At 40.4% G+C, this 72089-nt stretch overlaps 1 long non-coding RNA gene across 1 annotated transcript; it reads left to right on the top strand.

Annotated features, from left to right (window-relative positions):
• The first annotated feature begins 14075 nt into the window (after window positions 1–14075).
• Window positions 14076–68317, top strand: LOC121363550. The gene is made up of 6 exons (XR_005956723.1): window positions 14076–14232; window positions 28946–29118; window positions 33919–34098; window positions 53095–53200; window positions 67732–67842; window positions 67997–68317. It is a non-coding gene; the product is annotated as an uncharacterized LOC121363550 (long non-coding RNA).
• The last annotated feature ends 3772 nt before the right edge of the window (window positions 68318–72089 follow it).

The following is a 72089-nucleotide window of genomic DNA, read 5'->3' as shown; positions in this document are numbered from 1 at the left end:
GTGTTTCCCTTGAAATGGATAGGAAGATCTGATGAACATACAACATTATTTAAATACCTGCTGTACATTTTTGCTTTGTCCTGGACACAGCCTTTTCTGAACCTGTTGTCTAGGCTTTCTGAATCCACTTTCTCTCCTTGACTCCTGGTGTATAATAAAAAGCCCAATACTATCATATCAGATTTCAGGGAACAGCAGTCACAGGAAAGTGTGTTACTAGATTTGGTTGTTTCAGGCACAGAGCTGGGCAGGTGAGAGTTACTCTGAGTGCAAGTCATTCACCCCCCTGCAGTGGGAATCATGCCCATCATGGTGCAGACACATGGTTCGCAAGTTTCTTCTTTACTCTTGGCTGTGTTGGAATCTGCAGTAAGTTTCTGACTCCTACTACTAGGATGAGAAAAGATGAGAAACCACAGGCGCAGGAACTGTAGTGGTGTGTGAAGAAGGGCCAGTGCAGGCTGGGTGTAGAGATCCCAGCTTGCCACACCTCTTGCATTAATTCATGCTGCTAGGAACTAAAAAGGTGAACATATTGTTATGGATCCAAAAATAGCTATTTGGAACAAAATGTCTGAGAATGGGAGAACACCATCTCAGCCCTCTCCCTGTATGGTTCATGCTGTTTTGTGGGACTCTAGGACCTTGATTTTTGGAGTTTTGGCCACTCTTGGTCCTCTTCTCAAAGTTGCTGGTGTTGGGTGATCTCATGCTGATTCCAAATCCTTTACCCTGTGTGGGGTTTGTCTGTGGTGCTGAGCTCCCTGCAGCAAAGACTTTGATCTAAAGCTTGTCCCCCTTGCCTGGACTAATTCCTATTATTTTCTTCTGGAAGCTCTAACATAATGTTCAGCTTAATCAGAGGTGCCTCTGACTAAGGATAAAGAAGGGAAAATGTCTTAGTCTGGACCACTCACTTCTGTGTGCTCTTTTCCTCCTATCGTGGCCGTCTAACTGATGGTAACATCTGCATCCCAGTGAGCCATATCATCACAGATGAGAAAACCAAGGTACAAGCAAACTTGGGATCATTCAGCAGGCCAGTGGATTAGAGGTGAGAATGGAAAGGAGACACTCCAGCATGCTATCTAGCTGTATGTTACCAATGCAGCATTAATTTAGCTGTTTCAGGAGATGTTTGTCTTAATACCCATATTAATAATGGTGTTCTGAGATAGTAGGAGAAGTTGGTAAGAGAAATCCTAACAGCCAAAAGAAGTGCTTATTTAGCCTAATCAAGTTTAGCAATCAGCATACGTGAAATTCTATAGGCAGCATATTTTCAATTTATTTACCTTGTTCTCCTTCTTTCAAGTAAGCCATCATAGAGCTAGCAATTGTCTACAGCAACAGGCAACTTCTCTGCCCATCCACAGACTATAGGATATTTTAAGAATTTCATTTATAATAGTTACTTGCACTTTTTAATAACCACTTTAAGACCCAATCGATTTTATAAATCAACTCAGAATTTTTCAAAAGGCAATACAAAATTAAAAAATTGTAATGCGATAAGTTTTCACTTATCATATTTTGATAACTTTAAAAATAACTTTCAAGCAGCTGGCTAGCTCTACAGAAATTAACCTGGTTCTGAAACATGAATTTGTACAGGCTTTTGTTCGGAAAATAATGTGGTATTGAGCCATGAGAGCTTAAGGTGTCTCTTTTTTGAAGGGGGGGTAAATGGGGAAGTCCAGTGATTTAGTGACTGAAGAGAGTTGCCACTTGCGTGAGCTCCATCCCTAGGGATATGACCTTTTTAATCCTCTTTAGTTAATGTATTGGTGATCTTTACTTAGGCAGAGTAAACAGTGCTGTTCTGAACAAAGGGGAGGTCATGCTTCCTGCATTACACTCTGACCCCGGGGTCACGGCCTTTGTTCACTTCTCAATGGGAATTGCTCTCCGAGGGCCACCACAAAACGGAGAACTAATTTCGGCACGTGCTGCCGGAGAATGGCAGAGTATCAGGTTTGCCTCAACCCAACCTCCGAGGGCGCCTCGCCTCCAGAGGAAAAGTCAAACTATTTCAAAGAGGACCTATTAGCTCTTTAATTACCAGTGGCCGTGGCACTTAATCCCTCGTTGAACTAAATATATTGCTTGGGTCTTCCCCCTGTAATTCAATTGCTCACTTTTCAGCCTTTATTTTTTTTTTACCCCTGACTGGATTCTTCCAAAGGAGGAAGCACGGACTAGTGAAAAATAGCGATTTCTTCCCTTAAAAGAAAGTGCAGCATCAAACTTGGGCCTCTGAGGTCTCAGAATGAGCCTTGTTTCTCAGCCTGTAAGGAAACGTGGTGCTGTGTCCCAGAAGATTGTGTTCAGCACCTTTTCCGTGGCTTTTTCTGTGTGTTGCAGCAGTGCACACACGCACAGGACCCTGTGAGGCCAAGCATGCAAGCCCGGGGTACTGAGCCAGAGAGAACTAGAACTTCCTCGTCTTTATCACTGATTTTATGCAAAAAGGCTGGGATTTTTTTTTTCTTTTCTTTTTTTTTTTTTTTTTTTTTTTTTTTTTTTTTTTTTTTTTTTTTTTGTTTTTTTTTTTTTTTTGTTTTTTTGTTTTTGTTTTTTTTTTTTTTTTTTTTTTTTTTTTTTTTTTTTTTTTTTTTTTTTTTTTTTTTTTTTTTTTTTTTTTTGTTTTTTTGTTTTTGTTTTTTTTTCCTTGGCTTTGAAAGTAGCTGGTGGCAGAATGTGATGCATCTCATTTTTAGGTGCTGTGACTAGGGAACGTATATAAACATGGAAGCTGAGATAAATTATCTGAAAGACTTGCATACAGAAACCGCCACCTTTTACCGAAAGTTGGTTCTTTTAATCTCTATGCTCTTTTTGCTCAGCAGTAAAATCTGTGAAATACAATTTTTGATCATAAAATAATTCAGTTATACACACATAACTTCAGCCAGCATATAGCTTTTCCACATTTTTTCTTTCTATCAAAAAAAAAAAAATCCCAAAAAAACCCTAACCAAAAAAACCCTAATTGCTGATGACAGCCAAGTTCTGTAAAACACAGCAGGGTTGGAACTGAGCACAAGGAATCTGAGTGTATTGGGGGAGCTTATAATGTTGCCATCACAAAAATAAATAACACTACAATAGAAAACTTTGGAACTTCTGTGGCTGTCAACATGAATAGGATTAAGGTAAAAATGTGTCTTTGCATTCCAGTTATTTCAAGTAAAACATTATGTCCTTCTTTAAGTTTTCTTACAGCTGAATTATTTAAACAAACACGTCTAATAATGTACTCTTAGACTTAAAAGTATATTCTCTAATACAGGGAATGAGCTCTTTTAACAAAAGCAGTGGCTGAGCAGCTGAGCTATCGTGCCCTTTGAGTGAAAACTTGCATTCAGAGCTGAACCAAATGTGAGCAGCAAGTGATGCTGACTGCAGCAATACTGAAACCAGCCCTTCTGTGTCCGTTATTTGTTGCTGGAAATTCTCAAAGTCCAATACTTTTAGATTTTTTTTTTTTTGGAAGATAGAGTGAAAATGTATATTTACCTGTTTCCCACTAAAAATAATATTGTCAGGTTGACATGAGTCTATTACTCCCTCGTGTTACTGAGTTAAAATTAATATGTTTACTAACAAAAATACAAAGTCCATCCCCTTTTATCATTTTTTTTTGAGTACTAGTATTGCTTTTCTGTTATATGTAGGGTTTTATAGACTAAAAACAGACTCAAGGCAATGCTATTTGCATTATTTTGGGGTTTTTTTCTTGCCTTAAAGCACTGATATGGTTGTGCTTTCTTCGGAGTCAATGAGCTGTAGTAGAATTTTAAAATGTGGATAGCAACTTGGAGTTTAAAAGCAAAAAGTTAAGAAAATATTCAGCCAGTATTCAAATTTTAAAATGCTTCTTTTTCTTTAGAAAGATATTGGAACCTTACAATAACTATAGGATGCCTGATGACAGGGAAAACTAATTTTTTTCAGAGTGTGTTAAACATTTCAGCATGCAATATGATAATTTAGGATGCCATTGTAGAAGTGCCTCTTCTGAAAGATCCTTAGTGAAGGGAACCTTTTGGAATGCTTTTGCTTTGAACGTTCCTGACTCAGACCTTTCAGGATTTTTTTTTTTTTGTGTGTGTGTTTAGGTTTATTTTACTGTGTAAAAAAGAGCTTTATCTGTGGCAAGGTTTAGATTAATAGAATGAGCAGAGAATAGTCTATTTTATTGTGTGAACTTGCTTGGAATAGCATTACTATTTCTGGCACTTTTTTCCAGCTAGTGTACCTGGTAAAGCTTAATGGTGGGTAAGATTTCTCTCATTTCCGAGACAAAGATGTTGCTGAAATTAAAACATGAGCTTCTAATTTTGGTATCAAAATTGTTTCCAAATGTGACCCCTGCGGTGAAAACCAAGTAGGAACCGTTCATATTTAATAGCCTTCTCTCTTTAGCAACTGGTGTACACTTGTCTGTACTGTTTTTAATATGAAACCATTTCTGTTTCCCTGTTGATTTCTTTGATTCTCTGGACTATTGAAATATATCAGTTTAATATATCATGAAACATTTTAAAAATAGTCCTATAGAACATGAGGATTGGTCAGGCTTTAGGTGTGCTGTGGAAATTACGAAGCCTGTTCTTTACATTTTGAAGATAAACATTTTTCTAAACACTAGGATGTATATTCAGGCCTAGTGTAATTCAGCAAAATTCATTTGATATGAATGCTTATTTTCCTTATTTGTCTTACGTCAAAATCTGTTCTTGTGCCTCCTTCCATTAAATACTTGAGTAAAAAGAAGTGTGTGAAAGTGTAAAAAAGCTACCTGGGTGCAGATAGCTGCATATCATATGTTCGTGTGTGTGTGGTTTTTAAATTAATACTTGGGTGAGCAGAAAATACAAGACAGACGTCAGTTGCACCTGTAAAAATAAAAAGGCAGCTTCTCTGGGAAACTGCATTGCTCAGTTTTTCTGTGGTAAGAGGATCCTTGCGTTTTCCACTGACGTTAACCCCTTTGGAAGGAAAAATGCATGACAGCCTCAAAATGGTGCTCTCTGTTAGGGAAAGGCAAAGATGAGCTGGAACTGTGCACTAGCTCAGTCACAAAAGGGCCTTTTCTAATAGATTTCCAATAATTTTCTTAGACTTCTTAAACAGTAAACATGATTCTCCTATAGAAATGTTTCCCCTGAACATGGGATCCCCATTTGCTACCCAAACAGTCGTGTAAGTGCAGTTTTAAAGCAAAACTGTTTTTTCAAGTCCCCACAATGACTCTGAAGTACCTGTTTTGCTTTCCCCTCTGAGCTGAATGCTCAGAAGGCTGGAACATTCTGGTCTACACATGCAGTGCTTTATTCAAGGAAATCCCTCAGGTTTATGTCAGTCTTCCTCTGGCATCCAGGTGTGGGAGCCAGGTCCTGCATCCAGGCAGTCCCAGAGCAGGGAGCTCCTTCTCTGATGGTAGGAATGACTTGTTACGGTAACACCGAGGGATAAAATTCCTGCTGCTGTAGCGCTGCTACAATCAACTTGTTTTATGTAGTTCTTACTCTGTATTTAAATTGTGTTAATGTTTTTAAAATGTTGCATTTATTTATATAACTAGAAAAACAATGGTCCTGAACCGTGCCTTTCATTGATTTTCCTGTTGTAATTCAGATGTAATCCTTCATTAGTAATTTTTAGGCTGCATTATAAAAATATTATCATTTCTATTGTGCAGAATTACATAAACAATGTTAATTTAGAGTCTTATTCTAGTAGTATTCACACTTACTGGACTGTGCTAGCATGAGACTATAATTGCATACATACACATACATACCTGTATCCAGGTGTCCCATACTGCACCCACGTACAGAAGGGACAGAGTATGTGATTTTGTTGAAATGATTGCTGAGGGGGGGGTGGAATTGTTTAATTTTATTACAGATAAATAACAGAAGTAATATGAGCTTCAGACATCAACTTTAATTTTGGTATTTGGCTTCAAAATTTTTTGAAAAGCAGCTGTATTTCTAATTGAGTCAGGAAGACTTCTCCACGTCAAATGCATTCACATTCTCCTGTTTCCAAGAGACAAAAGATCCGGGTTTTTCTCCCTGTACAGTTTTCTTACTAAATTACTTGTTTGCATTAGAAAAAATACTGTACAGTTTTCTTGAAATTTTTGGTGCATCAAAAAAAAGTCATTGCATTATATTTCTGTTGGTAACTTTTTCTGGGAATATACATTTAAGAGCTGACCTTTTAATATTTTAGTGCTTTGATCAGCCATCTAAAATATTCAGTAAAATGCTTTAAAGCCCTAAGAAAAAAAAATTGCTAAATTTGAAACTTGAAATTACCATGGATTTGTCACAGACATCCCCTGGGATGAACTGAAAAACATAGTTCGCTGAATAAGTCTGGAAGCAGGTTTTCACAATTTTGGCCCCCCCCCCCCTTTTTTTTTTTTTTTTTTGCAATGCCAGTTTTAGTGTTCTTGCTGAACTTTATTAGAGTAGACAACATAGCAAAAACTTAATTTGGTCTTTTCCTTATAAAGGCTTTTGTGTTGGTAATAAACCTCAGTAAAGTCGCCTTTATTAAATTATGGCACACGTTTAATCGTGTGGATGCCGATTCGTCTTTGAAACAGCAAAACGGGAAATCAGGGGGGAAAAAAAAGGATACTTTTTGCACTGAATTTCTGCTTTGCTAACAGCACCAAAATGACCCTCCTTTCTAAAATCCATTTTACACACCCATATGGAGTGAGAGCCCAGGACAAGCACAGCCTCATCCCAAGCCTTGGAATTGGCCCTTTCTGTCCACAGGGAGAGAAGAGACCTCTGGTTATATCACTTGTGCCTCTGTGCAGGACAATTTGTTCACTGCAGCTGAAATGTAGCAGAATTATGGTAAAGATGAGTTTATAACTTCAGGCATCCCTTTGAAATTCATGAAACTTAATGATGCACATGTGACAACTCCAGTAAGTGTGACACGACAGACAGACAAAAGACTCAAATGACACCATTCATGGAACACAAATTGTATAAAGTAGTGTCCTTTTTTCACAACTATATATTATACCTGCAGGTGATACCAGGAGTGTAAAAGCCTGTATTTATCTGGCTGGATAAATACAGGAATACTTCCAGTAGGTTCATTATTCTCTTGACATTATATTTGATTATAACAATGTGTCAATATCGTTCATGTTTGGAGGGTTTATTTTTTTTTTCAAGGGAGAGGGATTTAAATTTACCAGTGCCAATATACTGTTCCTGTGTGAGGTTCCAGTTATCCTTTAGATAGCCAATCTAATGTGCACCTTATGTACCCTATATTTTACCTTTAATGGGCTCAAAAGAAATGGTAACTTGAACTGTAGATCTGAAGTTGGCCACATAAATACATCTGAAACTAACACTGAACTCACAAACAGAATTCTGCATCTACAACCATTTTGGATTGTCTCTGTGTGTAGTAAGTAATTGCAGTTATGCTATGAAAGTAATACTGTACTGGAAGTCCCTTTTTATTTTCTTACAGTTCATGCAAATTTTTCATCTTTGGTAACATTTCACTACCAAAAAAAAAAACACAAAGGAATTTGTGCTGTATGTAAATCTTGTGTGCATTGCAATTCACTTTGCTCAAGATTGTTGTTGGTGTAATTAAAACATAGATACTTAATGTAAGAGAACTTGGTCACTGGACTGCTCTTGAGTAGTTTAAAAACCTGTAAGTAATTTATGATATAAAGGAATTTTAAGCCCTTTTAGACCTGAGAAATTGTAAGTTTTCAATAAGATTTCATCATGTGTATTTGCTTACTTTTTGCAACTTACCACTCTCTAAAATCAAACTTTTTTTTTCCCCTACTGTGTTATTTTTCCTTTCTTTTTCTTCCCTTCTTTTTTCCTAGATACTTTTTTTTTTTACTATTTTTTTTTTAACTCTGCAGCAGCTCATTTTGCGAGGCACCCGGTTCTGAGCAGAGGCGCCCATTAGACCGAGGGAGCGCTGGGTGTGAGCGCGGCGCTCCCGGGCAGAGCAGGGTGCCGGCCGCACATTCCGGGCGGGCCAGCCAGCCGGGCTCTCCGGAATGCCGCCCGGCAGGGAGCGGGCTCTCCGTGCGGGGCTGCCAAGGAGCCGCCGCTCACCTGCGCCCGGGCAGCGGGGCCGCCGCTCCCGAGGCAAGAACAGAGTAAAAAAACCTCTAAAAAAAAAAAAAAAAAAAAAAAAAAAAAAGAGTTGAAAGATAAACAACATTATGTCGATAGCACCCTTAAAAATCTGCTCATGCAACCGCCCATTTAATGCCTCCTTTCTTGAAAGAAAAGAAAAATTAAAAAATAAGTCACTCGTCCTAGTGCCAGAGCTTCACTTATGTTGGTAGCGGTTTAATGCCAAGTTTTCTGTACAACACTATTGTTAAAGTTTATACAGTACAACAGTATTGTTAAAGTACAGTGTACTGGAGGAAGTGTTTTTGCAAAATGCTTCATTATGTTTTGAAGGGAAGGGTGTAGAAATACGTTCAGCTTGCTTTTACAGTTTAGATCATTTCAGAATTGCCTATTTGGTATTTCAGTGTTGTTCCCCTATAATTTAGTAGGCCACTGATCCACTGGAATTAATGCAAGTTATACAGCAGTAAATAGAACTTTCTTAAGTGACCTGCACAGTGGCACTATGTGTAATTGCTGTCCTTTCTCTGAAGTGTGCACCCCTGTAATCCCCAGGCTGGTCCTTTCAGGGAATGGTGCACAAGACTGCTTTGCTTTTCTAGTTAGATTTTAATTATTTTTATTTTCAACTCCTAGAGAGTACCTCTAAAAACAAAAGCTGTCTAAATGTTCAGTAAAATTATTCTTGGTGATTTTTTTAAATAATCTCCACTGGAATTATTTTAATGATACAATAAAATAAAAAAGGAGGAATTTACACTTTTCTGGATTCATATTTAAAAAAAAAAAAGAAATTTTTATTGGATTATAAAGAAAAAAACAACCTGAGAATGCACCTGATCATATTTTATTTAATATTTCTGAAGGCTGTTAAATTACAAACCACCCCATATTGCAAATGAACTGTATTATCTGGAGAGCAAAAAATCATGATCTGCTTAGAGGTGACCTCAGTGTGGATGTCTCTGTCATACCAAACTGAGAGGAAAGAACAAGAGATGCCACTCTGAGTTAAAATACAAGGAAATTAATTAGTGTTCATCAGGAGTATTTTTAATGAGTTTCCAATAGACAGAACTTGAGATAAAGGAAAAGTAAGGAAATATTAAATTCTGTAATAGTATAATCTGTGGTGTGAAAATACTGGCTTACTACTCTTTGCATAATTTGAATTTATTCAGGGATGATGAATCTTAAAATAATTCTTCTGCCTCCCTTTTTTGGAATTTCATTTCTGTTAAGAGAAACTTACAAGATGAACTTGAGGTAATTGTTTTCCTGTTTCCTGAATCCCTAATTTTTTAGTTCTGCAGTAACCTAAAGTTAGACAACTTTCAACCTTACTTCACGACTGTGGTGACAGACAGAATGCATTTATGTGTCTCCTTGAGGAAGGATAGCTTTGGGTGGATGAATACGAGCCATAATTGTGTAAAGGCGAGGCACTTTTAACCCTCCAAATGCACCAGAATTATTCCCATTAGGAGCAGGCAAAAGAAGGGATGAACCTCAGCTGTTTTCACATTAACAAAAAGTGAGAAACGAAGGGGCAGGTATGGAAAGTAAAGAACAAGAGGACCTATGTTTTATATAGAAAGTAGAAAAATAAATAGGGAGTGAAAAATCATGTCTGAGAAACAAGGGGGAAAGTCATTCAGAAAGCTGATTAAATACAAGTAAAGCACTCTGAGCTAAGAAATTTGTCTACGTAAGTCCAGTCCTTCCCTAAAAAATAGGTCTGTCTTTTATATTTCATTGGCATTAAAAGTTGTTGACTGCACTGTTATGTGTAATCTCTTTTTTTCTGTGCAGGGTTAACATTCTCATCTGTGGATGTTCTGTTAAAATAAATACTATCAGGAATGTCATGCCATTATTTTAAAACAAAAATTATAAGAGTTTTAGCTGGATGTGATGACTATCTGCTGCTAAGGCTGTTATCCAGAAATTTTTCTTGCTTTTACTTTTTACCCACCCAGAATTTATGCACATCCTCTGCATCCACAGCCTATATGCAATAGAGACCAGTTATTAGAAGAGGTCAGAATTACTAGGTGTCATTTTACTGAAATAAATATTTGTGGGAAAGTTACTGTTTAAATATCTTGTCAACTGTGTCCTGATAATCTCTAGTATGCTTTTACTATAATTCCCTAAAAATAAATATTAGAAACATTTTGTGGTTTCACACCATTAAAAAAAAAAAAAAAGAAGTTGGTAAGGGAAAACCATAAAACATATATTTTGCTTACAGAAGAAATGTGTATTCTCCTCAGAATGCTGGTGGTTGAGCATTTTCTGGAGATCTGAGGCTGGATGGAAATGGGTAACAGAGGTTCCCTAAATTCACCTCGGCAGGAGTCGTTGGAGCTCGGAGAAAGCCACATGTGCCACCCCGTGCCCTCTGGACTTGGCTGGGGCTGGGCACCCACCCAGTGCAGGGCAAATCAAATGCTTGACAACGTTTTTTGTTAGGAAAGCACATGAAAAAAAATTTTGAATATACCAATAACAGAAAAAGTCTCTATATTTTTATTGCAAGAAGGAGATTTCATTGGCTGAATGAAATGGCGAGATGTGACGCAAAAGGACACTTGGACGATGGAAATGCTGATGTATGCCAAAGCAGGCGCACCAAGAAATGCTGTTGCTATGAGAGAAACAGAGGGAGAGGGAGGGAGGGAGGGAGGGAGGGAGAGACCGTGAGAGAGCAACTTGTGGAGGCCTTAGTTTTCCTTTTTGGCTTATAGCAGAGAGACTGCAATGTCTCCCGTTTCTAGCAAGGAGGGTTTAGGAGCTTCCAGTGGGTATTTTCATGAGGCTGAGCATTTAGAGGAGAGGAGGGAGATGAGAGAGATGCAGGTCACCTTAGAGCACAAAAGCAATTGGAAAGTAGGAGGCTGTATGTACTGAGCCAATGATCTGTGCTATGATAGATATACAAATTAGTACGGCAGATGAAGCAGCTTAGCTCATTATCCACCTGATGGTACTGAGACTTACAATTCAAAATGACAGAATTAAAATGCAGGCACACACACACACACACACAGAGACATATATTTATAATGACCCCACCTTTTCATCTTATGAATTATCCAGCTGGGATACCGACGTCTCTTGTGTAATATTCTTAAAGAGCTGCAATAAATTCACCTTGTGAGTCCATGAGCCAGAAAAGGGGGGAAATAATTTGCAGGAATTTTTTTTTTGTCTATCTTCTTCGGCAAGGGGGAAAAAAGTTTGTGCTATGAACTTAGCCTAGCAGCTTCTGGAACATGAGCCAAAAGGGGCAGGAAGTTGTTTTACAATAGCGTTACAGTGATCTGCCACAAATGGAAAAAGCCAAATGTTGGACTCCGCAAAGAGAAAAAACATCCTTCTCCCCCTCGCTTCCCTCCTCTTGCCCCTTAAGAGAGAAAGAGGGAAAGGAACGCTGAGCTAGAAGTTCTTTTTTAATTACTTCTTGTAAGTAATTGAAAGATTATCTTACTTGCATATTCCATGGCAAGCAGGAGGGAAAGAAGTATCAAAGGGACGTTTAAAAAAATGCACTTGGTAACTAGCAACGGGACTTTTGGCACAATTCCTTGAGTTTGCTTGAGGTTATGGAGGGGGGATGGGAAGAAGAAAAGCAAGTCCACGCAGCACGTTTTCTTTAAAGAAGGGGAGGGTGTTTGGAGGCAAAACTATATAATTTTTTCTTTTTTTTTTAAGGAAATGTATGTTGATCTTCTGAAGCTGAATCCTCAGGCATTTGTGGCCCGTCCTTGCAGCCTGGTATGTTTTTTGTGAGTGTGTGCGAGCGCTCTCAATCAAACAGCAATCATGGCAGCTGTTTTTCTTCCAGCACAGCAGTTGAGCTGTCTCGCCCAAATGCTTATCAGCTTTTGACTCGGTGCCAAGAGAGTTATAAGGGCCAAGCAGCCTGAGCTTGGCTGTGCAGCTGGTTTGGAAGTAAGGGCATGAGAAAACAAAATCGCAAAGTTTTTCTGTCACATACAGTATTTACTTTTTCAAATAGCCATTTTCAGCTCGGTAGGTTGGGGTTGGTTTTGTGTGTGTGTGTGTGCTGTAGTTCGTGGTCCTTGCGGACTGTTGTGTTACGCAGAGCGGTGTAGGTGTGTGACTGCAGAGAGGAGCCTCTTCTCTCCGTTTAATCCCGGGAGATATTTCCGTAGAAACCACCCCCCCACACACACACACCCCCACCTCCCCCAATTAAAAGCTTCATTAGCCGCACTGCCCTGTCAAGCATATTGCCATAGCGTGGGTGCATTTACATTCCAGCGCAGCGCCTTTCCTCCTATCGCTGCCTCTCTGCCGGGTCCCCTCCCTGCGGCGCCGTCCCCATCGCAGCCCCCGGCCCGCGGGGTACCCGGCGGGGGTCGCAGCAGAGCTGGGCTCGGTGCGTGTCCGTGTGCCCGTGGCTGCGGGGGATGGAAAGGAGCCTGTCCGCGCAGGGCCGTGCCGCTTTCATCATCAGCTCCAGCCCGCTGCGTTTCGCTGGCTCACGTCGTCGTCGTCCTCCTCCTCCTCCTCCTCCGCCAGACTGCTCCAGTCGCTCACAAGAAGGAGGCTGGACTCTGGAAAGGCGGCTGCTGCTCGCATTCTTGCTGCAAGGGCCTCCCCTTCAGACGGCCTTTGCCAGAGCAGAACTTTTAAAAATGCTGCAAATAGGATCTTCTTTTTCTTCTGCTTGCCTGAGCCCTCCTCTCCTCTCCCAGCGTTCCCGAGCGGGGCTGGTTCTCGCCTCTCCTGCGCTGTACATCCCAATGCAGAGGGCAAAGCGCCGAGGGCTCGCCCCTCTGCTCGTCCCTTTCCCTCACTCCCTTTTCCCTCTGTTAAGGAAATGGATTCCTTTGCCTGAGCAATGACTCGGGCTTTGCAGGTTTGTGTGCTCTGAGGATGAGAGCTTTTGCTGGTGATTTTCCTCCCCGGGGTCCCAGTGCACAGTGCTGCTCAGGGAACGAGCCTCTTGCTTTCTCTGCCTTTCTCTTTCTCTTTCGTAGAAACATATTTTTAATGGCTGTAGGTATCTGCACCATGTGAAATAGGGCGTGTGATATCCCTCCAAACCCCTTGTAATTGGACCGTGGCTGAAAAGGAAATATGGGGGGGATGTCTGGGGGGCAGGGGGTGCACAGGCTGTTTCGTCCTTGCAGACCTTCCCCCCCACACCCCCCCTTTTCTCTGCTGAGGAGGGAAAAGGGGATGTGCAGTAAAATGCCGTCTCTGGGACAGGTGCCAGCTCCCAGACAAAAGAAGTAAAATAGGCGGTAAAGAGGGAGGGGGGTTGGGGGGAGGGTTAGGGTTAGGGTTAGGGTTAGGGTTAGGGTTGGGGTTGGGGGGGGGGTTGGGGGGGGGGGTGGAAATTAATAGGCAACAAAAATAGGAATCGAAAATCTCCGAGAGGCTGGGCTGGCGAAAGGGCTGGTGCCCAACCGGCCTTTTTGCTGAATATTTTCTGTGCGATGGGTGGGAAGGAGAAAGTTGCGGCACACTTTTTATTCCCGTCTCCTCTGCAGACGTTTGGGAGCGTGAAGGGAGGATGCCTTTTTTTTCTTTTTTTTCTTCCCCCCCCCCCCCCCCCCCCCCCCCCGCTTCTTCTTTTCCCTCCTTTCTGCTGAATTATTCATATTGTCAGTGGTGAAGCCAGGACTATTAGCATGCATCAGACATGCTGTTTGTCTGTTTGCTAACATTCTTCATTCAAGACTTGTTAACTACCAGACAAGCTTAACACGCTTCTCTTTTTTCCCCTCCTCTCCTCTTTCCCTCCGTCTCTCCCCCCTCGCTCCCTCCCCTCTCTTCTCCCTTCCTTTCTGCCTGCTCTGCTCCCTTCCTTTCGCCGCCGTCCCTGCCACCCCTCGCAGCCGCCCATTGTTGCCGGCGGGGCCGGTGCGGGGCGCGGGGCGAGGCCGCCTCCCGGGCCTGCCCGGCCGCGCAGATGCGCCGCCTCGCCCGGAGCCTCCCGCCCGCCTTCCCGGGGACTGCGGAGCTGCGAGGGGAACACCCAGCGCCGCATCCATCGGCGGCTCGCGGGCCGCCGTCCCGCCCTGCCAGGGTAAGCTGCTCCCGCCGGAGCGCAGGGGATGCCAAGTGGGAAAATCAAGTTTCGGGAACTACGTGGGGATCGGCACATTGGCTCGCGGCTGCCTGATAATTTATGATTAACCAGGAGTGCGTTATTAGCCCGGCGAGGTGCAGGCTCATTCGGGAGGATCGCTTTGCTGCCTATTAAGGATGTGATAGACTAATATTTGCTATTGTTGCTGTTTTTTAGGTTCTCTTCTCCCTCTCTATCGAGTCTGCCCCTCCCTTCGCTAGCCTGTTTAAAACTAGCAAGCTTCATTTTCTTAGCAGACAAAGGTCGATCACAGCTTTTATTTCTGAATGCAAATGTTCTAGGACTTGTGCCAGTCCTGCCTTCATTGAGCACAATATAACTGCTTTCCTGAATGGCGCTTCCCCCTTCCCTTCTGAAAAATAGAAATAGAAGGGAGCTTAAGAGAAGAAACAAAGTTGGGCGGTGCAAGTTTTTTACATTTATTTAATATTTCAGTCTGTGTGAAGCATTATTAAGCATCCCTGTGCAGAGCAGCTGTACCGTAGCCACCAGCCAGTGCATGGGGTTTATTTGTAGGGACACATACGAGAGAAGGGACCTGGTGGCATTGCTCAACTCCTGGCTTTGCAGGTAACTATCTGATGCTCTTCAATGATTGTATCTCATCACAATTACATTTCCTGATTTTCTTAGCAACATGATTTTGAACGTAAATATTTTCATCATTCGTGTTTAAATTTTTTGATACCTGGAATTGTTCAGTATTAGTGTCTAATTACCATTTGTTATAATATATTTAAAAATACTATTTTTCAAGGCCTTTAAAGGTCCGTAAGTGCCAAAAGTGTATTTTCTTTTTATCTTTTACGTATGCAATCTGGCACATGCTCACGCACACTCCCACTCTTTTTCTCTTTGAGTGTTAATGAAGGAATTTATTTTAAGTAGAATACTTAAATATTAGAGTAATGCCATTTATAGACCAAAGTAGCATGTGGATAGAGATGTACGGAGTTAGGCGCAATTTGACAGATAGTTAAACACTTAGGATTTATTACAACTGTGAAATTGCCAGACTTAAAATAATAGGTATTTTCAATTCTTTATATAGACTAATCTATGTGGAAATTAAAGTATCTGAAAATAAATATATTTCAGGACACTTTATGAGGAAACTAGTCCTTTCATATGTATTTCTAAACCAAAATGCTTTTTCTGCACAATGGAAAAAATGGGAGGCTTGTGTAAAATATTTTAATATTTTCCTGTTAATTTTATTTATGCCTAGGATTTAAAGTAAATAACAGACCAAACACAAATAAGTTCAGAGGCTTTCTCTGCAAAAAATAAAAAACTAAATAAAACCCCCCAAAAACACCCCAAAATAATTTGAAAATACCTAGTGATTTATAAAAAAATAATTTTAAATTCAGGCCATTGACAGCATTGTATCAAAACCATCTCCGTATTGGCATTGCATTAGAAGTGTTTTATGGCAACATAAACTGAAATACAACTCATAACTGTGAGTAGTAAAGCAGTATTTATTGGCTGATCATGCTCAGAGTAACTAGAGAATATTTTAGTGAACTGTGTAGATTAAGAAAGGAATTTAGGAGCATGTGGCTTGGTGATAGCTAAAATTAATTTCTTCAAAGTAATTTTTAGAGGCCTGTAGCAGCTACACGGTACAATGCTAATAAAATATTAGTTGAGGGTTCACAAACTGCTGAACACTCCTCACTGAGAAATTTCAGAGTACTCGGCAATACTGCTCCTAATGATGCTATTTATCTAAAGAAGATTTTTTTTTTTTTTTTTTTTTTTTTTTTTTTTTTTTATTTTATCCTTAGCTTGTAATACTTGGGGGCTGTTTTGTTGATGAGGACTAGCTTAAAGGAATATAAAATTGTTTCTCACATATTAGTTCATTTTTTTGTGGAGGTTTGCTAGAAATTACCTCTGCAAGTAAAAGAAGCAGAATTGCCTGGTTTATTTCACAGTGAGGGTTTCTATAAGTATGCTGAACATAGCAGTGTATAAAGACCACGTGCATGTTAATTGAAGAGGGATTAAAATCTGTTCATTAGATTGGCAATTTCCAGGGTTTAAATTCAAAATTATTTTTTGTCTGTAACTTGAAATATAACTGCTGATAGAACTATTCAGTCCCTCAGATGAATGTCTTCAGAAATTATGCATGTGAGCTGGAGCATTTACATTTTGAAAGTGTTTTGTGTTGGAGTGCCAAGATTCTCGTACAAAATGTTTGGTGCATGTAATGAAAAATGAAAAGCATAGACAATACTTTGCTTAATTAAAAGATTTATTTTATAGCTGGTTAGGATGAAATTTGGCGTATTTTCAGATAAAAATTATGAAGTTTTGCGTATTTTCAGGTAATAGTTGAGTGAAGCAGAATTAAAATATTCTATGATAGAGCAAGTTGAGGGCAAAATGAGTGTTTCTCCCTCATCTCAATCCTCGAAATGCAGTTTTGTCCTTCGAAAGGAAAATTAAGGAGTTGCTGATAAATGAACTGTCTCTTGTTAGCCTCCCACCTATCTTGGCTGAAAATCTGGCTTTTACCCACTGGTGTGGAGAGCAAGGGGAACACAAGGGTGAGGTCCATGTGTTCCAGGCCTGAGAGGGGTGCGGAGTGCTGGGCAGAGCCGTGCTCCGTGCGTGGCACAGCAGTGATCCCACAGGAACAGGATCTGCAGGCAGGCGGGCTACCATGGGAGCTTACTGCCAGAGATAGCAACTGGGCCATCTGGCTAAACTTTTTAAAATTAATTGTAATTTCGTCCAGATGAACGTTGCCGGGTTTGGATCAGGGTAAGAGAGATTTTATTGTGGGTAAAGGAGAGGAGGAGGTGGAGAGAAGAAAGGGAAAGAGAATGGAGAGGGAGTTAGCTCTTCTAGATGTGAGTGCAGTCCGGGGTTCTCGTCTTTGTTGAATATGTGAGATGAGTAGGACTGTGAGGCTGGATTCTATTTTGTGTGGCTCTGTGGGTACAGCACTGTCTTCTTATAGTACATGCCAAGTATTCATAAACCTTCGGTAGCAGCTAAGCAGAAATAAAAGGAGTGAAAGGAATGCCTTTTTTCATCTAGTTTTCTTTGGGGGAAAAAAAAACGATTTTTTTTTTTTTTTTTTTTTTTTTTTGGTGGTTGGGGGGAGGTAATTCACATTCACTCATTGCTTCATCAGCTCCCCTGCGAGCAGAGTGGGTTCTGTGCTGCACTCGGCCTCCATCCGTGTGCCACATGTTCCGTAAACCTTGGCAGGGCCTTGGTGCTCAGAGTCTGCCACGCACATGGGTGCTCAGGGCAGGGGCAGGCCCGTGATCGTGACACCTTCCCTCAGGAAAATGGAAATGTGCTCTAATTAGGCATTTTTCCTGCTAACTGCATCAGTCCCTCGCAGCTTGAAGCAGGTGCTGGTAATCAACCCTCCCTCATCCCCCTGCAGTGTGGTGCTTGTGCAGGTCTGAGATGCACAACAAAGCCACGCTGCCAGAGTTCTAATGCTGGTTTATGGTGCCTGTACCTGTCCGAGAAGGGGGGAAAAATAATTTAAAAATATGATTGCATGTGTTTTGTTTCTCAAATAAGACACACCGTGGAGTGTGTTCCTTCATAGCTGCATGTGTGTTCGTGCAGCGTGTGCTCGCCCTGCGCGTTTGATTGTCGCAGAGATAAGTGTTCATCTATTCAGTGTGTGTGCAGCTAGACTCACGTTTGCAGCCAGAAGACAAAAAGTTGGAATCCCTGTAGCCAGCACAATAGGCGTTCCCCAGCAGTGATCCCAGCAGATAGAAAATGGTCGGGTAGGTGTTTGGAAGTACACACGCACTTCTGCAAGTCCTGAGTTTGTCTGCTCTAAACTGTGCTGGGCTGTGCAGATCTGTCCTTGTTTATGCATCTGACTCAATACCTGAGCCACAATACATTGAATTCTGTTGAGCTGAATTTGATGGCCTTTGGAGCAATCCCCCTCCACCAGATATTCAGTAAGATAGTCTGTGTGCACATTTGTGGAGTCACTAATAATTCTGGCCTGTAACTTCTCACTAGAGAGCAAACCAGCCCGTGATTCTCTTAGCACTGGTGCAGAAATCTGTCCACAGGTATTCCTCTGCACTCACAGAGGATATTTTAAATCTCCAGTTCTAGAAGGGTTTTATTTAAATTTGACTTATGATCTCCAAAATAGAATGTAATTCTGTTCTAGACACCTTCATTTGTAGAGGGATATGTAGGAATAAAATGCTCAGGATCAGGCCTTTTGCAGCCTGTCTTTTAAAAAAAATATACCATCAAATATGAGATCTCATAATTTTGAGTTGCCCTTTATAAAAAGTGTCTTTTTTCACAGATTAGTGTTACCATTTATTTAGTAGTTGTATACTCCTCGTTCTTGCATACATTTGAAATTTGCTGTTCTGTACCTCTGGAAACAAAGGATCTGATCCAAAGGCCTCTGAAGGCGACAGGGTTTTTTTCACTGACTTCAAATGGGATTTAGATTAAGACTATATACATAATAGTTTCAAATAAAGATCTGACTGCTGCAGTGGTTTTCAGGGTTTTCCACAAAACTTTTCAAAACTCTCGTTAAAATTGTCTAGGCATGATGCTCCAAAATACACATCTAAGCATGAATCATGTTTTGTTGTTTTGCTTAAAAAAAAAAAAAAGAGCAGGGGGATGCTCCAAAGAGCTTTATCTCACTGATGCTCCAAATGAGTGTTCTATGAATATAAAAGAGGGAATGCTGCGTCAATATTTGGTATGTAGCTGATGCATTACCTTATGCATTCTTTATTTAAATTAAGGCAGTCTTTTTGGAAGGAGTCTGTAGATCTGAGATGGCAATGTACTGCCTATTTATTTTTACACACGTAAATTTAAATTAACCTCAACCGTCATATCCTGTTATCTGCCAAGGAAAACATTTAGCTCCTGTCCAATCTGTGTGGAGTTTCAAAGTGATTTGCTCTTTTCAAACTTGTTAAAGCACAAATAGAAAAGTAAATTGCTTTGCATACCAATCGAACATTTTGCAAAGGGGAGGGAAGAGGAGCTAAGGAAAAACGAATTTACTATTATAATAACCAATATACCTTTATCAAATATTAATTAAGTCATCATTTTCTACAGCCCTTGATTGATTGCATTTGAATTGCTGACTGATATTTTGCCATACTTTAAATCTGAAGGACACTTAGCATGTTGCCCATTTATTCAGATACCTTCACAGAGATATGTTTGCTGTGGCATTCATTCAGCTCCTGAAGTTCTTTTGTCAATGTAAGCAGACATTTCCAGAGGAGAGGCCAGCTACAGTTTCAATAATAAAAGAGTTCACATGCCTTTATAACTACAGAGACAAATATTTTTGGAGTGCCAAATTAGAAAAAATAGTACATTTAGACTGGTGTTGTTTTCTTTATTTTTCTCTGATTTTTTTCCCCTCATTTTATGTAGTTTCAAAAGTAGAAAAGTACCTTGCAAACAGGGGCTAGAAGACAAGGAGCAGCACCATCAAGTCTATTTATTTTAATGCTGGAGGGACAGGCCGCTGAACTGAGTAGCTTAGAGAAGTATGTGAGAGCAGAGCGTTTTTGTTTTTCACAGCCCGGCTAGGCCAAGGTGTTTTACACTGCAGTTAATTCCTCAGAGAGAGGAGTCAGTTTAAGGGGCCTGTAAAAGTGATCACCAAATGCTGGTTTTTTCACACAAGTTAGGTTATTATTTCTGAAGCACTGCTCACAGTAACTGGGCTCGTGGAATCACAGTGGCATAGGTGATCGAAGAGGGGCTGTTCAGTGGGAGAGTTCATTTGCGTTTTCATCTGCAGGGTGCAATAACCATAAAGCAGCTACAAATATTGACAGTGTCTCAGATGGACAGTTGTTTCAGTTCAGGCAGTTCTGTGTTGGTGAACACAAAGCTTTGACATGGACTTCTAAATGCGTTGGCAATCTTTTCAGAGCTGCTCTTGCTTTTTATTGGAATGCAGTCTGCAAAAGGCTAGGAAGGCTGTTTTGTTGCATCCAAGAGATTTTGATCGCTGTATTTGTTTTGCTACCCAAACACAAAGAGCTCTGGTATATTTACTTCTCCATTTGTATATACAGCAAGTATCATTTTCAAAAGATTTTCCTCTTTGATAAATCATTCTTTATTTTCTTATTTTTTTATGTATATATTTATTTTTCTGTCTGGTTGCAGACTTTTTTATTTTTTTCTTTTTTTTTTTTTTTTTTTTTTTTTTTAAGAAAGGAGAGTTCTCATGATCGTTTTGTTACCTTTGGCAGATAAGATGTATTGTCTAATTTGTCTATAGGAAACAAAATAGTATATCCAGTCCTGAATCAATGGAAAGTCTCCCACAGATATCAGGGGGTTTTGGATTGTACTCTCAAACACAACTAACACTAATTTAAAAACCTGATGCAGGAAGCCTGAACTCGAATGACTCTTAAAGTACATTTAAAGAATGTTACATTCTGCACAGCTTTCATACTTGGGCAGTGAGCTTTTGTACCTTCTTGCTTTACCCAGTTTAACCCAATGAGTGTCAGAATGCTGCTTTCTGCCTTTAAGGGACACGGCATCAGTATTCTTCCTAAACCAACACACATTTATGAATTGCAGGGTGCACAGAAGGAATTGATCACATCCCAAAATGGATGGAAACTGTTACAGGCCCAAAGGACATACACAATTTTGCTGCAGGGGTTCATCATGAGGTTTCGTTTTGGTTTTAATGCAGTGTGACATATAGGTGTTTTTTGATTGCTTAGTTATTATGTGAATAAATAATTAACATTTTAAAATTTATTTTATTAGTAACCATTTTATAAAAACAGTTTTTCAACTCGATCTGTTATGAAGATAGCTAGTTACCAGTTTTTAATTAAAGGTTATATGTTTCTCATTCTATAATTATTATAGAAGGAGGAATTAACATGATCACATGGAAATTTTGTTTCTTAAATGGAGATTTACATTGATGGATTGAAGGTTTAAGGTGCAGATTTACATTTAAATTACATATTACATGACATTTACATTTTAAATTATACTAAAACAATTATTTCTACTGTCTTACTGGTACCTTTGAATGTCTCTATAAAATTATTTCATTTAAAGTATAACCTACATTACTATGTATATGTCTCATGTATGAGATCTGAGTATTTCTTGTATGAGTGTGCTCCTGTTTGGTGTAAATAAAAGTGAAGTTGCATGTACAGTATTCACATGTACACATTTAAGATGCTATTTAGCACTTTACTTAGAATAGTAATTACTTCTCTATAACACAAAATATTTCTGGGGGTGGTATTTAACAGCATAAAAATGGTATCTATCTGGTGCTTGCATTTTGTTTTCCCCAGAATGCTTTCAGGAAACAAAGCTCAGCAGTGTTGCTTAAGAGAAGATACAGGATTTCTATCTAATTAATTAATTGAACTATATTAAGGAATAGCACATGGCTGCGGGTGCAGCCAGCTGGGAACAAGGTGGCCTGGAGTGGGCTGATTTGGGACAGGAAAGCCAGCTGAAAGGTGGTTGTGACTGTTGTAAGGAGCAGGCCAGAGTGGAAGTCAGTGAGCACAGAAGAAGTGTAATTTTCTAAGGAGACCTGCATGTTTGTGGAGGGTGCCACACCTGTCTGTGTGTCCTTGCTGTGCAGGTCCCTTTGGTCCAGGGCACTGCAGGCCATGTCTTGCAATCGGTCTTATCAAGTTGGAAGGAACTTAAAGTATGAGCATAATTCTTCCCAAAATAGATTTCTTTACAGTGTCAGCTGGATATGGCTGGTTTGCACCCATATAAGGTTCTGGGCTGGACACAGAAGCACTAAAATTCCATTATTGTTGAAATAATTGCTGCAAGCTTTTTAACTTTTGATGCCTGCTGAGCTGAATGCGCCGAAGAGTTTGCACAGGCTTGGTGGTGGGCTGGATTTCACCTGGAAAAGGGGGGTGAGTGCACCTGTATCCAGTTCCTGAATTTTGTAACTTTTCTTGTTCAGTATGTTCCTCCTGAGATACAATCTAACCTAAAACATTAAATGGAAGAGCAATTGAAGGTTCAGCGGGAAGTGCTAACAAGCTCTCCTGAACATTAATCTGTAAAAAACTAGGCCTATGCCTTAACTGTGTCCATTAGTTTTAAAGTTGCAAGTAATGGAAGAACAAATAGAAGAATCTTAGAATTCAATTAACACCAGGAGACCAAGCTGAAAACCCACTTTGCCAGTGTGCTTGCAGCCTCTGTTCCAGCTCTGTATGAGCATTTCTGTAGAGTGCTCAGGACAAAAAAGTTTCCACAGGTGACCAGTAGCTGTTGGGTGGGTCTGCTTCTAATGGCAATTTAAAAAAAAAAATAAAGCCACTCTTCACAGAGTGAATTTCAGCTTCGTGCTGATGGCCTACATAAAGTTTAAGCCCCACTCAAATCACTTCATATAGCCCCCAGCTTTTTTCTGTCTGTCATGTACCATAAGCTGCTACTGTAGAAGCCACTGGAAGAAATAATGGGTACAAAGAAAAATTAACGCTTCTGGGACTGCAGATTATTTTGATCACAGACTTTATTTAGTCATTCTTCTACTATCTTTTCTTACAATATCCTTTAATTTGTAAAATATGCATCTAGACATGCTATTGTCCAAAAATTAGGCCTTGATGAAATGGGAATTGTGATGCCATTGTTTGGAAAAGTGAGTGAGAAGTTGGGAGATTCTTTTTCACTCAGCCTTGGGTATGAGAGTAAAAGCCTCTTCAAGTTTCCTCCTCTTTCTGTGCCTCAGCACCTCCCCCTGTAAGTTGGAGATGAATCTGGTGTTGCCTGTGAGATTTCTGGTGTGAGAAACAGCTGATGTCTGAATAAACCACGTACAGCCAACACACAGCACAGAACACTGCTCTGGGAAGGGAGAGTTGCTCAGAATGCAGAGTCTGCAGAATTTGAGGGGTCCAGTGCTGCCCTTGCACAAGGGGCATCTTGTACTCTACATCTGGGGTGTAGCTGTTGTAGGCCTTGACTGCCTTTGAATGGAGGCTTTTTCTCATAGCTTTGGGAGGCCTTGCCTCCCAAAATTCACTGGTATTCCTTACCAAATTGGAAAGGTTATGTATTGCTTGCCATGAGGTTCTTTCATCACCACTATCTTGTAAATTAATCATTCTGTTTTATGCACTGATAAATAATAGGAGAGACTAACAGACTCAGCATCTGCATCAATATACCTGAAGTCAAAGTCCAGGTCAGATCGGAACAGCTTGGGAGAAGGATGCTGTGAAATTGCCTGGTCTCTTATCCTTGCAGTTTAGGATTCTGCTGTGCAAGTAATTAAAATCTGGTATGTTGATAGCATTTTAAGATTATATGGGGAGGTTAGGTAGATCATTGCATAAAAAATCCAAAAAAAAACCCAATCCCCCCAAACCTTTACAGAATACTAAACAATGACCATGAAGAGTAGAACTTACAAATCATAACATTTTATGTGCTTCCTGCAGAGCAGAAAGCTGGGAGGCAACTTTTAAAAATAAAGACATAAGCATATTTTACATGTTTTGTTTGCTGGATTTTTTTCTCTCTCTGAAAATTCTATTCTTTTTATCCTACTGCTTGCCTAAATGTAATTGAGTTTAGGATTCCTTTCTTTTTGCAGCAGCCTCTCCTCTGTTTGCGCTAGGAGCTTGGCTTCTGGGAGCCAGGAGGCAGGTTTGTCCACGCTGGCACTGTGGCACTGCAGTGGCAGGAGCAGCAGATGTCTGGGTCACTCTGTGTCCAGTGTCCATTCCCCAGGAGCGTGTCCGTGCCCCAGACACACACGGGGTGCTCAGCAAGGAGCAGCTGAGTGCACAGAGCCACGCTGGTTCCACCGTGTGGACAGCTCCAGCAGGCCAGGGTGTTTCAGAAACACCAGAAAAGCTGTTTGGGTTTAGTATTTCCCTGCATTTTTAATAAATGTGCTGTGAAAACCAAGTCCTGCAGGTGCTTATGCATAGGATTGACCTGTGCACCCACATGTAATCCTGGACTGGGACTCTCTGTGTCCTCCTTCCATGTCCTCTCCCCTCCCCAGCACATCCCATCTCCCCTCATCCCCAGTCATTTGGTGCTGACTGGCAAACCAGTGCTTTGAACCAAAGGTAGGAATACAGGAGTCCTTCAGCCAGACTTCTCTGAAATGTCTCCTAGTATTCCTCTGCCCAGTTTGGCAGCTTTATAGTCTGATTTTTAATGGCTCTGAAAATCTTTGGGTGAGTGCTGCTGGGCCCCTAAGTTGTGGTGCTGGTGTTCATTTTGGTGTCTCCAGCTGGCTCAGAGTGTTTTTGTTAGCGATTGGTCCTGGACTCTCATTTCCACTTCCAGGCCCAGCTGCATATGGATGTCCTGAGCACCAGGGTTGTGCAAGCTGGCTGGGGCAGGCAATTCCACTCCCTTGTTTGCAGTATCAGTTGAGATCAAATGGGAGAAATTAATGTGATAAAGCTAAACAGAAAAAGAGAAGGTGTAGATGTTCCAATATGGACTGTGGAGTTGGGCAGGGTTTGTAGCTATCCACATCAAGTGGGTGCTCTGGGCTTTTTTCATGCTCTTTGAATGAGACTTCCGAACTTCTATGTTTGGTTTTTTGGGTTTTCCCCACTCTTTCTTCACCATTTAGGTCAGTTGACATCCAGTCTTTCCAACATTGCTGGTAGGCAAAGCTGTGTTTGCAGGCATTGTTTTGCTCCTGCACCTCCTGTGTGGTGGGTGCCTGCCTTTGACTGATAGGCGGATCAGAGGAAGGCAGAAGAAGCTCCCTGTTGTCCTCAGTGAAAGGTGCACCCCAAGGGATGAGCAGGTTTCAGCAGCCTGAAGCAAAGGCCTGGGAGCCCCTGGTGCCATAGCCACTAACATGTTTTCAATGCACTTTTTGAGAAACAGATGTGTCAATTGCTGCAAAAGGAGTTCATTGTCAGAGATAATGAGAGTTGCATGTACGTGAGAGATCTTAGTTAGGAAGAAAATCAATGGTAAAACAATGTTTCAATCTATAGTCTCAGTAAGTCATTTACTTTCGAAATCTAGTTCTGCTCAGAGGTGAAATCATTTCCATTCAGGTTTTGTTGAATCACGGTATTAGAGTCGTAAGTCAGTGTTGGGAAGGTTTTCTTTTGTTTGTGCAAGAAGCCCTTCCAATAACTCCTCAAACTCCTCACAGCTGTTTTCTTTGTGTCTGATTTTAAAAAATGGAATTTTTTATAAGATACATTTGAATTTTATTTTGCAATTGGTAAAAGGCTCCTCTTTAGCATAGAATATACACATTGCGGACTATTTAGCTGGAAGCCAATTTTTCTTTTGAGCATATATTTTATGAATAACTTACTAGTATCACTTATTCTTATTGTAGATATACTGCTGTAAATAATGTGATGACTTGTATGACTTGTACCTCTGTAGGAGTTTTGCAAAGACTAACACCATGAGACATTAAACCTCTCCCTAAAATACATGAAAATAAAGAAATAGCATAAAAATTTTTCTTTGAGAAACAGAGACAGAGAAAAAAAAATAAAGACAGCTGGGTGAAACATGTTTCTGTTGATTTGAGAATTCATGTTTTATTTTGTCTAGCGATCAATATGCATTGTTTTATTTTTAGAAAATAAAAATACATCATCTGATTTCCAGTTTGAACAAACAGAAGACCTATGTTTCCATATTCCACACGGTTTCATTTTGCACTCTGATTTTAATTTTGCATTCATGTGTCCCGTTTTCGATACAAACTTCAGTGTTGAAATCCACTGCTTTTGTAAATTTTCTTTTAAAAAGAGAAAGATACTAATTTCAGTTCAGATGTGTAAAGCAACAGCCGTGCCTCCGTGGCTGCTCCTGGTGAAGGAAGAAGCATGGTACCTTCTGGAATGGCAGCATCAGACCCTGAGTAGTTGACTCTGCAGTGGCCCTGTGCTGGACTGCTGGGCAGGCTCATCTTCAACAGCACATGGTGCTCTCCCATTCACTGTACCTCTGTTTAATTTGTCTCATCTGTGGCACAGACTGCTCTGAAGAACTCGAGCTTCAGATGAAAATGTAGTTCCCAGGCAGAAAGGAACTGCAGTAAAAGTAGTTGTACTACTAGTTTGTCCTATGATTAATAGCAAGACTTGCTTAGAAGTTAGTCTTTGATTTCCTCTGTTTAATTGTAGCCCTAAGTGAAATGGGTTTTTGATTTATAGAAAATGCAAAATTAGGTACAGAAAGTTTTAAATTACAGTAACAGTAAAAAATTTCCCACAATAATCATCCCATATTGTTTCAATTCAAAAGAGCTAGGGCTTGATTTGTGTGGGAAAGAATCCATAGCAGTCAAGTTCCACATTTGAAACTGGGGAGAGGGGAGGATCAATTACCCTCTTTTGAGAGTATAAAAATATGCCTGAATTTCACTATGTAATGCTTTTATCATATATTCCTTCTTTGGAAGGGTGTGTGTTGATTAATTAATTTAGAATAGCTCTTTTCTTGCATGGATACCCTGTAAAAGCAAGTAGAAAAATTGTGTTCAAACATACAAGAACATCAGTTAAAAAAGCAAAAGCTTTAGGTACAGCAATGGCTTTGTAATCATGATGGAAAACTGATGTATTCTGTTTTATAATATTTGCATTATGCAGATTGGCTCAATAAACTGTGAAAGCTCTAACATAGTTCAATAACAATAGCTTTAATAATAGTAGTTTAATTCCTAAGCTACTTTTTGGAAGTTCTGCATGGCTGATCTCACTTTTGCTGCACCATATTTGTGTTGACTTTTTCTTTCATTAGACCGCAATGCCTATGTGTGTTTGCATCACTAATCCTAGATGTTGAGGTTCTGGATAGTTAAAATACATTCAGTAACATTGAAGCTATTCTGGAGTAAATGACGTTGCTTTAACGGATGAGACCAAATTCTGCTCAATTTACAGGGATGAATGCTGAAGAACACTGATCTGACCCATGCAAGTTTGCATGCGAGTTCCTGAGAATAGGAGTTTTGGCACTTTTTTTTTTTTTTTTTGTTTTTTTTTTTTTTTTTTTTTTTTTTTGTTTTGTTTTTTTTTTTTTGTTTTTTTTTTTTGTTTACACAACACAGTTTAAAATAATTCTGAAAATAATAATGCAGTTGTTATTCTGTTGGTCAGCTTGGTGGTTTTTAAAATCCTGCTTCACAGTCTCCCCTCACATATAGTTTTATTTGGAGCACACTGAGTTTACAGTTTGAATGTAAAGTGCTGCTTCTATTCCATTTGATTTGGCATGACTAAGATGTAAAATCTAAACATAAAGCATAGTATTGATCCATTTATAAGCATTTTCAAATTGTACTGCACTTCTTGGATAATTTATTGTTGTAGGATTTTAAAGTCAGGTGAGCTCTGCATTTGTGCTATAGCCTGACAGTTTAATCAAGATACAAATTTAGAAACAAATCAGCACTGTCTTTTATATAGTGCCTCTAAATCCACGGTAATTTGTACCAGACCTCAGTAACAGGAAAGGATCGCCGTTTCATGCTACCAATACCAGTGGGTGTTGCTCCCCAGCTGCATCTTATAAGGGAAGATGCAAGAGAAATTAAAGGATCCCCACATGCATTTTTCTGTAATGTACCTTTTGCAGAGTACGAGGCTGATGGAAAATTCCCTTGAATTCAGTCTGTGAGCCGGCTGTAAATAGTGCCATATGTTCTGCACGCTTTAACTCCTACCTTTTGAGAGCACTGGGCAGTTTTCAAGTCAGCTTTCTTTACTTTGTAGTTTTGGAACGTTTTAAAAAACGTAAGCGCTTGTACTCTGCAAACTCAGAGCAGGGAGGGGAGAGCTCAAGTGCTGCTGGTGCCTACCCTGGCTGCCTCGGGACTCGCCCAGAGGCCTGTTTCGGGGAGCTCTGCTATGCCAGGACGTCCCTTGCAGCATGAGCTCGTCCCTGCACGCTCAGCTCCAGTGTATCCGAGCTATAGGCTGAGGCTGTGTGCACTGGCAGCACAGATGGAGTGTGCTCTCATTAGGACTGTTTGTTGCCTGTTGGAACACACAGCATATTTCTGCCGTGGCATCAACAGTTTCTAAGAACTGAGGTCAAAATAAACAGGTTGCAGTTGGATTCAGGAACAGTCTGGGAAACAACTTAAAATTCCCTGCTTCGGCATAACCATATTCCTAGATAGGTGGGTAAAAAGGCGTTCTCAAAGCAAGGGCTCATCTGAATTGATGCTTAGTGTATGCAGACCAGTGTGGAGTTGCAGAGGCACAGCCAGTAAATTTTCTACAGATATTGGCACAGATATTGGCAAAATTTATCTTATTTTAAATAAATGAGCAAATTTAAGCCCAGCACTCCCACGCTGTTTCTCCTGGTCTTTGTAGTGCTTGAGCAAAGTGAAAGTGATGCCCCCCTGCCCGTTTGGAAGGTGCCTGTTCTCACCAGGCCTCAGCCTCCTGTGCAGGCGCGGATGTTGCCGAAGGCCCTGGCGTGTGCGGGCTCTGTGCGGGAGCAGGGCTGGGGCTCTGGCAAGCCTCCTGGAAGCTGCTTGGAGTTGCTACTGCCCCAAACTCCCCACTCCACCCCACCCTTTCCCTGGGGATTAGTGCTTCCTCAGCAGAACCCGCACCTGAGCTGCCTCGTTGCAAACCCGCAGGTCCTGCTCCGGCCCTTGGAGGGGCATTGCTCTCTGCGGAGCTGCTGCAGCACGCCCGAGGTCTGAGCCCGTGGATTCAGCGTGGATTCAGCAGCCAGGCGCAGCAGATCGCTGGGAAAAGGGAGTAGTGCGGTGTGTGATGGCAAGATTCACCAGTGCCTCTTCCACAGCTGGTAAGTATTCACAGGATCAGCCCATGCACACACTCACGGTCTGGGTGACAGCCTGGCCCCACAGGCATGAGTGAGTTTTAACCAGCGATATCAGTGAATGCAGGGTTTAATTTGTAGCCTGCAAAATTTTATGAAACAGGACAAATATTTGTGATGATTTTGGCTTGAGCAAAGATGTAAATAGATTTGCTTCCTGACAGAATCAGCAACAGTCACTTGTAAGGGTTTGCTCATATTAACCTGGTCACAGTTCATTGCAGCCAGAGGAACTATCCTGTTTGTTGAGCTGCAAACACACAAAGGTGCAGCAATCTGCTAGATTTTAGAAAATGTTCTCATGGGTTTAGTTAGAAAATGTTCTCATGGGATTTGGGGGTTTTTGGGCAGGGAGGGTTAAATCTAACTCTAGTTTTGGTGGTTAAAATGTAAAAAAATGTAATTTTTTTCATTTTCAGAAATGAAACATTATTGAGCTGTATGGTATGCATAACAGTAAATGGCTAATACAGATATGTGTAGTGGAGTAATGAAAAGATGTGTCATAATAATTACAAAAATTTTGAGGACTGATATGGAAAGATGTGTATAATTCTCTAAAAGAAAGGGTAAAAAAGAAAGCCTTCCCATATTCTTTCCTGCTACCAGTTTACTGCTGTTACCATTCTTACTTCCCATGGCACGAGGCATTCAGTGGTCTGTATTACAGCCACATAATAATATTATCATCCCTTACTTTCCTACAGTGACAGGGAAGCAGCACTCCTAGAATACCGTGTTTATAGGATGATCTTACTGTCTCCACGAGGTTTTCTTGGTTCTTGCTGCTGTTCTCCATATGCTTCTACACACAGTTTGTGTGTAACAATGTGCCTTTCCATCCTTGACCCTGGCAGGTCTTGTGCAGCCTCATTCATCCTGACCCACCACCTCTACCCTGCTCACAGACAGCTGCTGAGTCTCAAGCTCTTCACTGACTGTGAATGCAGTTGGGAACACTCTCCTCCCCCCCACTTTTAAGTTGGCTCTCAAAGCCCATCGCAGATGGTCTGTACCTCATACATAATAAAGATTTTTTTTTTCTTCTGAGGCGGGTTTGTGTGAATGTGAGAGGCAGACAGTCTGGCAAGCTTAGACCTGTGTTTTTATATTTTTTTTCTAAGTGAGCCTTGAGGGATTTGTTTGCCATAATTTGAAACCCCTTAATAGCTTATGGAGCTCAGTAATATCTTGGTTCCAGAGGCTGGAACCTGATTTGTCCATTTGATATTTTCTAAGGGGAAGTTATACACACTGGCAAAATGGAGTTAGGGCCCAGCTGGACAAGACAAAGAAATTAAGCAGAAGCATTCCAGGAACTAAAGCAGTTGCTTTAGGCAGGTGGTCTTCTAATAACAGTATGGTAGGTTTGTGCTAACTGTGTGTGTGAGTTGCTTTGGGGTTGCCTATAATAGCTGGGTATTTCAAACTACTTGTAATACTTGTTTGAGTGAGTTACCTCTGTCCTATTTTCAGACTCGAGCAGTAAAGTCTGTGTACCAAAATGTCCCCAGGACCTCATGTAAGAGCCTAAGGAGCATTTTCAAATGTCAGATAATTTGGGTTCTAGGTAGCTCAACACTGCTGCTTCTTAGTTCCCTAGTGTATGGTTGTATTGGTGGTGTTATGCTCAGCATTCCAGTAGCCATAAAAACAGGTCCATGTGTGGAAATCTTCTTCATGGGCCAGGCTGCCAGTTTGTTCTGGGTTTCTGTTCTGCATGGAAGCTGCCATAGGCTCTTCCTGATCTCTGCACTATGCTTTGGGAGCTGAAAATGTAGAACATATGCAGGAGGAAATTAATGGAAATACATTTATACCTGCAATTTCAGCAGTGGTTTTGACCTCAGTGAGAAAAGATATGTCAAGGTGAGATACGGAATTGTATGTTTTGAAAGATAAGGGAAAAATGTCCTAAACTAAATTGGATTTTGTTCATGATGAGGAAAAAATTAACAGGTATTTCACTCCTCTGTTGTGGATGTTAAATGCTCCGTGTGTGTGTGTGTTGTTACTCATTCTATAGAACAATAAGGCCCAAAACCAACCTGTGAGCTGTAGAATATTTGCTGAAATATTTTGGAGTTCAATTGTCTAAAGCTCTTGGCGGGAAAAAGTCCCACAAGTGTCAGATAAGACACTTTTCCAGGGCCTGAAGGGTGTCAAGAGTAAGGGTCTCTGAGAAGTGAACAGAGCAAATAAAATTTTTTGAGAAGAGATGAGATCCAGAGAACATTCCAGTTAGGCAGCAGGGGTCAGCAGCACAGGGCAGTCCTAGGCTCATCCTTCAGAGTGGAAGGACCTTGGGAGCCTCTAGTCCAGCCTCCTGCTCAAAGCTTGGCCAGCTGAGACCAGGTGGTTCAAGGTTTTGTTCAGTTAGGTAATGAAAGCCTCTGGGTATGGAGATTGCACACCCTCTCTGTGCAGCCCCTTCCACTGCTTGACTGACTTCATGGCTGAACGGTTTTCCATTGTTTCTAACCTGAACCTTTTGTATTTCAAATTCTGTCTGTTGTCCCTTTTCTCCCACCACACCCCACTGTGAATAACCTGGCTCTGGCTTCTCCTAGCCTCCTGTTGGGTGTGGAGGGACTGTCACCAAAGCCTGCTCAGGTCCCTTAGCCCCTTCTCACGGGGCTGATGGTCATCGTGGGGGTTCCTGTCACTCCGCCTACACTGCAGCATTGCAGGCTGAGGAGTGGCACAGGAGCCTCTCAGGACAGTGCTGGGGCTGACCCATGCTGTCCCATGGGATGCTGGCACCAGGACAGGCAGAGTGGCTCCCTGTGAGCCACATCACTCTTGTCCAGCCCCTTTAAGGGGTGTGGGTGTTTCTGCTGACCATCTGCTGGAGGCAGTGCCAGGAGCTGATGCTGTTGGCTGGCCTTGGCTTTCACAGCAGATTCCTGGGTTAATAGTGTGGCATTACTAATTTCAGGTATTAATATAGAAAAATATTAGCTTGGATTTGAAAATCATGCCATAGTTTAAATGCTAGAAAATGTTAGAGCACTGTAGAGTTTCTTTGCAGAGTGGTTTTTGAGCTGCTGAGATACAGGTTTTAAGCATAAAACACGACAGTTAGATATACTTAGTCTCAAAAATTGTTAGGTGTCATGTAATTGCATAACTGCAGAACCCAAGGCTTTAAGAACAATACTGAGTATCGTGAAATTGTGATTTGATTTTAAAATAAAGCAACATCTATAGGATCAAGAGTCTGCTGCTTTTGTAAAGCAAATGTTCATCTAAGAGGGGTTTTTTCAAATAGTGAACCACATCTGTAAAGTTCTGAAATGATAGCTGCTATTATGTGCTCATCTGCTTAGCACAGTAATTAAAGTATACATTAATGCTGTGAGACACGTGTTTAGAAGTATGGATTGAAATTAATCACCGTGCCCCTACAGAAATTGCTTGATGAGTCCAACAGCATATGTGTTGCTATAGAAAGCTGTGAGTTAGTGGATTGTACATGGGTACAGTTACATTTAGTATTTCATAAGTTTTATTAAATATAAATACAAAAATGCATTCAATTTTATTAAAGCTACTGAGTGGTGTTATTTACATATTTTTCCAGTGTCGGACAAGCATTTTTACAGGTAAAACTTGCACTGTAATAACCACTAAAGATGCAACTGTCAAACTGCTCAAATACTGCTCAAAGTGTCTTTGAGGTGTCTGCAAGTATTGTGTGAGCAGGGCAGGAGGAATTCCTGCCTCTGTGAGGTGTGGCTCACCCAGGGCCAGCCTGACGCATCCGCAGCGGGTCCCTCGTGGAGCACCAGGTGCAGGATGGGTTTGTGCCAAGCTGAGCTGTGTGGAGGAGGCCCTTGGCTGCTGAGAGAGAGTGAAAATTCTGCATCCACTGATGAGTTTTATCTTAGATTTAAGCTTGCAATGTTAATTCCACCTCCAGCTTCCTGGACATAGTTGTCCTGAGAAAGTCTCCAGTGAGTTTACAGCCTGTGCAATTAACAAGTGAAGTGTCACCTCAGCCTCTACCATGGTTACTGTGCCTGCCAGAAAAACTTGGTGATAAATATTCCACGAGAGGCTTGAGAGGCAGTGGTGTCAGCCCTACACTGGCCAATTCACCAGGTCAGGTTTGCCCTGTTACTTTACAGGCTACGTGAGGCAGAAGTGGAAGAGCAGGCGTGGGTCCTTCCCGCAGCGCTGAAATGCACGTGGTGTGCAGCTTAAAGCCCTGCTTCTGTCCTGCTGCCCAGTGCAGGGAACTGCTCTGCTTCCCCAGCCCGTGTAGGGAGCAGCTGGAGAGCTGCTGCTTTTCCCGGTGGCACAGGGCAGTGTCCCAGCAAAGAGCACCACTCCGTGCAGTGCCACTGTGAAGCCCATGGATTGAGAGAGAGAAGCAGCCAGCAGCGGGTTGAGGACACAAAAAGAACAGAATCCTCGTCTGGGGAATTGTTTGAGATCCACCGCCCTTGTGAACTTAAAATGTGTGCACAAAAAATGTCTTGTTCTTCCCTGCTTGCAACTCCAACATACAACCCAGTTTAAAAAATGGTTGTGTTTGCAAAACTCTGACTTCTGTACTCTCACTGGTCTACGTACCTCTTTGTGTGTTCAAGATCTAAATGCAGTGTGCAGGCAGCCTTTCTCTTGCAGCTAATATTGATATCCTGCCCCAGAGTTACAAAAGCAGAGAAAAGAAAACCCTTTCAGACATTTACTGCTTCAGTTGATACATATTTGCCTGGTTTTGGGTGGTGAAAGTTGTTATTTTTATTATTTTTGCAGCATATCAGCCTGGATGTAGTCACCCTGTCAGGAGTGTAAAATTTACAGCAGAAATTATTTTAATGCTGGAAAAGCTCTTACTCATCTGAACCGTCATTCAAAATGCACAGTGAAAGTCTCCAAGCAGAAGTTTTCCATCCCACTGTCTGCAGGACTCCTGCAGGTCTTCTGATGCTTAAGGTAAGATTAAAAATAAAAAGAACAAACAACTTAGTTGCAAAGTAGAAGCTGGTGCAAAGCATGAAGGTATAATTCTAGAGCATAGAGGATCCTCTTTGTGCAATGGAGCACATGGCATTGTTAGAAAATTTCAGTGCAATATTTGTTTAAATAATCAAAGCAAAAAGAACAATAAGCCCAAGTTTACTACCAGAATTAAATACATATAAATGTATATATGTATATATAGAGAAATTGCTTAGTATTAAAAATTAAAAGGAAGTATTACGTTTTCTTTATTATTTTGAAAATATGTGTCAAAATACAGAAGTGTTTAACTATGAAAATAAGTGGTAGTATAAGCAGGGAAAGTAGGAACCACTGAATAGGACAATGTATTTTGTTTTGCTTAGCTCCTGAGAAATATCTGCAATATAGAAATATCTGCAATATAGAAATAGCTGCATAACCTGTGTACAGGTTATGCCATTGTTTGTACTTAGAGATTTTGGTTTCTGTTTTGTAGTGGTGTCCATTACATTTAGTGAATTAAACTCTTCCAGTGTATTTCCTTATTTCTCTGTCAGTGTAGCACAGGCAGCTTGGGGTGTCATCAGGATCCCTTCTCCATGACTGTAGTCATAGGATTTTATATAAAGAGCATTTTCCAGAGGATATCAGTGTGTTCTCTTACACGACTTTTTTTTCTTTGGTTTGTTTTAGGTCATATATATAACTAAGATACATTCCAGAAACTTTGTTTTCTAAATGTGTGTTGGGCACAGTTGTTAATGTTGCATTAAGGTGTTCACATTCAGGGCAATATAAAATGCTGCTTATGATAAATGAAAAATAATGGAATGCTCACTTTATAGCCCTAGGAGTTTGGCCTGGGCCTACAAACAGACATTATTTTTCATTTGTTTATAGACAGACAAGTTTATAATTAGGACAGTAATGGGCATAAGCATTCTTGCAGCCTTTGTAGCTCATCTTTCTTGTAAGCATCAAAGAGAATATTTGTGGTAGAACGCACAGTAATAAGTGTGGGGGAATCAACAGCTTGCAGATTCATTTATTTATTTATTGGAGCTGGTTATCCCCTATCCTCCCATCATCTGTGCCTCTGCAATAAAGGCAAAGCATGCCTATTTTCTCTCATTGCTATCACTCCAAATGCTGTAGATAAGAACGATAGCTGGACACAAGTACCACACTGTGCATCCCAGAACACCAGAGGTATTAATGAACACAAGCAAAGACTTGTGTAACCATTACATCAGTGTCCTATTTCTGGAAATGACTACTGTAAATTACCATTTGGCTGAGGAATCCATCGTGCTGATCTGGAGCCTGCATGGCCCAACTGTGGATTACATCAAGCACATGAAAAAGCTGCCCAGGAATCCTGGCACAGAATGATGTTATTTCGTTTTGCATAGGAAACCTGTGCGTTCATGCATACATGTGTATAAATATGTAAAGTGGTTTGGATTGCCTGTGTCTGTGTCTGTGTCTGTGTCTGTGGCAGATCTTTTAACTTCAAGGGTTATACATCTTTTATGTCAGCTCTGAGGCAGCTGAGATGAGCTGAAATGTCAGTCTTGGGGGATCACTGGTGTGTGAGAGTTGCCACAACACAGTTTCTCTAAGAGCCCATAGAGAGGCTATGATTTGATTCCTCTCACAGCTTGGTCCAAACCAGCTTGTGTTTATTGGCTGTGAAGCCCATTTATGTCTGCATCACCTGGGGACAGCAGTTTGGGGCTGTGTATCTGATGAAAAGGTACTTGGGGGTCAGGAGTTTTGAGGCCTTTAATAATTATCTAGAGGGATGACTTCTATTGAGGAAATGTTACCAGTTTGATGATTTTTGTCATGGTTTATGTCTTTAGTTAGTGCCAGCAGTGTTAAAAAGCTGAGATATTTGTGTCCATATATTTTACGCTGAATTTAAAATACAAATATCTCATCATAAGAAACTTCTTTTTAAAAATGGAGAGAAAGAAAAAATACCAGTCTGGTTAAGAGGTGGTTGTTCTTGTTAAGAAAAGAGTGAGTTATTACTGCTACCTCTGACGTATCTAAGTCTAGTAATACACATATCTCTTTAGGACTAGACCTCAGAATAAATTGCAACATCAGAAACGAAATTAAAAGCTTCTAAAACTTGATCCTCATGTATTTTTAAGGAAGTGGTCTATTCCAAGAATTCTAGTGTATGAAGTCTTGTTAAGATTAAAGTCTCTGGAGGCTGAAGTTCATTTTTTGAGGAAGAAACCCATTTAACAATAAAATCAGGTAATGCCAAATGATATTGTCACAAATAATTAAAATAAATTTGTATTCAGAACATCATCAGTGTATACAATAAATAATAGCTGAGAGGAAAGGCTGACCCCACACTTGTTAAATTGCTTGAAAGTTAATTTCGATGTGTTCAGGTGAAGGAAGGTTTGGTTGTGTGGGATTTTTTTTCCCCTCAGCTGCAGTTTTCTTTGTAATTCCACAAGAAATGGAATAATTTGGGCTTGTCAGACCCACCTGAGAAAAGCAGATGCCCTTGTACACAAGTGATCTTCACTTAGCTGGTGAGCAATGAATACAGAGAATGGACAGTGCAGTTGCTCCAATATTAAATTGCTCTTGTGAGCCTTTCAAGCTGGATTTCTTTCCAGCCCACAGGAAATGACTGATAATCCTTTTTTCTTTTTTTTTTTCCCCAGAGAAGGAATGTGCTGCAGTAGAAATACAGTATGTAACATAAAGATTAATATATATCCTTAAGTTAGATAATTGCAAATGTGTTGACTTTCTCCAACTGAAATGAGAGTAGTGAAACAAGGGAAGTTAATTGTGGGAGAGCCTCGTTGCCTCTTGTCATTGTTTTCTCTTCCTTAGAATATTGCCAAACTTAAAATATTTGAAGTGAACTTTCAGTGCTGAGTATGTTACTCAGATTTGCTGCCATAGGCAAGTTCAGTCATAACAGTTCACTTTTTCTTTGGCATCTTTTAATATTTGAGAACTTTGTGCTTTAACTATAACCTTTTTCTTCTCTAAAGAAAATCTTCATTTGTGCAGTCAGCTGGCTGATTCAATCTCCAGCTGAAGAATGATCACGAGATGAGTGTATGTTCAGTCCTGTTTCTGATGGGTTTTAAAAAGCGCCGACAGCTTTAGTTAAACACAGCAGTGGTTTTCAGTATGTGGCTCTTTGTACAGGATTCCTGTGCAGGAGGTCCTGTGAGAAAAAAGCTCTATCAGACATTGCAAAGAAAAGAAATTTTATTTTAAGATTTTAAGGAACAAAAAGATCTCGCAAGAAATAGCATAAGGGGATGCTTAAATTCGCTGGGTAACCAGGAGAAAGGTAGAACAGGAGTAATATTAATTTAGAGTATTTTGGGCAAGTCATGATCTTTCTCGAAGATTTTGGTATAAGTGATGTTCCTAATTTTTCTTAAATATAATATTTTTTTAAATTACCAAACAGGTTACCAAGTACTTTCATAGTCTTATAATATTATTTTTCAATTATTTTCCAATTTCAACTATTTCCAATAACTTGCTTGTATTAGTAATCAGTTAAAGCAAATTTGTAAATAAACAATGAGTAGCATATGTGAATTCTTATCCCTGGAAGCTCCATATGCAACGAAAGCAAAATGTAAGATAGGTATACATCAAATAAGTTGATATTCCTGTATTTAAAGCACCCAGAAGCATCATTTCTCTGTAGGTGATGAAATAAGATGGGTGGGTTTCCCCACCTGCTTTACAAACCCGCTCTGGATAGAAGGGGGGTTTCTGGAAATGCCTCTATCCTCATCAGGTATGGTGAGTGCCCACTCCTGGGCATCCCATGGCCAGCAGGTTGAAGTCCCAGGAGACATCCCACACACCCACATTGCTTGGAACTGGAACCAGTGCCTGTTAAACTGGCTGGGAAAAGGTGCTGCTTTTAACAGGAAAGTTTCAAGACGCCTCTGGTCTTTAATTTTTCCTTTACATTGAACCACAGGATCACAGGACCATGAAATGGGTTGGGTTGGAAGGGATCCTAAAGCCCATCCAGTTCCACTCCTTGCCTTGGGCAGGGACACCTTCCACTATCCCAGGTTGCTCCAAGCCCTGTCCAACCTGGCCTTGGACACTTCCAGGGATGGGGCAGCCACAGCTTCTCTGGGTAACCTGTGCCAGGGCCTCACCATCCTCACAGGGAAGAATTTCTTCCAAATATCCCATCTAACCCTGCTCTCTGTCAGTGTAAGCCATTCCCCCTTTTCCTGTCACTTCTCTCTTCACGTGGCCTGAGGTGGGGCTCAGTGGCTTTTAAGAAACCCAGTTCAGATGCTGAGTAAAACCTCACCTGTTCTGAGGTCATTGTCTCCCTTGTCTCACGGTTTCAAAGACTTCAGGCACTTCAGCCCAATGTGTCTCTCAGGGGATTGTAGCAATTCTTGAGACACATAGCAGGCTAGGAAAAGGTGGAATGCTAAAGGAAGGTATTGGAGCCCTTTTGCAGGAGTATCTGGTATTCTTTGATTAAACCTAGGCATGCGATACACTGGATATAATTCTTATATTTTATTGAAGGTTTTAATTTTTTTTTTTTATGGGAAGGAACTGCTTCTGCTCTGTGAAAACTCCAGAGTGCACACTGTTGTTGAAAAGTAAGTTTTTAAGGACATGTTGTTTTCAGTGTAAATGTGGAGCTGCTGGTCGCAGGCTCATAGACTACCTGAAATTCATAAGTTCATGCAGCACTACTACAAATACAGCTTATAGGATAGTAGTTTAAAGAAAGTGCAGTGTATCTTTCTCCCACTTCCAGATATGGTTTATCACCCTGACATGATCAATCAATACCATGTGACCACTCAGCTGTGTTTGGAAGAGCTTCCCAAATCACAGGCAAGTTTAGGGCTCCTGAGCTGGTTGATGTAATCAGGACTTGCATCTATAAAACTGGTTTCGTACAGCCTGGATTCAAGAAATTACCTGGCCTCTCTGCTCTTTTTTTTTTTTTTTTTTTTTTTTTTAATTTTTATTTCAGTATTATTGGACAAGGAAATAGTGTCCACAAAATTCAGATTTAGTAAACTGGCTACAATAAACGATCATTAAAAAAGGCGTGAAAGACTAAAGAATTCTAAGTGTATGTAGATTTAATTGTAATGGCTGTGCTATGTATTATTTTCAGACTCTGGAATGAGGCACAGGGGCTGACATAACTTGCTCTGAACATTCCCTGGATTAAAAATTCTTGCTGATTGTATTCTGTCATGAAATGGTTGGCATCCCAACAGTCGTGACAAGTGTATATGTTGGCAAGGAATTAAAAAGGGTGGTGCCTCTGAAGTTTAGCAGGAGATTTCCTGCTTGGGCATGGCAGGCAGTTGTAGCTGTTACAAATGCCATTCCCTTGTCTGCATTGCTGCTCATTTCTGAAACAAAGCAAGCTTGGGAATATGTTCCACTATGTAATAGGAACTGCTACATTTGGTTTTCTTTGAGTCTTCTCTGACACTGAAGTCTTCATGTGCCCACTTCTCTTTTCTTCTTGTTGTTTTGTTAATAAATCAAATCTGACTACAAAATCTCTCTGCCTCTAAACCACAGTAAGGGCTGCTTGAGAAAGCGTGAGCCTCCCAAATTTTTTACCCTCAAGAGGAAATAACTGATTTTTTCGTTTGTCTTTGATCCAGTCTCATCAATGCAATTTTCCTTCTTCAAACAATTGAGCCTGCAGTTCATTATAGTGCAAGACCGGAACCCTTCTATTACCTTATTTTTAGCAACAATTAAATCGAGCCTTAAAATTGAATTTGCAAAAAGAAAGGCCTGTGCCAGTCCCAAATCTTAGAACTCAGCTCTTAAAATTTGAATCTCAGCACTTTTCTCTCCTGGGTGTGTCACTTGGTGGTGTGGCTTGGTGGTATTTGTGGCCAAATTAAGCATACGGTGATCCCACAGAACAATTTAAATTCTGACATCCTCATTTTCAGAATTTCCACTTGCTCTAATAAAGCACTTTAAGGAGTTTTTGCTCCTTTGAAGTGTAGCCCTGTTGTGCTTGTGTCCATGACCTGCGCCTCTTTGGGTGTGGCACCGCCTGGATGTGCCACCTGTCCTGGGAATCCTTTCTGGCCTCCTCCAGCCCCGAGCTGAGGGTGCGGAGTCAGAGAGCACCAGGATGCCCCAGGCAGGTGTATCTGTGCTGGAGACTCAGTGGAGCTTCTCAGCCTGGGACAGTGAGGAGCTCCTGCCTTCCAAGCCCCATCCCAGCATCAAGGACACGGGGTGCTCTTCTCCTGTGGGGTTGAGCATCTTCCCAGAGCACAGCCTCTGACTATTTATCAGAGCTTATGTCCGTGATTAAAATGTAACTTCCCTTCAGCTTATGGAGCTTAGAAGCTCTTAGAGGCATGAATTAATGGAGAGACAGGTTGTGTCTGCTATGGAGTCAGGGAGCTGTGCTGCGGAAGAGAGAAGTTGTTCTGCCAGGTGATTTGTTAGGGTCAAGTATTGCCTCCAGAATTTTGCAAGCAAGAATGTTTATCTGCAGTTGGGACTGACTGACACCATCACTTCTTCGTAGGACACTTGCCATTACAGAATGTTGTAGTTTTCCTAAAGATGGCTGTTAGAAGTCTAGGAAAAGAAATTTGCTACTTTGGCAGGATGGAGGTGAGGAGATTTGGAGTGTCTGCCAAACATGTAAGAGCAAACTCCTGTCACAGTGACTGTGGGAGCCCAGCTGGAACTTAGAAAAAGGAGCATAGTTTGAAACACTGGTATTTTATTGTCATCGTACCCGACTAACATCCACATGTTATGAGTAGTAAAGCTCTCTGGATAATGAAGTGTGCTGCAAAATGTGGAGCCCTCATGTTATTTACCTAGCATAGTGTTCATGGAAGCATGGTTAGCATCAGGCAGGCTGAGAGATCCACAAAGAGAAAAAAATCTGATTAATGGCACCTAGAAGAGGGCAGAGTAACCCCCTGCAAGGAACCAGACCCCTCAGAATGCGAAACTGCCAGACCAAGATTTCAGGCCCATGTGGAAGAGCTGTGTCTGTGTATGAGCCTGACAAAGGGGATAAAAATGACAAGATGAAGGTACAGCTTTCTTACACTTTCACCAGACAAAATGAAAGAGCGAAATAAAATAGCCAGGAATTGAATACACAAACCCCCAAACAGCTGGGAAAAATATTTGAGGAAAATGTACAGGAGATAGCAGAGGGATACTTTTCTCTAAATCCCAAAAGCAAGAAGCAGAGAAGAGGATAGAAGCTTGCATTGTGTGGTGGAAAATTCTGGCATGCACATGTACATTAGAGACATAAAAGATCTCCTAATTAGAGACAGGATCATTTGTGGGACATGTGATTCCAGTTTACAGGAGAATTGCTGAGAAAAAAAAAAAACATCTAACCCTAAAGGAGTGAATCAAAGAATAAGAGCAGCTGAACTATCCAGGAAAAGGAGCAAAACAACAGCCACTTTTGCAGGACACAGCAGAGTCCAGGAGAGAGGGAAGAGAGGGATGAACCTGTGAGCAATGCACAAAAGTGAAGTAAGATTTGGGACTGGTGGGAAGGGAGCCACGAGGATTTATTTGGTTCAGCAGTGCGCAGTGGTGCTGTGTCTGGCTGAGCAGACTCTCCCCTCCTTGGCAGGGAGGCAGAAGGAAACCACAGGGCAGTGAGGTGGACAAAGCACCAAGGCTGTTCTGGAGCTCAGCGTGCCTGGAGGAAAATGGAATCAAAGAGCCAGCCTCCAGGGGTCTCTGGGTTAGCAATCTCTAGTTAGCCACCAAATGTTTGCATGGAAAACACAACTGTCAGAAAGAAAGTTGGGGTGATCCATTTGCATTTCCAAGAGAGGAGAAGGAGGAAGATGAGGTTTGAAAGAGGCACCAGGAAGTCAATCTGTCTGAGCGTGACCTGAATGTTACCCCAGTTTTTTGTGTTCCTCTACGCCGTTCTCTAAAGAAAAGCCAATTATATTTCAGAAGAATAGGGGCCTCTCATGTTGTTATTCATCATGTGGCACATGAAACACCAACACTAGCTCCGAAACTGTGAGTTAACCTTCTCCTTTCATCACGTATGGTCATGTCATCACTAGGCTGGTGACTGCTCAAAGCTGCCTGAAAGTGGTTGAGCCCCAGACAACTAAACTTTTATACATCAGTACAAAAGCAGCAAAGAAGATGAGAAGGAAAACTGATTGTCCCCAGGGACGAGCATAGTGGTTTGGGTAGTCCTGCTTAGAAAGTCACTTGTGGCTTTTATAATGAGGAACTTAAGGTTTGAATTTTCAGACTTATTAGCTGTACATTTGTTTGTTTTTTATTAACTTAATATACTACGTGCCACATTTTCCTTGGGGTATTGAGTCAAGTGATGGATTCATCCAGTTTAGCTCTAAATGCATGGGCTCTCTTTTTCATAAAACTTTGAAAAGATTTGGGTCTCATATTTCCTGAAGGATTTTATTTTATGCCTGTATATTTTGGTACAGCAGCTAATGTTTTCTGTCCTGTTTCTTTTCTGACGATATGTGCTTCTGGCTAATGTAGAGAGGGAATGTAGTTTTTGTTTGTTCTCTTTCTTGACCCGTGAGAATTAGAGTTGTCTTCTTCCATGAGCAGGCAGAGTTAAACCACTTTAGTCTACAAAAGAATCACTGGAAGTTTCCAATCCCCTCGCTCTCTGCTTCAATGGAAAGAAAAACAGGTTTTAAAAAGTCTGAGAAAGATATGGCTATTAAACTAATCCAGTATACTTCATCTAGCTGCTAAAAATCTTGACTCTTAACAGTGATTAAATATAATTGCATCAGTAAAGGTGGTGTAAAAAAACCCCTGGCTTTCATTAGAAGCTATCTTTAGGAAACCATGGTTCCTTGACTTAAGTTACGTGTAACATTGCTGTTTTATTTTGGGAGTACTTCAAAGGTTTCTTAAACACAGGGTTATGTAGAAAAAATAAATAAACCCCAGCAGAACAAATACACAATTCTGAAGTATTCTGTATTTCAATATATATGTCCAGTGCATGCTATTTATTATAAAAGAAAATTGGGCATAAAACTGAAAAAAATAGTGGATAAATATTGAACCATCTTAAAGATCTGATCAAATAGTAAAGATATTCCAAAGAAAAAAATAAATTAACAAACGACCTCATATGTGCAGGATGAAATTGTTATAGGATGGAATGGAAAGACTCCTAGTAATTTAAATTAAATTCTTTTTTTTTTTTTTTTTTTTTTTTTTCTTACTCTTCAGTTTGGAAGGGAATCTGTTCACTGTTTTAAGAGCTGAAAAACAATGTTGCTAAACTTTTTCTCTTATTTTCATAAATTTAAAATCTGAGCTGTGTCAGAGCCTTAACACTACACAATCTTTATAGAGAATTTAAAATTTCTCCAAGTTATGTCATCTGAAAAAGCTCTTCCTAGACAGTCAGATGTTAAAAAATTCAGCAGTTTTGGTATAATGCAGAACACCACATGCTGCTCTGTATCCTTGGGCTGAACTGGATATTTGCACTTTTGTGTTTGTTTTGTAGATTATGAAAAATTGTGTAAGCTGAAAGAGGACTGCAAAACCTCCTACGCTGAAATACTGAAAAATATAAAATAATCTAGTTCTTACATAGCTTTGTCATTGCCAATGTTAAATGTTACTGCAGGTGTTTACTGCAAGAACCTGAGTTACTGCAAAGACAAAAGTACAACAGTGAGCCTTGTTTTCTTAGAGAAATCATATACTCCCAATGTGTTTGAGGGGAATAATTGTCCATTTCTTTGTGGTCATTCAGGTGAAGGGATAATTCTGAAGCAGAGAATGCTGTTGATAATGTTTCCACTGGGGTACTCACTAAAAATGTATTTAGCTGTCTCCATAAACAAAGTATTAGCAAAGTTTAAGTCCAGATCATGACTGGCCCATGGTGAGATGCTGAACTAAATGCTGATGTGTCTTCTCCACATACTTTCTGCTTTTAAGTTATTAGAGATATTAAAACTATTTAAAAATGTTAATATTTTAATATTAGGACATTTAATGAAAAATTCCAAACATAGACATATACAGGTAGATATGCACTATACAAAAAAAGATAATGTGGATGATGAAAAATCAGCCCCTTCTGAATTCATTATTTCTATTCAGTATAACTATTTGCCTCTTATTTTGAGAATCCAAATGGGGAAAAATATTTTTATAATTTGTGTTTGGCATTTTGGCCCTTGTGCAGTTTTGATTCACAAGTTGAAATCCTGTTTCCATGGAAATTAGCTGAATTTTTGATGAGCTTTGAATTTCTCCCACAAATTAAGGCAACTGGGGAACATCATTTGGGCTTATTCTGTCCTTAATGTCAGCTGTAATATTTTCCCTTTTATTCCATGTGAATGGGAGCTGTATTTTGATGATGATTTAAGTCAAGATTCCCAAATATTACTGCAACAAGTTCTCTTTTATCAAGAGAAACGAGGGTATTTGATTACATGGAGTTACTTTTTGTGTGACAGACGTCCACAGCTTCCTCAGCAGGAGCAGCAGATCTGCCCCTGCCCCCCACCATAAACACCAGCAATCTGTGTAGCTTTTCTCTGATTGCTTTCAGAACAGCTGAAATAAAAATGAACACTACTTTTTAGGAAGTAAAAAAAAAAAAAAAAAAAAAAAAAACCTTAAAAAAAAGTCGAATAAAAAAAGACAATACTTTTTATGAAATAAAAAAAAAAAAAAAAAAAAAAAAAAAGCCTATAATATAAGCTTGATAGTAGCTTGAGAGGAGGAGTTAGGCTAAACTTATTTTATTAGAATAGTCAGGAGAAGTGAAACTCCAAGCACCAGCTCGTTTTCCTGGCTTGAACTCATAACTGGAAGAGGTGGATGGGGTAGGAATTGGCTGATATGGGCAGGGTGGGACAAGAATGCCATCGATTGCTAATCTGCAAATGTCTGTCCCAGGCCCTCGGATGGGAGGGTGGCAGTGAAAGCAGACCCTTCCCTGCACTGGAAATGCCAGGTGATGGACTTGAGCAATATTCACATTCTGAGTGTATTTCTGGTTTTCCTAATCTTTGATCCTGCCATTGAATCCGCGGGGGTGCAAAAATCCACCCACACAGATCCGATGTCAAAATCCTGGCCTTAATTATTTATGGTTTGCTTGGACAAATTACTGTTCTCTGTGCAATAACTACAGTTATTACCAGAAATACTGGACAATCTAAAACATACAGATATACATTATGTAGGTGTGAACATTTATTTTTTTATAAAGGTCATACCTTTGTTAATGTATTTTGGCTCTTAACTGAAATTCTAATTTCTGAGTCTTGCCCTGTGCTGCTTTTCACCTGACCTGACTGGCCTGGATATATGGCAATTAATTCTCAGAAAAAAGGAGTTCATAATATTTATAATCGGAAAGCCAGCCTATAGCAAAAAGAACATCCAGCTTTATACACCTTGCACCAAGATCCTACTGATTTGTTAAACTGCAGATGGACTGTACTGGTTTTCTGCACTGAAGAGGCACCCCCTTTTTAACTGTCTCTGGGCTCTATTCATTATTCCAACCATCTCAAGTTAGATCATTTTCATCTGCATATAAACAGAGAAGGAATCTCTTAGGAAGAAAACCCCTTTAAACAGGAACAGTAAATTTCACAAAAGAAAACTAAAATCAGAATTTCCCAGGAAAATCAGACATGCCAGAGCCACTGCAGAGCTTGGCAATGCCAGCCAGCACCATTCTTTAATTAAGTAAGGAAAACTTTGTGAGTTTTATGTGTTTCCCAAAGTCTTTCCTTCTTTTTATCTTACTTTTTCCTGAATTTTTAATCATAAGTTAATGCTGATATAATTGCTGATATAATGCTTACAAATAGGTTCCCAGCAGTTGAGTGTTGCTTTAAATTTGGATTTTTTTAATTTTGTTTTTTCCTTACTAGAACTATATATAAAAATATGCTCTCTTCAAAGTTCACAGGTAGGACGTGGCAGGCCTGGTCGTTTCACTTCTTGCATGTTGTTGGTTGGAAGTTAACTGAAAATCAGCAGAAGCTCCCAGGCAATTCCTGTGCCTGCTTAGAATTGTTCAAAACTGAGTTTTGTTTGAAGTTTAAAATCTGTACCCCATTTTTCAATGAGGTGCCAGCCAGGTTCTCTAAAACAGTTCCTAATCATTTGCTTTTGGTCTGATGAGAGAGTAGCACTAGTTTTGATTTTCAAGTTCATCTATGCTTTTAGATCCAAGATATCAGTGCAGTGTATTATGGATATGGATTGCAGTTCCAGTCTCAGAGTGTCTGAAGCAGTTCCTAGAGTCACAGGAAATATTTGTTTTACACATGTTATTATTGAAGAAAACCCAATGGCAATAAAACTATTCCAGAATGAAAAAAACTTTCTAGTAAAAATCAAGTTTGTGTGAGTGGCCTATCTGAAAATGCTAGAACCTCATGAAGCACAGCATATCTGTCTCACCAGGAGTAGTATGCTTGCTTTTCACTAAAGAGTGCAGTTTTCAAAAATTAAATACAGCATTAGCATTTTACAGGTTATTAAATAATGCAAAAGACCATTTCCAGCTGGGTACAGTTTGTATTTCCAAGCCAAGGTTGTATCTGGTGCTTCTTCAAAAAAAATGTTCTCAAGCTTTCAGAATTGCACCTTTCAGAGCTTTGGTTCTCTGCATTTGGTGTTGGAATGAATTGTTTCCTAAGCCTGAACTCAACCTCTTGAGGGGTTCCTCTGTCTCCTCCTGATTGAAAGAAATTGTAAGCTAAGGCTGAGGGTCCATGTAAGGCCTTTAGTGTTGAGAAGCCAGTTTCACAACAGGGAAGAGTTTTACATTTAATATATTTGTACAGTTTTGTTTGATATTTTTTTTTTTTTTTTTTTTTTTTTTTCCTGCAGAGTTACCAGATTCCAGCATGGCTTGTATGGATATTACGATTTTTTTTTAAAGATTGTGAGCTAAAGTTTAAAAATCATTGGTCATTCTGGAAATGACAATGTTAAAGAGCTAATCTAGAAAACTGGCTGATAGCCCTTTCAAAGGTTTCAAAGCATTCAGCTTTGTGCAGGAGATCCACCCATTAAAGTGTCTCAGGCTGGAATACAAAAGCCCAAACTTACCACCTTTCAGTCTTTGACCTACTTCAATTTTTATAAGAAATTGCTATAAATATCTACTTGCCAATTAATACAAAACAATATCTGGTAGTTTCCCACAGTAAAAAATTGTCTGCACAGATATATCCATATGGGAAGCATGGATGTGATACAAACAAGAACTGTGTTTCATCTTTCAAGCTACAATTAGACTGTGGCTTTTCAAAATCTGCAGATTTTCTCTGTAAATTAATCTTCCAGTGTCTTTTGTTGCTGTCTTTCAAGTTCTGTCGGCTTCCAGCTAGAAAGCTAATGATAAAGCATCAGAATTTCACCCTTTTAAAAGAAGAAAAGCAGGGTAGGCATCTGTAATAGTAGTGTAATGACACCAAATCTGCGCGTACAGTTTAGAATTATTTGCCTACATGCTCGTTCATTAGCACACAGATGTTTTCTTCAGTGCTTTATCTGTGTATGATGGTTTGCAGCACCAGTCTGGCATCATTAGACATCTAGCTGCCAGCATTTCAGAGATTTTTCCACAGAGCCATAAAATTGCACCTTCCTCATTGAATCTAAAATCCAGCCCACCTGTAATAACAGAGCAGTGGAACAGTGTGGATCTCTCCTGGATGTCTGCAGTGCAGTGAGCTGGGGTGGCTTGCCTTCACACTGGAGTAAAGGTCGTGTCCTAATGTTATGCCTTCCTGTTTAAAATGAATGGCTTGTAAATGTTTATCTCAGCTAGAAGTGAGAACGTGGTCTACATCTGTGCTCTCCAATTCCCCTTGGAGAAACCCTGTGCAGTGAAACAGCTGCATATCCCTTCACGTCCTTCTCTTGTGTTAAACATGTACATCTCTGGCTTCAGCTCTTTGCCAGGTTTCCCCCTGCTCATGTTTGGATTCCAGGTTGAAGCTTGAAGTAGTGTTGTCTGGATTTTTAGTGGGTTACATTGTTTTCTCCAGGAAAGAGCGAGCAAAAGGGAGTGCAGACGGACTCACAGTCCATGCAGTGTCATGCAGGATAGAGTTTCTTTGGTTCTGCCAATAGGTATTGCAGTGTAAAATGTCTGGAGGCTAGTTGGGGCTGCTTCTCTAGAGACAGGACCAAAGTATACAGTATACTGGCTTTCATTTTGCTGTTTTTGGGCAGTCAGGGCTGCTTTCCATTTCCTACAATGTTCCAATATAACCAAGACACATGTGCTCGGTAATGGAGGCCTCTGAGACCTGGGGCTTCTGTAAAAAGGAAAAGAGCAAAGTAGTATTTATACAGTATAATATTTTGATTCGCTAATGGGCTGTGAGGTGGGTGTTATCACGAACTACTGTGCGGCAAGAAAGGTTCCTAAAACACGTATCAGCTTGCTACATCTCCAAACCATTGCAGATAACACAGTGTTTAGTTTCTAATTAGACTTGTGTTGTGCTAATTCTCGTGAGCAGTGCAAGTGATTGACGTGCTGCATTTTAGTGGCAAGTAGCAGTGCAGCTGAGTGGAGCTCAGTGATGAAGCCAGCATCCAGCTGCTGAGGAAAGCACAGTGCTCCCAGAGACTGATTTGCAGGATGATCACACGCTGATTGGTGTGGCCTTGCTCCGAGGGGAAGGAGGAAATAAAGGCACATAGTCTTCAATTAGACTAATGATATTTTGGTCCTACAAGGATTAGGAAACATCTAACTGAAAATAAAAGTCCAATGTGTAATAGTTCACAAATCATGTATTTACTTTGGATAGTATTTTTCACTGTTTCTTAGGAGAGGATGGACATTATTCTTTTTCCATGCCTCAGTCCCCTGTATTTAAAACACAGATGGTTCATCCTAAGTGCTGGTTTCTGTTCATACAAGTAATAAGTGTAAGCTTCAAGGCAGAGCCTTGTGAACTGTTTCTTGATGGAACGTGCCAGAGCAGCACAGGCATTTTATGTAACTAAAATTATTTCAGAATAGTTTTTGCCAGCACTTTCCTTTGTGGCCAGCTCAAGTCAATATGTTTGGTAGTGCAGTTCCACTGTGCATGTAAAAATAAAAATATGGATTTGATGTAACAGTCTCATTGAGCTAGATTGGGTTACTGTAAGGAACATCTCCTAGCTTAAAGCCTCTAGTCAGGTCCAAATCCCTTCAGTCAGATTCTTGATGTAAAGTTTGGCTTTTTCAAATCATCATCATCATTGCATTCAGCACTAACAAAGGCTGTGCCTGTGACTCCTGGATGTTTTTCATGTAGCATTTGATTTTTTTCACAGCCTTTAAAGCCCCTGTGAGGCCAAGCAGGGCTGTTCCTTTGCTTTAGGGGCTTTTTGGGCCCCCCATACATGTGTTAAAGGAGAGGTGCTGGCTATGGAGTGGCATTTTCTCAGGATGATCAAGCTGTGGCTTGCTGCAAATCCCATCTGCCCTCTCCACATGCAGCATTAGAGGCCCTTCCTGGAACAAGCTCCTTGGGGATTTACCTGCGTAGGATTTACCAGTACGGGGTCACCGGAGAGGCAGATGGGACACATGATGACAGACTTGGACCAGTTGCATTTGGCAGAGAAAACACCTATGGAGTAGGATAGTGACTTTATGGGTCAGAATTTATTTTTAAGTGGTATTCTTTGTGGATCTCATCCCCCAGTCAAATAGCAAATATTGTGGTACAAATAGCAGTGGTACCGTGCAGGGCTTAGATTTTCAGAATTACCAAGTGGGCACTGCAGGCTGCAAAGAGTGTGTGTGTGCAAACCCTGGAACAGATAAAGGTATTTGTTCTTATCTGTGTGCTTCAGCCTGCCGGGGATACTTTTTTGCAGGCTGTGTAAGGAAAGGTCAGATTTTGCTTTGTCAGTTGATGTTGGGGTGAATTAAATCAGATTTTAAATCCACAACAATATCCCAGGTAATAAAACTTAATCTTGACGTAAGAATGACACATTTGTCTTCTGCTTGAGAAAGAAAGGTGTAGAGCAACCCAGACTTTTCATACTGTTTTGTCTCTCTCAGAAAGTACAAAAAGAAGGCTCTGGACTTTGCAAGAGCTTTAGGAACTTGGGAGGAAAAATCATGTGGTGTAAACGTTCACTTGACCCAATTACGGGCAACATGTTTTAAATATATGAACTGGTAAAGTGCTCATGCTTTTTCATACTGAGTAAAAATGTTCTGCTGCTTGCTGTGAAGATGAAACTTGTCTTGGACTTCACTGGCAGTGAAACCAGGCTTGCTACAGATCTGTGTTGTAGATTCAGTCATTTACTCATATTTCAGTTGTGTGTTTTCCAGTTTTTCTTCCTCCACTGCCCTATTAAAGTACTACAGATGCCTGGAGGGCCATAGTCATTTAAAAGGTTTGAAGCACTAAAAAGAGAAATTTTGGCTCCTTTTTCTTAGCCAAACAGTTTTTATGTACCAAGTACACTATTTTATGCTGCCCAAGGGAACAGATATCATTTGCTATACTTTAACACAAAAGCCATTCTGGCTCTCCTTGAAGCAAGTGAGAGCATTCCACTTGCTTTCAGTGGGAATTTGTAGCAACCCATGATACAGTTTCTGTCAGAGCAGGAGAAAGCTGAGAATCCATAGTACCATGCAAATGTAAAATGGAAGAACTTGGTGCCATATCATTTGCACATTTCAGAGAGAAACTGTCTTGGGTTTGGAGGAAGAGTCCCATAAACTTGTTACTCAGGCACTCTCACATCCAGGGAAATCCAGAGGAAGAGTCCAGGGGAAGGAGTGACCACCTGCTTGTCCTGGGTGTTCCCTTCAGTCTGCAGGGTGAAGTGTCAGCTGCTGTTGAATGTGCAATAATCACCAGGAAATCATAAATCTAGAATAGTTGCTTGTGCAAAGCAGAGCTTGAAATGGAAGAACTCCAAGGAAGACATCTCTTTTTTAAAAGAGAGTTTTCCCTGGGCTTTCCCTGCCACAGGCCAGCCGAAGTTTGGCTGCCCCAGAGCTGTTCCCTGTGCACCTGCTGCTCACTGTGCCTGAGCAGCCCTGAAAAGGGGAACCCAGCACTGGGAGCGTGTGAAGGGGAGTGTATGGGTAAATGTACCTTCCAGACACCTGCATCAGCAGCAGGGCAGCAAAAAGAAATGTCTCATGTTCCCTCCACGAGATCAGCCTTAAAATTCTCCAGAACAATGAGGCGTCTCTGCAGCTGTGGAGAGCCTGGGGTCTTGTCAGGCAATCATGCATTTCTCAGCTTATTCTTGTTGCACCTTGATAGAGGTAAGACTTAGTTATTGGATCCTCAACTTTAGACTCCCTCTAGTTACTCAGTGCACAGAGTTTATTTTATCTATAATTTTCCACTCTAGCCTTACAGTTTACTATAGGGAGATTATATACTTACAGCTACTGGCAGAATTTGCCTACCCGGAAAGGACGTGATTTTGAGCTCCATGGGATGTTACTGATATGTAAATAATTTCATCTCACCCAAATAGTGGCCACTCTGTCCTTTTTCACAATATACCTTGCCTTAATGTTTTAAAACAATGGGTGATTTTGGGTGATCAGGTTCAGCAATCTTCAGAGGGACCCAAAATCTTTAGAATTGCTTTTAGGGAAGATTATATCTTCTAAAATCACATTGCCCCAAGTTTCAAAAATCTCAGGCTTGCCTCAATATTCATAAGAGACCCAAGCTCAGCGATATTCAGTATGAAAAAATACCTTTATGCAAAGTACTTTACATGCACAGTAAATGCATTTTAGAAGCTGTTTGAAATGGATGTGTAGAGCCTTATGTTCAGAGAAAGGCAAAAACTTAGCAAACAGGAGTTTTTGAAACTGGGAACAAGCGGGTGGGTCTTTTTCTACTGGATCTGGATTTTAATTAGACCTCTGTGCTGCCGTCTGACCTGTGATGAGGTGACACATCAATCTGCCATGCAGTGATCAGGACAGAATGGGAAGGAGAGGCAGAGACTGGGAGAACCAGGGCTTAGAGGAGACTTGGACTTGTGTCTGAAATGGCCCATGGCAGTGTCTGCTTGGTGGGGCTGCCTGGAGATTTGAAAGATGAGCAGAATCAAGGAAAATACCAACGAAGGAGAAATGAAGTATGCTCTGGGCATTCTGTAATGTTCTGTTCTCACCCAGCTCTATGTGAAGTTGCAATATATGTGTACTTATGTTGATTTATCTTCATATTAAGGTCAGTTAACTGGTTCTTCCACACAAGTAGAACACACATTTTCTTACTGGCCTCAAGAGAAAACAATTCTCTGGTGTTCATTCTGATGAATTTAGAAGAATTTCTCAGGGCATTTTCCCAAATTCTCTGCTTGTATGAAATGGTGCAGCATCACTTTACTCAATGCAAGCTTATGCCGGTTTTTGTGGCAGGTGATATGGTCTTGGTGACAAATCATGTATCCCCAGTTCCTGAGTAACCAAGAGATGGAAAGTTTTTTGTTAGGTTTGGATTGTAGCTTTCCTGTAATGTGCAACACTGTGAGTGAGCTGGCCTAAGCCAGTGGGGTGTCTGTGTATGCAGATGTTGTACCCCAGCTGAAACAGGGGAAGTGGAAGAAGGGGAGCAGGAGAAGGGTTGGCAAAGCAGCCACTAAATCCAGCAAAGCTTCAAGCACTGCCAGTAGTCTTGAGGGTGGTTCAGTTCAGGAGGTTCAAAACAATTGCTAAAGGAGCAGTGCATATTTTCCATCCTTTCCTATGAAATGACGTGGTTTGTTTGCTGTTGCTTGTTTACCTGTTCTGCATGGTATATTGCATTTATCAGTCAAATAGACTGTAGGGGGTAGCAGTACTTTAATAATGATGTTTTGACTTCTGCTGTGTTTATTCTGTGTTTTCTGACTAAAATCATACTCAGATGGCTTTTTCTTCTGCTGTTCCAGCATATCTGTCTCAGGCTGCCCCTAAAAAGAAAAAGAAGTAATCTGGCAAAATGAACTCAGAACACACAAAGAAGAACCACTGGAGACTAATCTGCAAGGTATTCAGGTATTTGCACTTTCATATCCTACAGCAGTAATTGGTGCACACACATGGTATGCTCTGCAGTTCTTGTGCTTGTTAACTCACACAAAGTGGGTGCCTTTATTATCTAAATAAACAAAAAGTCATGTGAAAGATGAAAGTTGTTTAGTCAGAATGCCCCCATTCAACTTAAAGATGGAGGCAGGTTTGTAAAGGTAGAGTTGCAGCTCCAAGTTCAGCACTCATTGATGCTGCTGTCCATCACATCTGTTAGCCAGGTCAGATTTTACCATCTGTTACTGCCCAGTGCACTGATGGCCATCTGAGAAGTGGTGGAGAAAGAGGATCCTTCTCTGACTTCCACTGGAGCAGAATGAACAGCCCCTTCTCTGCTGGTGGGCTAAGGCACTATGACACTCCCAGTGACCTCAGGAATTAGGTTCCTGGGCTGCAGTGAGGAAGAAATTAATTTTGGATCTTGGAGATGCCAGAGGTCCTGTGTCACTTGCCAGGCCTCAAGGATTTTTGCGAGCTTTAGGCTGTGTATATGTCCTGTATACAGCTGAAAGAAAATAAGACTTACCGTTCTTCTCAGTGCAGAAATGGGACTTCCTAGTTGGAAAGCAAGAACAATCTAGAGAAATGTTGTAATTTTCTAGATAATAGGAAAATAGATTTTTGTTCTATGAATACATACAGGAGAAAGTAGCACAGCTCTGTTGAGTCTATGTTCCATGTCTCTGAAGCAGGGAGAATGCTTGTGTGATTCCTTCTCCATGCACTGTGTAAGCAGGTGATGACATACGTGCTATGGATGTGTAAAGTGACAACTTAATGGCAGCAAGTAATTACATATGTGTTTGTATGGTGGTGTAAGTGCAGAGGTTGGCTGTACACAGCTTTGTAGCTGATTAATTGGGGGAAGTAAATGAGCTGCTAATGGGAGTAAAGGCAAGAGTTAATGGGAGTAAAGGTAAGAGTTGTGCTTGCTGAGTGCACCAATACCAAGGTACATTCAGAGAAAACATTTTATTTGTACAGTCATTGCAGTCTTGTTATCTCATTGCAATGATTAAGCTGTTACAATTAACAATTGTTCATAATGAAGTATTTTAAACAAACCCATAAAAGCAGAGGTATCTCCTGAGGGTATATATTTAATGGTTATATCACTGATATGTGAAAAATCACTCTTGTTGCATGTTATATCATATGTGACTGTCTGAAAAGCAGATGCAAGTAAACAGTAAAGTTACTGTGAGTATTATTTTATTCCTGAATTGCACACTCTATCAGCTTCCAGATATTTCTTTGCATTGGTATTTTTGATGTGTCCATTCCTGTGGTTTTGGCAGTGTGTTCATAGACACTGTTGATGTACCCTTTCAGATTCTGCTACCAAACTGCTTCTGGGACTTCATGCAGTTTGCTTCATTTGAGAGAACCTCAGATAAGTTATATGGAAAAGTGATAGTAAATCCCAGAGTACCAGGTTGTGTTGCACATAATGCAGATGTAATACATGGGACCAGTGAATGATGGTTTAGTATGTAGTATTATTAGTACTTTTCCTTTCAGTATTTTGTCTTTTTTTTTTTTAACCTTTTTTTTCAGCATTGGACCTCCAATGCAAGTAGTTGCTTGCCATGGTGTCCCAAAAAAGTAAAGCCAATGGTGAAAATTCTTGTTTTTCTACCAAGTGTTTTTAGAACCTTGAGCCAGTTCATTAGCCTTCAGAAACATCCTCAGTCTCACTTTAGAACTACAGTTTTCTCTGTAAGAACAGGAAACTCCTGTCAAAATCTCCTAATGTAGACTTAGGAAAGGTTTCTGTTCAGCTTTGAAGAATGATACTGTTTTCTTTAAGAAGATTAGTTGTATCTAAATAATTTAAACTTTTAAACCTTTTAAAAATAAGTATGCTTGAGATTAAAAAAAGTTCTACTGCTCAGTTATGCAGTTCATTCCAAAGAGTTACCACTTAAAGGCAGGAGAAACAAGCCTTACACCAATTTTATTGACAATAGACGGAAAGAATAGTACCCGAGAACATTCTATAAGCTGAAATTATGGACTCATTCTATACCCAAAGGTGGTGATCAAATCAAACATCCAGTATTTTAGATGACAATTACTAACCTTCCTTAATGTTCTGAAAACTTACCATTATGGGGAAAATAGACTTTGAATTTCAGACTATGATCATTCCTCAAAATAAGAAAACTCTAAAAGTTGGATTTTCCTATAAGAAATTTCAGACTGTATATGATTTGGGTAACTATGACGAACAAGCTATTTTAGAAAGGATTTTTTTTTTCCTTCTTTGGGGAAAAAATGCACTTAATGCTTTTTTGCAAACCCTTCATGTTTCTAACACTACCATGATACACTATTTTCTAAACAAGTTACAGGTATAACAAAGCTGCTTACAAGTGTTGCTGTGTTTGAGAGATACAGCTTTTAATTTGGTTCTGTTTTCACAGAAGGAGTGCTTCCATTTCACAAATTTTGTGTAATTTTGGGACCTGAGAAACTTGCAGTCAGTATTTTATCATAGTCAGTATTTCAAGAAGATGATGTTGCTTTAAAAGGAACTTTTCCTAATTATAAAACTTTGCAAAAGTCTCAGATTTTTAAAGTTCCCAAAACTGTGGTCTGTAAGTTTGGTTTCCTGGATAATGTTCGCAACATCAATTAGTTTAGGGGTTTTTTCCCCCCAGCCTTTTTTTTTTTTCTGAAGGCAGGGCACTCATTGGACATAAGTAGCATTTATTGAACAGTAATGTGGGGAGGGAAGAGAGTTTCAGATCTGAATTAAGTCTGAGTTATAGTGACTCATAACTGGCAGCAAAACACCCAAGCAGAGACGTGAGACAGGATGAGATTAAATGAGACAAGCCATGAAAGAAGGGACAGATTTATGACTTATTGGCCTACAGATGGGATGAGAAGATATGAGTGGAGAATGAGATCATCAGGCAGAAGTCTGCTAGGGGAAAAGGAGGGGGTTCGCAGGACACATCCCAGTAGCCTCCCGTGCATAGTGATTTAAGCCACAGGAAAATCAGTATTAAAAATTATACAAAGATGGGTTAGATCCCAAATCTCAGAGAGGCTAGATTTTTCTCTCCCTACACTTAGAAAAACAAAGACACAACTCTGAGCCTGCAACAGTACGTGCAGAGTGCACACTCCAAGGGTAGTCTCACCTGGTTAAATCATTTTGGCCTCCTTTCAGAGTTACCAATGCAGGGCTCTTTTCAGCAGTTTAAGAAAACTGCTGTATTGCTTAAAGACAGGAGGCAGAATTTTCACCTTCAATCTAAGCAATTCAACAGTTTTCTTAATTAAGATTTGCTTTTCATCCCTGAAACTGAAAGCATGTTTCTAAGTAACTATGTCCTTCATGCTAGGCTGCAGCCAAGGCACTGTGTATGGGTTATAATTGGTGGAATTGATTGCCAAGTGTGTTTGGGTGAAATTTCAGTTGGCCAAATTATAATCCATTTCAAGATTCAGTATCTTAAAGTTCTCAACTAAAAAATGAAAATATGACCTTGGCTGTTCACAAAGGCTTGTACAAATCTGTGAAGTTGCTGTGTTAACATAGCCGTGACCCCTGCCCCTTTTCTAATTTTGTTCTTATATCCTCTGCAGAGAGATGAGGAGAATCTGTTTGGAGAAATGCACTGAATTCTGCCCTTTAGCTGAATCTGTAGAATCAGTTGGCAGCCTCTTGAAAAAACTTCTCTGGTGGAATTTCTTCTTACATCTGATTCTGATAAGAGTGGGGAAGAGGCAAATGTGTGTTTGTCACAGATTCAGTAATTTTTGCTTCATGATTCAGCTAAGAATACTAAGGACTCATCTGTGCATGTGGACAGGTTGAATTCAAAGTTATTAAACTTGGTAATGGATCAGTAGAACTTCAGGTGATCAGTAGAGCAGTTCTGATTTGGCTGGAAGTATGAAATTTCATTTGGAATGTAATAGTGAACTGCATTAAAAATTCACAAAACCTCTGTTATTCTTTAACTGTATCTGGAGCTATTTAGTTTTGTGTGGAACTGAAAAAATGGCTAGCTTTTTCCTTAAAAAGGTAAAGTTTAAAAATGGTGAAACTTTTTTGCTCAGTTTGAGCCAGTGGGTTGAAACAGGATTTGGTTAAGCCTCAGTGTGTAATACTGTGCATTTTGTTTCATTATTGCTGATCATTTGCTCCACAGCAGTGTGCGTGGGGTCAGAATTCCCTTCAGGAAGGGCTGGAACATCTGAGCTTGGTGCTGGGACTCATCCTGGTGCAGGAGGACTGTCCAGCTGCTCAGACTGGCACCTGTCCTCAGCCCTGTCTGAACCCAAATGCCTAAGGAAGTGTGTAAGGACAAGGAAATTGTAGATCATATTTCAGCTAAGTGATCTCTCGGTGCTCCCCCACCCCAGAGAAACATGCAGTCAGGCATCGTTTATTTCTCATTAGCAACTGAAGTGATTTCTGTTCTGTAAACTTTCCCGACCTCCCTCTGAGCCTTGCAGCCTCCCTCACAAGGGGTCCTACAGCAGAACACACCTGTTGTGAAGAGCCACTTCATTTTTGTTTGTTTTCAAACTACCTTGTGCTAGTTGGAGATGAAAGGATGCCTTATAGAATCTGATAGTGAAACTAGAAAAGGATTTTAATATTGTATTTTTGAAATGTAATTTGTGTTTAGGCATTAGGTTAGTGTGGTGGATATAGCACGGTTAAGTAATCCAGGACTGGGTTGCCTTGTGAGGGAAATAAGTATAACCTGAAGGGTCTGTGCTTCAAAAGAAGTTAAGTCTTAGCAGCCATATCAGTTTTAAGCATGGGCATATTTGGTAATAGCAGGAAAACTCCTGGGTTCCAGTTAATGAATCATTTAACTCCTCTGTGCATTTCAGACTGAGTTGTGCTGGGGTACTGAGTCTGGGTGTTACTCTGGAGGTAGCTCTCTGTTTGTAAAGTTTAATCCTGTTATAACGCTTACGGTGGTTTTGGGGGTTTTTTTGTTTGCTGGATGAACACCACATGCTTTTGACTTTGCTGTCCTGTGTTGGATAGTGTTCATTTTGTGTAGAGCCCTGATTCTGACTGGGAGCTTATTGAGATCAAAGTGTTCTGGGATGTTTCTGCTTGCCAGTGATAAGAGGGATGAATGGGAGAGAGAAGTAATGGGAAGAGAGAGGTAAAGGTGCACGAGGAACCTTGAAATCTAAAGAAGATAGGAAGAACATGAATCATCAGTCTGTTACATACTGAGACACAAGATCTCCTTGGGATGGGCTAATAAATACTTCACCAACTTCAGCTGCCTGAGCCACTGTGTCTACAGACATGGTTCCCCTTCATAGCACCTTCTATGAAATAAGAACACAGGCAGAGCTTCAAATGGAAAACAATGGAAAGAGAAAATTATTAAAATTACAGTTTGCCCACCAGGTTTTGTAGAGTAATAAGATTATTCCTGCAAAACCAAATGACCAGCCAAACAAATACACAAAGTCATAATAATGGAGAGACTGATTTTAACTAAAGTGCAGTAGGGTCTTGCTATCTGTGGGAATTTTTCCTTACTAGATTTCATTTTGAGAAGGTTTCTTAATGCAAATGGACTTTGCAAATCTTAGTCAGCTAAAACTGAACTGTCTTAAAAGTCAAATCTTCTCTTTTGGCAAAATAAATATAATGCATGACGTGACATGACATGACATTACATTACATAACAGTGGTATTTCTAAATGAGTAAAGTTCCAGGTTAAAATTCAAGACAAGCTGTGTATAATAAAATATTTGATCTATTTATATCCTAAAATCTTTAGGAAAAGATTAAGCTTGGGAGAAGACAAAATACCTTATATTTTATATGACATAATAGGGCACTGAAAGATTAGGGTCACAATGTCTAAAATTCTGAAGTCCTGTTTAGACTGCAGGAGAGAGGACTGGACTTTGAAAAATGCTTAGCTGTATTGGCCCTGAGCTATTCCAAATATCCCGTCATAAGAACTGGAGCAGAAACAGGTTGATGCTGTGCTCACTTGAAAACTTGTCACCAGTGGTGTCACTAGCAGTGGAAAACAGAGAAGCTGTGCTGAAAATCTGTTTCACTGCAGGAGATAAATGTGGATGCTGACATTTAACCCAGTGTCTAAGCAAAACATATTTCTGTGTTTTTGTAAGTATTCTTGATAGACAGAGAGTAAAGGGGAAGGAAACAGAATGACTGAATAAGTCTTCATTAAGATGGAGAGGAATGAGGGCAGCAGGATAGCAGGCATCAGAAGAAAATGCCATGGACAGTACATTGATGGCAGTAAAAGATGTAACCCATCAAAAGCCATGTCAAAAGTAGCTTGAGGTGCTGGAAGCAGTAAAAAGTGGGAATTATTTTTCCCACAGGTATTGCTGTTGAGCAGAAATTGGAAGGAAACAGTGAAGGTCAATAGATTGAGGAAATGGTCCTGCCCATCATTGCAGGAAACCATAAACCTCACCACTGTGGGACAGGAGTGACCAGCAGTGACCAGCTTCACTGCCTTAGGAGCATTCCATCCCCATTAGCTGTATTTTTCAGATAAGGTAAGAAATCAGTTGTCCTGGTTTGGGACAAATTTGGGAGAAAACTTCCAAAGGGGTTCTTCCAGAAAGCGAATTCAAGCAGCCCCACCCCCAGGTGGTTCGGGAAAATATTTCCTTGGAGAAAAAATGTGGGAAAAACTGTTTATTTAATAGGCAAAGCATTTACCAGCACAAAAATATGGACAATATTAAACAATAAAAGCTATTGCCAATCTGAAGGATGCCAAACTCAGCAAGTCCCTGGGTGGGCTGCAGCTCAGCTCACTCAGTCTCTGAGCAGCCCCTCCAGTGCTGGAAATGCCACGGCCCAGGCCCGGCCCGGTGGCCGCAGGTGGAGCTGCCGCTGCTCTGCTGGGCACTCAGTGCAGAGCAGGTTTGAACAGGTCCAAGAAAAAGAAAACCACAGTCCAGGGAACTTCTCTGCCTCAGCTGGCTAAAAACTAACTAAAAGCAAAGGAAAGCCCTGTCCTGCTGTCTGTCCATCTGCAGACAGCACAGTCCAGGAGCAGGATGTGGAGGAGTGAGTGCAGTCCCTGAAAACAAACTCCGCGCTTCTTCTCTCCCCCTTTGCTCACAGAACCAGTCTTAAAGGTGAAAAACTTATTTCTGGGCTAAACAGATGAATGGGGATACAAGCATCATAAAGTCACACCAGGACATCAGTTAATATCTGAATTGAATTGGGAAAATACTGTTTTTAATCAAACTGAATTCAGCCTAAGCAAAAAGCCTGAATATAAACTTTTAAAATCAGCGACTTTATACATTTTCCAGAGGCAATATATGTCAAGTGTACACCCATTTTTCGGACTGATGCAGTAGAAGAGTGTCTTAATACAGAATACTGAACTAATTCTGTCTGTTCATTTTCTTTCTTGAAGCGGTTTGCTGCATTTCAGACATGTTAAAATGGAGTATTTTTCTGACTCTTGGGGCTGACTTTCAGCTTGCCTATTACATCTTATTAAAGGCTCTGTCAGGTTTGAAAATCAGAAATGTTCAAATAAAAGCAGTGTCTGGAGAGAGAGGCACAATATGTTTTCTTTTTCCAGCCTAAGTGAGGTGTGGAAGGTAAAGCAGGGTTCACTACAGGACTGGGGGCTACTTTAGTCCTTCCTTTACCTGAAAAGAGGAAAAAAATGTTTATTTGTTAGACAACAGCCTGTATTTGTATGCACTCAAAATACTGACTGATTTGCTGATGTTAGTGACAGACACTGCGTGCATTTAATGTCCTTGGATGAGAATTTGCAGTAATTGTGTTTCCCTTTGTGGAGATAATTAAGGCACCCAACAGCTGTCTGGCAAATATTAGCACTCTACTACCTGGTCCCAAGGGAGCAGAGGCAAGGCACGAGTGATTTTGACCAAGTGATTGGCAGGACTGGGGTGAGAATCAAACCTTAACCAAGCCCTGCAGCCGAGGGTGAACACCTAGCATTGTACTTACAACATCTACAGTTGCTACAAAAATAATGGAATTGTTTAGGTTGGAAAAGACCTCTCGGATGGTCAATCCAACCATCAAATGCAGAGGAGAAAGTAGTTGTGTGTGTAGAGACAAAAAATACAGCTGTGCTAAATGCTCTACAAATACATAGTAAGAGGACTCCTCATCACAACACTGCTCAGTCCATCTAAACAAGGAGGAATCTCCTGTAAATTTATTTTTAATAGGAAGTTAAGGTAAGCTCTTCCCCAGCTGAGCAATATTTAGATATGTGTCTTTTCTTCTCAAATCAAAACTATATATTAGTTAATGGGGACACCTTTTAATTAATTTCTCAAAATCTGTATATTGCATTATTTCACAGAATTATTTAGCTTAGAAGCCCAAGCTTCCCTAAGCCTCATGGTTTGTGCAGCATCCTCCTTATCTATAAATAAACAATATACGACCTTTGTACTCTAGAAGCCTAGTAAAGACCCTGGCAGGACATCACAGAACCTCTTAATATAACTTTCAGCTATTTGTGGGAGTCTGCCTCCGTGTCACTGAGAAACAGAGTTGGAGGTGACAGTTTAGATTTTGCCTCGTCCTTCCGGAAGCCATTTCAGTCATGCAAGCAGTTATGTATCTTACTGTGCATTTATAGCTTAAGGAGTCATTTCCACTTGGAAATAGTCCTGGGCTCAGCGAAGATGGACATAGAGTGCAGGCAAAGGTACAGCTCTGTTACTGCTTTAAGGTACTGGGATTAAATGTATGTTTACCAGGTTTCTGTTTCAGTGAAAATTGCAATAATAAATGTGATTATGTACAGTTCAGTAAAGATGCAATTTAGAATGTTAAAATATTTATGTTAGCTCTCAAATGCCACCCTAAGTAGGTGTTATATTAAAATTGCATATTAAAACAAAATCAGATTTCCCTTCCCTACTTAATGTCAGTTACTTTATTTCAATTACTGAAAATATTTTGCAGTTGTTTGTACTTTCCTGTTTTTCTCTGCTTACATAAATCAACTTAAGTTTAATGAATTTTTGCTTAGATCCTTCAATATTTAAACTTCTATCTGCTTTGATAATTAAAATCAAGAGCAAAATAAAAGTGTAGAATGCAGGCATAGTGTTTCCACGTGGCCAGAACATTTTCAGATGTTCATAAATGTTGCACTGTTCTGGTGCATAATACTAATATTTGGAGCAAATATGTGTTCAACTGCAGGAAGGCTTTCTTAGGGGTTTTTTTGGGTGTCAGACCTCCAGTAAGCTGTTTAACATGAGGGCTTCTTCAGTGACACTTGCTGAAACAGTATTTGTTGGAGTGCATGTGACAAAGCAGCCACTTGATTCCAGGTGTCTGGAAAATGCAGTAGTGTTTCAGGTGAAAGCAGTGCATTCCACTAGCAAAGGTGCTGATCTTTTTGTAAAATGAAATTCTATGTATTTTAGACAGAAGTTGTGATTTTTGAGGTGACACCTGCATTAGTGGTATGTATTAGTTTGTGTATTGTTTAGTTTACATATTCCACCTACATCCTTGTAGCCAGATGCAGAGCTGTTTGTGTCTAGTGTCTACTCTGAGGATATTTTTATCAACAATTACACAAAGGAAACTGAAATTAAAGGCTTCCCCATAGGCTTTGTGGATCACCCACTGTTTTGTTGTTGAAATAATGAATGCTCACTGCAAAACTACAAATGGTAAATGAGCTGCCATTAAAAGGGAAATTCAGATGTGTTTCATGGATCCTTTGTTTTTCTTGCATCCTTGTGATTGCACAAACACTGTATTTTAGGGAGAGTGAGAGAAAATCCTAAGGGCAACTGTCAGAACCAGGACAGAGATTTGGTTTTGTCACTGGTCTCCATGCAAATAGACTTCTCTTTCCATCCTTCCCTGCTGCTGGACCTAAAAATGGATTTTGGAGTACCAGAGCTTGTGGCTTCAGTTATGTGGGTATATGTTGAGAATTAGTAGTACCAGTGGAACTCAGGGTTGATAAATGCTACTATTATTTTACAATTAGGTATTAAATGTTACCTGTATTACCCTCTCAGGACAACACACTGCACTTCAGGGAAGAAACACATAACATGACTTGTAGAAAATGAGAAGATGTTTAAACAGAATGTCTCTAGGATAGTCAAGGGAGAGATTAAACTGGAATTCAGATGAAGTCTTTTGTAGGTACATACACTAGTGAGGAATTACCAAAATGAGAGAGCCAAAGGGGGGTGCTTAGCTTACCCTTTCTTCCCTCAGTAAAATCTGGGAAGTAAAATTTCAAATGTCATGTGAATATTGAGCTCTACTTTGGTTTGCTTTTAGTTTATTGAAAAATAATAAATTATTAAAAAACTTTAATTATTCCAAGGCTTTTTCTTTTGTTCTGCTGTTGTTGGACAAAGGTTCTTTCAGCAATGTCAAACTGGTTAACTTGCAATAGGAAAAAGTGATAAATAGGAACTAGTGATAAATAAACAAAACCAGGAAGGGTTTTTTATGTGTTTGTTCCCCACTAACTTTTTTACTGTGCTGACACTCTCAGTGATTATTTGTAATTGTATGAAAACTGTGTCTGCCTGCATGAATATGAGAAGACATGCTTGGTTTAGTTCTGCATATGAAGAAAAGGAACTGCATAAAATATTTTTCATTCCTCTTGTTAATTCTTGATTGAAATCCATTGAGCATTGTTATTCTTTTGCTGGTAATGCACAGACAAAAGAGCAGACTGTCACCAAAGACAATTCCTTAATTCATATTTCAGGGGATAAAAGCGAAGAACAGGTTATTTATTTTATGGATACGTGTGTGCATAATAAAATGTATATCAGTTATAATGGACCAAGGAAAGTGGAAAGGAATCCTTAGTGCTCAGATGGAATTGGAAGAAGAGAACCAGAACAGAGCTGGCTTTGAGATTTGAGGCAAAGGAAGGCATTTCATGTGCAAAGGATCAGGCTCCTATTGGATTCCCAGTACTGGGTGCATAAAACTTTAATTTTCTTATGGAAGCAGAGCAGTTTGAAGTGATAGGTTTGACAGTGGAAGCTGAATATTGGTTTTCTTTTTAATTTATTATTTATAAATTAAGAAGTTGTTATAATTTATTATATTTTATTTTACCTTATCTTTAAAACTACTTGTTATTATTTAAAATAATAGAGTAAGGTTTAGAATGTGGATTTACACAAATACGAATATATCCACTGTAGAACAAAAATCTGTGAAGGAAAGAAAATAGATTTAGATCAGTCCAATCTGACTTTGTGTGTGTGAGAAGACTTGGGAGCCTAATTTGTACTAATGACAATAAAAATAATTTTGGTGTGGGAAATGTTATGACCCACCACTGAAGGCCGAGTAGCTGAGGTTCTTGTTAATAGATCCCTTGGGGTGGATTAGAGTGAAACGTGTTTTTAGAGAGATAGACAGCAGCTTTATTTTAGGACCATTTGGTTACAATGGCAAGGAGGTATGTAGCTGTTTTGGTTAGTATCCACAGAAAAACAGCGATACAAAAATATAAAGATATCACTTAAGAAAACATACAAGGAAAAGAAAGAAAGAAGAAAGATAAGAGTAGGTAGAGAGGAAGACATCACCACCCATGGATCCAGTGACAAGGGTTGATTGTTGCAATTTCAGTGTCTGTTGATTGAGGTGATGGTTTCAGTCTTGGTCCATGAAACACAAAGTGCAGTGGGTTCAGTGGTGACGTGGGAATGCCCAGGTGCCTCCCCTGGGGACATGGGAGGTGTCAGTGTCTGATACAACACTGTGGGTCACAAACAGTTCTCTGGTAGAAGACCCTGAAATAAGTCTGAGGGCATTTAAGGGATCTTTGATGGTTTCTGACACCCTCTAAGACCTCGCCTCTCACTCAGGTCAGTGCAGTTGAGCTGGCTTACAGCCCCATCAGAAGGGATGAAAACTCTGAGGCCTCTGTGTGATTGGCTTCCTCAGGGTCAGGTGGAGTTTTACACCTGGCTTGTGTAAGGGAGGACATTGCCATGATCAGAACCACTATTCCACCTCACAGGATCTGCTTCTTATCGACCTCTTCCCTCATCTGGCTCAAAATCAGCTTGTTGCTAAACACAGGTGATGGGTGCTCACTCCTCTGCCCCTGGGAAGGGCTCCTGCACACCAGAGGTTTCCCCAGCACACACCCCAAAGCTCTCCTCTGCCCTGGCTGGGGCGCTCAGCAAAGCTCTTGCTGCTTTGGCAAATGGCCCATCATTTGAGTTATTAACCCCTAACATTTCAGTCTCTCACAAGAAATAATGTTTCTGAGGCAGTTCCTAGGAAATGTCATTAGCAAGATTAAATACTACTCCTCCCTTAAAGATGAAATCACAGTAAAGCACCCTGTGGAGAGTTTTGCTCTTCACAACCAGACTGTGAGTGCTATCACAACTGTCCCAGCCCAGGCAAGGGTTCTCCTCATCTCCCTGTGCATGGGGCAAGCCTGCTTAGGCACCCACATCGTGGGTATGATTCTTCCATTCATGTGCATTCTCTGTGCAGTGCTTTGAGGAGTAACAAGGGTTGTGCCTGATCAGTGTCTGTGGTCACAGGTGCTCACTGAAAGCTGCATCATGAATTATACCTGACAACCTTTCCTCCTGGTTTGCTCCCTTTGACTTGGAGGATAGAATCAGGTGAATTCTGAATTATTTTAATATATTTTTAGCTGTGTCAGAACATTTTTTTTTTCTGGTGTTTTGGTGAGTACTTGCCCTAGCTTGCCCTAAGACTATTTTATTAACAACACTTTATGTCATTAGAAATTCAGGGATCTAAGAAAAGTTATATTTTGTTGCCATAGTGTTACAGAATCACAGAATCCTTTAAGTTGGAAAAGACCTCTCATATTAAGTGCAACCATTAACCAAACACTGCCAGGGCAACCACTAAAACATGTCCCCATCTGCACACCTTTTAAATCCCTCCAGGAATGGTGACTCCACCGCTACTCCAAGCAGCATGTTCCAATGCTTGACAGTCCTTTCCATGAAGAAATTTTTCCTGTTATCCATCCTAAACCTCCCCTGGTACAACTTGATGCTGTTTCTTCTTGTCCTGTTGCTTGTTACTTGAGAGAGGAGACCGACCCCTACCTGGCTGCTAGCAAGCCCTATAAAAACTCTTTTAATCCTTCAAGAATAATGAGCTTCACCTTAGGCAAGGTAAAAGAACATGTGAATAATGCAGCAGCTGCTGCAGGCTGACAATAAGTTAAAAAAGCTGGTTCTTGCTTACCAAAATGGAGGCCCATCTCTTCTTGGAATCAGTACATTGTGAAGTTTTAGAAGCAGTAAAGCACAATTCAGATTCCATTATGGGTGTGCTTTCCTTCTGAATTAAGATATTTACATACTTGTGATGCAAGACCTGATGACAGAAAAGACCATTATTATAATGTGTCCTGCTTAATAAGAGTGGTCATGGTTTCTTGAAGGTAAAACTACCTTTCAGCAACTTTCTAGCAGAGGAAGATGGTGTGTTTTTACTTTTGTTATCAGGATGCTTGCAGTAATTCCAGATATAGCAAACATTATTACATCCAGAATAGTATTTTATAGCTAAATTATGTAAACTTGAATGCTCTGAAAAACTCTGGTACAACCTTTGAACAGTCCTGAGGGGCAGTTTGGGATTGTTCCCAGATAACAAAGCATAGTGTTCAGGTAGATGATTTTCTCCCACCAGTTAGTCTCTTGCCTTCAATGCAAAAGGATTTTTTTGCATCACATAGTCTTGGACTTCACAGCAGCTGAGGATACAGTCAGTGCTGAAAGCCCCAAGGTTTAAGTTACACAACTGTTGCAAAGCCCACCAGCATATTGCGTTCTTTATCTCTGACACTGCCATGCAGTGACTGAGATCCATTATCCCAATATCAGCTCATATCGACTCTGGATTTCAGAAAAACTAGTGATCAGATTATTAATGTATAAAATTAAGGCCATGAAGCTAAATGAGATGGGTACTTTGGGTTTCTACATTGCATTCTGACAAGATTCAGCTACAACAAGCTGAAGATTTTTGCTTTTAATAACATATTGCAGTCAGTATCAAGGTGCATGAGCCTGTTGTTCATAAATACAAGTGTGGCATGCTTTCATCAGTTGTTTAAATGGTCACAGTAAAAATCTTGAGAATCATAAATAGAAAATTTTCGAGTTTTTTTAGGCAGTGATCATATTTTGAACAGCACGTGCTACTAAAAACAGGCTCCAGACTTAGTCTTGGACATCAGCTAAACAGTAAGTGTTACCAGTTAGAAGATTTCATAAATGAGACCTTATTTTAAAATTGCCCCCACTTAGGTCCATCGTGTGTGGAATCATTTGGTACTGGCTTCTGATGAGCAGGATGTTGTCTTTAACAGCTCACTGGGATTTTCAGATACATCAGTATTGAAGTTTGACAAGTGCTTGTGTTCCTTGAGGCGTGGAGAATAAAAGTAATTCTGAACAAAATTCTGTTCTTTTTTTTCAGTTTCGCTGATAACATGCATCAGAATCTGTTAACCATTGGCTGTTCCAGATATGATGTCAAAGCCAACAAGGGAGACTTGATGTAGTATGACTCAAAACCAGAAGTATTTTGGTAAGTCTCGTAGCCTGCATTAAGTAGTTGAGAAAGTGATCATTCCTGATAACAGATATTTTTTCTGCTCTTTATACCTCAAATGTACTTTCAAGAAACATTGCTAAAAAGCACAGTAGACTGTTCATATTTTGGAAAGTGTTTCTCTCTTCAGAGGTCTAGAAGACCAAACCTCCATACAAGGAAGGCTTAGAACATCCTGCCACAGCCTAAACTTGTGGAAAACTCCACAGTGCTTCAGTGTGGCATACTGGTTTTGGTCAAATATAATACGGTGCTCTTCCTATTTGTGCAACTTCCACCTTCTTTTTCGAGTTATTTATTCAACTGTTTCAGTTAGAACATCTTTCTTGGTAAGCCTGCATTACCTCAGCACGTCAAGAGGAATATTCTCAAGTTCATACAACACTGAAGAATGTCATCTGCTTGAGGAATTTTGCATTGCTTTCCAAAATACATATTGATTGCAGCAGAATTTAAATAAAACAAGTCCCAAAACAAAATATAACTCTTGTGTATTCACTATGTTAATATGATTTACAGGGTTTTAATCTCTTTCTTGAACCCTTGAAAGCTTGGTTTTTGAGGTGGCAACCATATGGCTGTAATACTATAAGTTCTTAAATGTAGTGGTGCTATCATTCTGCATACATGGTTCTTTTATACCTAGAGGACTTTTTAGTGCTGCTAATACAGCTAACAATACTGCTTGAGTTTATTAAAGCTTACTCACATGTTTACTTGGGGTTGAAAAGTCTCACATTTTCCCTTCCCACCAGTAGCAGTCAGATCTGATGTGTATTTTTGCTTTCTTACATTAACACACGTGTGTTGCAGAGTATCTGTGCAGGTGATAAAAAAAAAAAAAAGGCTGCATAGCCTTTGGTGTTACTGGAAAGTAAATACAGGTGTGTACCCTACTCAGGTGAGGCTCCATATGATCATGTAGATGCATCTAAAGACAATTTCTGAAGAGAAAATGATCTTACATTGTCATTGTCTCCTGTCCCATTTTTATTAATGTCTCAAATTTGAGAAACAACTGAAACAGAAGCTGTATCCTTACTGTGATACCTGAGTGTGAGACAGAGCACACCCTTTTTGAAGGAGTAACTCATATAAATTCTTATTTTTTCACTCATAGAACTCTTGTATATACCTCCCATCCCCATTTTGCTTCCCAGAGATTATCATCTTCTAGTCAAGAACTGCTGTTCTGTATCCCAGTTTGGCCCAAGCGATAAGTAAATACTAATGATATTCCCTTAATCATTGTGTCTTGCTGCTGACATCTACATAAGGAATGGATGATGTCCAGTGTTACACCACTGTCAAGGCATGGAAGAGTCCTCCTTCGCTTTCTGGCCTTCCTGATGTTGTTCCAGTTCTAGTTGACATTATATGTCCTCTGGACTGGTATGCACATGCTGTTCCCTGCCTGTACGTGTTTGATCTGTTTAATTAGAGCCGTGGAAGAAATCTTTTGCGCCTCAAAAAAATACTTCTTGGCACTACAACTGGAGGAACAGGCATCCACCATAATCTGGGATATGACAAAAACAGCAGAGGCAGCTGAAGGAAGGATTCCCAAAATCTTGATGTATTTCTCATGGTACTTGTATGAGAAAAAAGCATCTGCACAATGGCTCCAAAGGCATTTGTCTTCTGCAAGTGCAGAGCCTGGAACAGCATTTGAAACAGCTGTAACCCCTGCCTCAAAGAGGTACAGTGCAGATCCTTTTCTATGGAAATGCTATCCCAGCAAAGTTAATTGGGCAACTCCTGGTGTAAGGTATTAGTATTTTATTATCATGATTTTCTTCTGATAACCACACATGAGCATTTACATTAGAAGTGCATCAAAAAGGTCATAATTACTTAAATAAATAACTTTGGTATTTTGCAAATGAGCAATTAAGTTATGAAAGAAGCCTCTTTTCATATAGCTGCTGGCTTTGATCCTTCTCTGCATTATTTAAGACCTAAGGCTCCAGAGTTAATTCGTGGTGTCAGATACAGAGCGTAGCTCTGCGGTGCTAAAGTGTTGTGTGACCTCCTGGACCAGGGGCAGGGCAGGCTGCAGGCTGATAACAGCAGGCCCTGCTCTTCCCTGGGCTGGAATTCCTTGCTTGTCTTTTCAGCCTCTCTGTCTGCTTGCTCCCATCCTTTCCTGCACAATCCCTTTGGCACTGGTTTCCTCCCTCTGCTTCCTGCCACAAAGGTCTGTGGTCATAGCAAAATATGTGCCCTCTACAATGTCTGATTTCTGTCTTGTTTGGCTTTTCCAAGGCTCTCCATACATTTGCTGCCTCCCCTCCACCTCCTCATCTTTATGTCCAGGTCTGAAAACTGCCTGCACAAAACACTTGACTGGCTTTAGGTGCCATCATGTGTCACCACAGACAGGGGAGTGGTCAGCATGTGCTCTGAGACTCTAAAAACCAAGTGGAAATCTGCAAGTGGAAATGTCCCTTTGTATTACAGCTTATCAGAAAGGGATTCCAGGAGTTAAAAAAGAATTCCTGTGAATTTGAATAACGTTCGTTTTAAAAGAACCCAAGAGTTAGTGTTTACTGTAAAGTCCTTTTTTGACTACAGTCTGCACAAGGAAGGAAAACAAAATATTTGAGTTCTTTCTGTAAGGCAGCTACTTTCTCTGTGCCTTTTTCTTTCCTCTCTTTAATTCCCAATACCTCAGAGGCACAGTTTCCTCCTTTAGCAGGGACTGTGACCTTAAAAATAGCTTGCTCCAAAGTAAACACAGAAAAAACCTACTTCAATTGTTTCAAATATGTGGTAAGTAACCAAAACCATGTCCATGCTAAAGCTGAAATTCAGAGTCTTTTAGAGCTGCACCAGGCATTTTGTTTCCCTGAGCCTTTGTGTTCAGGCTGCAGGCTGGCCTCTGTCTCCAAAGACGTTGGTAAATCTTGCAGTAAATCTTGGCATTTGCAAGTAATTTGTCCCTACCTTTACCACTCTTGCAAAATGTTTAGAGGGGGACACTTTCTGTTTGGATGAGGGCCAAGCGTGGCACCCAGCACCTATGGAAGTGGTGATCCCAGGCTACCTCCATGGCATTCTGATGGGCAGGACATCACAGCTGCCTAGGCCAGCTGGAAGAGTTGGTGATGTATGGAACAGAGAGCTTGTTTTGTCACTTCTGCTTCTAGCTGTAGGCTCCATTCTCTGATCCAGCTGCAGGAGGAGAGAGGAAGGACCCCTCTGCACTGGGGCTGTAGCACAGCCACATCCATAGGGCTCTCCTGCCAACCCTGCCTCTGCTGCCCTCACACCTGCCCACAGCTGGACCAGAGCTTGCAGTTCCTCCAGAAGCCTTTTCCAGGAACAGGACTGGCCGTCAGACAGATTTAGTGGGGCAGTGAACCAAGTCCTAACCTGTTCAGTAACAAGGCTGGTGGCCATGTGTTAAAGCAGCTGTGAACAGCTGTGCTCTACATTTCACTGAGGAGCCCTTGGTGTTGTGTAACCACTAAGGACAGAGGGACAGGAGAAAGGACTTTCACGTCTGCAAATTAAATTCCTTATGATGAGCAAGTATTGCAAAGGAGTATTTTCAGAATCTGGCCAATGCCCTTGCATGGAAAAGTTGGTCAGGTCTTACAAACACCTCTCCCTGGGCAAAATTGTCTCCTTACCTTGCTTAGGAGGGTTTAAAACTGGTACAGATGCAAGAGTAACAGTCCATTGGGTCTCTCACAAACAGTCTACTTGTGCAGACTGTATCAAAACACAGATATTCCCTTTACTTTTCATCTTGCAGAGGGGATCTTTCTATCTCTAAATATACCAGCTATATCTGTGTGGTGTAGCAAATATGTAGTCACATGAATATTTTCCTCTGAATATAGTCTAAAAGCCTTCATTTATTTTAAAAAAAATATGTATTACAGTGTTTTGAAGTCTCAGAAGAGGACTAAGAAACTTGATTATCATTGAAAGCTTGGTTTCTTTGGTGTAGGGAAAGAGGAGCAGTTGAAAAAGGAGCAGGGGAAACGTCAAAAGAACGTTTTTTTGTACTTTTCCATCTAAGATGCAGCAGGGTTTGGGAAGGTTTTCTTAATCTGTTGTGTTAGTCTGATCCACAGGGAACTCATTTTGAAATTAAATATACCAAAGCATTTATGATTTACAAGGGCGGGTGGGGGGAAGCCTTAAAAATATCTTGTGTTTGATCTATTTGTCACTATGAAAATATTGACAGAAAGTAAAAGAATGGCCTTCAT

The sequence above is a fragment of the Pyrgilauda ruficollis genome, unplaced genomic scaffold (genome assembly GCF_017590135.1).
Source record: "Pyrgilauda ruficollis isolate IOZ18807 unplaced genomic scaffold, ASM1759013v1 scaffold73, whole genome shotgun sequence".
Lineage (NCBI taxonomy): Eukaryota > Metazoa > Chordata > Aves > Passeriformes > Passeridae > Pyrgilauda > Pyrgilauda ruficollis.
Note: the sequence above shows the minus strand (reverse complement) of the source record. Positions and strands in the feature narration are given on the sequence as shown.